The 57,249-nt window shown below is 34.9% G+C and overlaps 4 protein-coding genes across 5 annotated transcripts in view; 2 read left to right on the forward strand and 2 right to left on the reverse strand.

The window, feature by feature from the left end:
- The window catches only part of LOC106653887 (ADP-ribosylation factor 1), a 25,835-nt gene extending 19,568 nt beyond the window's left edge, over positions 1 to 6,267 (forward strand). The window contains exons 4-5 of the mRNA XM_014373561.2: positions 2,053 to 2,178; positions 5,791 to 6,267. Of these exons, the coding sequence (XP_014229047.1) occupies positions 2,053 to 2,178; positions 5,791 to 5,955 (291 nt within the window). The 3' untranslated portion in view covers positions 5,956 to 6,267. The remainder of the gene's footprint in view (positions 1 to 2,052; positions 2,179 to 5,790) is intronic.
- Positions 6,268 to 15,677: 9,410 nt separating this feature from the next.
- Positions 15,678 to 32,021, reverse strand: LOC106660557 (B-cell CLL/lymphoma 7 protein family member B). The gene is made up of 4 exons (XM_014383572.2): positions 31,794 to 32,021; positions 27,851 to 27,926; positions 15,958 to 16,057; positions 15,678 to 15,888 (listed from the first exon to the last, which is right to left on the reverse strand). The coding sequence occupies exons 1-4, from the start codon at positions 31,889 to 31,891 to the stop codon at positions 15,764 to 15,766; spliced, it is 399 nt and encodes a 132-aa protein (XP_014239058.1). The 5' UTR covers positions 31,892 to 32,021; the 3' UTR covers positions 15,678 to 15,763.
- Positions 32,022 to 32,567: 546 nt separating this feature from the next.
- On the forward strand, positions 32,568 to 42,682 carry LOC106659962 (transcription factor A, mitochondrial). Its single transcript, XM_014382771.2, has 4 exons — positions 32,568 to 32,882; positions 33,616 to 33,988; positions 37,696 to 37,794; positions 42,378 to 42,682. The coding sequence occupies exons 1-4, from the start codon at positions 32,821 to 32,823 to the stop codon at positions 42,573 to 42,575; spliced, it is 732 nt and encodes a 243-aa protein (XP_014238257.1). The 5' UTR covers positions 32,568 to 32,820; the 3' UTR covers positions 42,576 to 42,682.
- On the reverse strand, positions 42,558 to 48,292 carry LOC106659969. Of its 2 annotated transcripts, XM_014382779.2 has the most exons (4): positions 48,105 to 48,292; positions 47,829 to 48,046; positions 43,029 to 43,285; positions 42,558 to 42,964 (listed from the first exon to the last, which is right to left on the reverse strand). In XM_014382779.2, the coding sequence occupies exons 2-4, from the start codon at positions 47,935 to 47,937 to the stop codon at positions 42,698 to 42,700; spliced, it is 633 nt and encodes a 210-aa protein (XP_014238265.1). In that variant the 5' UTR covers positions 47,938 to 48,046; positions 48,105 to 48,292; the 3' UTR covers positions 42,558 to 42,697. The 2 variants fall into 2 exon arrangements, with proteins under 2 accessions (XP_014238265.1, XP_023315987.1); XM_023460219.1 differs by lacking the exons at positions 47,829 to 48,046; positions 48,105 to 48,292 and adding an exon at positions 43,997 to 44,063.
- Positions 48,293 to 57,249: the final 8,957 nt, after the last annotated feature.

Raw genomic sequence — 57,249 nt, forward strand, 5'->3', positions numbered from 1 at the left:
TCCTCGATAACGGTAGCACGTATCGTGACGGGGTTTGGCTTATTTTGTTCGTTATTATGTAAGGATGAAGCCAGAAAATTGTATTTAGCGATAAAGGAAGAAAAAAAAATTTTTTTTCGATTTTTAAAAATTTTTGGAAATTTTTCATGTCTGTGTAGAGTGATTCCTCGATAACGGTAGCACGTATCGTGACGGGGGAGGGCTTTTTTTGTTCGTTATGATGTAAGGATGAAGCCAGAAAATTGTATTTAGCGATAAACGAAGAAAAAAAATTTTTTTTTCGATTTTTAAAAATTTTTTTTTACGGGAAAAATTTTTTTTGCGGGAAGTTGTCGTTTTCTTCCTTTTGCTCCCTCATATAGGAAGTTTTATGATGGGATACATTTAGGCTTTCGTATATAATTATCGTAGGATATATTTAATGATATTTCTATATACTAGATCGAATTTTTGACACATTTTGGAATGTATGTGGGTGTATGCGGCTGTATGGCTGTGTAGAGTGATTCCTTGATAACGGTAGCACGTATCGTGACGGGAAAGGGCTTATTTTTTTCGTTATGACATAGGGACGAAGCCAGAAAAATTCATTTATCGATAAACGTAACGTTTTTTTTTCTATTTAAGAAAAAAATTTTTTTTTTTTGCATTGTTTGTTTGAGATACCCGATAAAGCTGAGAGGCGCTTTCGTTTCGCTTTCGTAATTAGAAAGATGATATTAATATTTTCAAATTATTTTTAAGTTAAAAAAAAAGTATGAAGAAGCTACTTGCCAATACATTGGCAGCGGTTTTTTTTTTGGTATTTACCAGTTTCATTTATTCATAGAATAAGATGAGATTATTATATATATTGATTATTTTTTTACATTGTTATAAATAATAATATTATAATAATTAGGTTACAAATAATAACTATAATATAGGGGATTGTAAAATTGGTCCATTGATGGGCACATTTTGACTTCTTTTCATAACAAACCATTTATAAAGGGCTGCATCAACATCTGGATTCTTACAAACACGTCTTTTTTTAACGGACCCGCGGCATTCTTCGAAAGATTTTATTATACTCTCACGCAATGCAAACGTCGGTATGAGATTTTCCGTTTTGCAAATCTTGAATGATAGAGTTTTTTTTGGATTAAAATCTCCCATTTTCAAATTGTACAAAAAAGTACCAGAAATACGTTTTCCTTGCGAAAGCAACTGTAAAATTGATCATTAACTTGCTTAAAGTAAGCTTTGTGTACATAATTCTGTGTTATTGAGTTTGCGTACGAGTATCTAGCTACGAGTGTAAACACGCAATTTCTCGTTATAAACGTCAATTTTTCCCAAAATTTTTCCTAAATTTTGCTCGTTATACCCGACTTCTCGTTATATCGATCTCGTTATATAGATACACTTTCCTATACCTAATGCATTGGAACCAACCAAATGTCCAAAATCTGCTCGTTATAGCCGGTATCTCGCTATATCCGACCTCGTTATAAACGGCCTCCACTGTATAATAAATTTGAGTTCATGAAATATATTTTTTGTGAATTCAGCAGTTTAATGTCTTTTATCTTTGTATAATTGTTTTCTACAGTACAAGGCGGCTGTACCTTAATCCTAGACGCTGGATTAGATAAAATGGAAAATAATCAGATCAAAGTATATCACTAAATATAATTAAACTGTTAACGTTTTGTTTCATTATCCCTACACAGCTTTTATGAAAATTTCCGAATTTTTTACATTTGATTACGTTTAAAAATCGGTGTCAATACATTTCCAAGACGCTTCCCCATGAAAAAATGATTGTCCTGATTTTTAGCTATTAATGCTGATATAATAATTATTTACCACTTCAAACACAAATCAAGTTCGTGATCAACAAAATCGACAATAACTGCAATTCATAACAATAATCTTTACCGTCCCATTATTGAGAAAACTCCTACACGATGCATACCCAGACACCCAAAAAATTTGTGTAAAAATTATTCAAATTTTATTCATTAAAATTCTATTTAGGTGAAATAATTTAATTTTTTTTGATTTCAGGGTTTAATATTTGTTGTTGATAGTAATGATAGAGAACGTATTGGTGAAGCTAGAGAAGAGCTGATGAGAATGTTAGCTGAAGATGAATTAAGAGATGCTGTTTTATTAATTTTTGCCAACAAGCAGGTAAAAACCAATTAACGAAATATTTTTCTCGTTTATCTAAATTATCAACTCGCATTATGCATCATGAAAATCTTGCGACATTAATGGATTCGTGTATTTGAAATAATTTTTTTCTATCACATAATTTCCTATTTTTGGTATGCGATTGATAATTTCAATACATGGTTGATACTCCCGAAGTCTGCTTTTTGGGGTATAGAAAATGAAAAAATGGTGAAAATTTTTTTGTCACATTAAATGGTGCGAACTAGTTAACTCTTTTTTAAACCATTAAATATGAATAATCATTGAATCTGGGGCCTTGAGATTTCGTTCTACGAAAACCATGTCCGATTTTATGCTTAAAATTGACTATTTTCGGTTACGGAGGTGACACACACGGAGCTGACAAATCGCTGCTTTGATCAACTAACAAGGAGACCACCCCAGCTCCGGGTCATGGATTTGCTCCAAAATTTTTTTCGGGTTTCCTGGTACCCAATACTGAAGCTCCCTGTGCTTAGTTTGATCTCATGGGCCTTAGGGCCCATTTTTAAGAGGATTTTCCACATTATAAAAAAGTCTTTGTTATTTTCTATATCGATATAGAAGTACTTAAATGAAAAAATGCGACGATAAAAAGTTTTAAAATTTTTCAAAGAATCTGCTTGAATTTTTCCATAATTTTTGGGACCATCTATGACTTAATTCAAGAGGCCCAAATTTGACGCTTTTTTTAATAGATTTTAGGACTTCTTAAAGAGAGTGATAGATAGCCCCGAAAATTCTGAAAAAATTCAAGCAGATTCTTTGAAAAATTTTAAAACTTTTTATCGTCACATTTTTTCATTTGAGTACTTCTATATCGATATACAAAATAACAAAGATTTTTTCATAATGTGGAAAATCCTCTTAAAAATGGGCCCTAAGGCCCATGAGATCAAACTAAGCACAGGGAGCTTCAGTATTGGGTACCAGGAGACTCCAAAAAAATTTTGGAGCAAATCCATGACCCGGAGCTGGGGTGGTCTCCTTGTAAGTATGAAAAATGAGAAACGCGCAAAATTTTCCGTACAACTCGAAATTCGGTCATGAAAAACGAGTCTTTTGACGGTTAAAAAGAATGATCATAGCTCGAGATATTCATTTCCACGGAGGTGACAGTTTTTTTGACACACGTGAATTTTCCAATAGAATAATTATCGCTGTATAGCTAAAATTTGAAATTTGAACCCGCAACCTACACTAATCGAAAGCTGGGTTCTAATACTTGACATTTACGTATCTAGGGACATCAAAAATGGGTTATCCAAAGCAGGCGGTATACTTGAAATTATTCGGAAGCACGATTAAAATCCGAGACATTTTTGAATTGTGTGGGAAAATTTTTAAAACATTTTTCAAGGTCCTATGATAGACTTAAACATTACTTTAGATGTATAGAACCTGATTTCGTAGTTATTATAGAGCCAGGTGCTTATGAGAATGCATGGTATATGCAAATAAAGTTAACTTTGAGATCTAGACATGCCACGGAGGTGACATTTGGCATGTATATCTTCACGGCAAATTTAACTGGCACTAAAAAATTGAAATATTCATGTCCAATCATGAAAAATACAACAATATTGAATGAACGACCGAGCCAGTTTTGGCTTATCTTCACTAGTTTGAGAACATGGCATGTAGACATGCAAAAAGCAGACTTCGGGAGAATCAACCATATATGAAATTGAAAAAATGATTAACATGTCAAGAATATAACGAGTTTTGCAATTTAAGTTAGACACTATAGCTATGTATTTATTCCATGCATCGATTTACTATACAAATATATTTGAATATCGTGGATTTCTATTATGGCGGGGTATGGTCCTGACCTCGAAAAATTTTGAATTTTTTTTTATGGTTTTATTTGATTGTTTATACTTTCAAGAGTATTCTGTGAAAATTTCAGCCCAATCTGAGCAAAATTGATGAAAATATTGAACTTTTAATTCGATTACCATTTGCCATCTGTGGCATTTGACGTCAATTCATTTTGTTCAGAAAATTCGTTATAAATAAAAAAATATCTCTACGTCAGTACCTGCTCGAAGGGTTTATAAAGAACTATGCAAATTTTCAAAAAGATTGGTTGAATACTTTTTTAGTTACGTTTCTTACCGATTTGAAAAATCTTGACTATAATGTTGTATCTTTGAACTGCAATTCCTCGAAATGACATTTTTCAAATCGGTGAGCAACGTCACTCAAAAAGTATTCAACCGATCCTTTTGAAAATTTGCACAGTTCTTTATAAACCCTTCGAGCAGGTACTGACGTAGAGATATTTCGATTTTTCCGAAAATTTTTTTGTTTATAACAAATTTTTCGAAATAAATGGTCGATTTTTCGTGTCTGGACGCAAGTTTAAAGTTTTTTTTCAACTTCAAAATTACGTCAAAATTCGAAAAATCACTATAAATGAAAAAACTCTACGTCAGTCACTGATAAAACTCATAAACTAATGAGGTAATTTTGCATTTTTCGTTTCAGATGATTCTGTGAAAAGTTACGTTTCTTACCAGAATTTTCACGACTTTTCCGTAGATTTGCTCTCAAAGGTCCAAAAATGAAAATTTTTTGATGAAATTTTCACAAAATACTCTTGAAGTCATGTACTTTCACATGTACATTTTAGAAATAAATTTTTTTTTTACTAGTAAAAAGAATTGAAAAATTGAAAAAAATCGATAAATCAGCACCATACCCCCCCTTAAGAACGTGGTGACTACTTTCACAAAAATCTAAAAGTCCCTTTAAAAATTCTAAAAGTTACATGTCGGTTCTTCGATAAAATCTTTGTTTTATACATTTTTATCATAAAGCGCTTAACTATCGAGTGGAAAAATATATTTTAGTTTTAATGTAATAATAGTTCAATCTCTCAATTCAAAAATGGAGCACTTATCGAAAAAAGTTGTGGAAAAAAGTTTTTGGAATTGATCAGAAAAACCGTATTTATTTTTCCAGAACTTTAGAATGTTTCAAAAATTAGTCACATCCAAAAAAAGCCCACAATTCACATGTGTTCTTGAATGAATTTTAAGCAATTGTTGTCATTAAATTACGTTGAGAAAGCTTTCTTTTCGAATGAAAAATTTCAAAAGTGTTTTCATCTTTTCGATTTTGATTTCCATTTTGTTTCCTCAAACTTTTTATCTTAAACTGAACTGAATAATGTTCAATTTTAGTTTATGTATCGGATGCTACGAAACTATAAGATTTCAAATGATTTCCACGTGGAAAATCAAAAAATTAATTTTTTTATAATACATTTTATTAATAAAGAACTACTTTTAAACTGCTTATTTTTTCATTAATCTGAGGTCAGATTCTAGAAGATCTTTAAATTTCACATTTAAATTGATTGTTTTTATATTACTTCGACTCCATTTTTACCGAGAACATTTTCACTGGTAGATTGTTGAAATATTGGGTGCCCACGATGAAATTTTGTTGCCTACTATCGTCACGATTTTACAATTTTTTTGCAGTTTTATATTGCACTATCATGTTATGCTATCATATTTCTAAATTGTAAGTTAATTTATAATTACAAATCAGATTACACAACCATAATTTTTTCAGGATTTACCCAATGCCATGAATGCTGCAGAAATAACAGATAAATTGGGCCTACATTCACTTCGTAATCGTAATTGGTACATACAAGCTACATGTGCAACTAGCGGCGATGGACTGTATGAAGGATTAGATTGGCTCTCTAACCAACTCAAAAATGCAAACCGTTAAATAGGCAATCGATCTATAACTTTGTTAAGTATATATAGATTCACAATCTCAAAAAATTAAAATGCCTAATTAATTTTTTTATCATAAAATTAATACAAAATTCTGAAGAGATGAATAATTAATTTTTTCTGAATAAATATCTTGATAAGAGATTAGATTACCAATATGTAACGCAAAATCTACTATTCAAAACATTGTAACATACTTTCCTTTTTTGGAGTCATGAAAAAATGAAAGATTCATATACATATGTGTAATGCATTGTGACTTTGGAATACATGTCTTATTAAAGTTATAATCTGCTTCATAAAATTTATTTTTCAAATAGTTACTTTCCATACCTTTTATATCGCTTTAGTTTTAAAATTAATTGCTGCTTAAGGGACTATTACCGAAATGAATTTTTTAACTATTATATCATTTTTTATATCATTTTTGCATGGCTTATACTATCCAGAATCACCTTAAGTTTGATACAGAAATTCTGGTTTCAATTCCGTCAAAGTCAAGATAAGCATATACGCGACATTCATTTTTCTCGAGATGTGATGTGCTTTTGCGGGTCGGACAGATAATCTCCGGATACTTCCAGCCGATCCTTCCTTACCGAATTTCATACACTTTTTTAATATTATATTAGACTTGGTAATATTTCAGAATACTACGAAAATTCCGTTATTTTTTCTTCAACAATTTTTGCATTTTTTGTAAATTATCCTGTCCCACATGTTACTAAAAAAGTGTACAAATTTAGCAACAATCAGCCGAGTAAATTCGGAGATCAACTATGCATGCTTCGAGAAAAAAGACTTAAAGAATTAAATTTTTTTAATATGTTTTTCTACTCCTAACATCGATCAAACAAGTTGTTATAAATGTATAATAATCGAGCCGAGAAAAAATGGTGAAAATAGCTTTTATTCTTTTCTTTTAACCGATAATAGTCCCTTAATAAAGACTTAAATACTAAATTGATTTCCACTCTTCTTGTAATGTTAATTAGGTACATAGAGTATCAACTGAATAAATAAGTCATATATACACCTAGATAAAGTCACGAGAATTCTCCGTAAAGTCGAGTAACCAAAAAAATTATGGACAAATGTCCGTATGTATGTGTATGTGTGTCTGTGCCTGCGCATGTTCTGTCCTGTTTCTCGGTTTTTTTGCTAAAATTAAGCTGCATTAAACTACCTCGTAAATGACCAGTATGCATTGACTTATTTCATATAAAAATTTGCCTAATTCAATATTTTGTAATGCCGCTAAAATTCTTTGTTCATTTTTGGTTGATTATAATGATTTGTATGTAGATTTCCATTGTATCACTTCATTGATCTTGAATAAATATTCCTTTGTACTTTGGGATTGATGCGATTATGCTATGCCAGAAACAAGTTTCATAAATCTGTAGATAAATAAAAACAAACTTTTAAGAGAATCGAAATTATATTTATGAATGATTTTGGCTGGATTGAATAAAAGTTGGTAAGTCAAACAAAGTAAGTGTAATAAACAATCTACTTCACTGTACAGAATTACGTTCGATTTTTCTCTCGCACTGGTGCACAAGATGACTGCAGATCAAATTAAGTGTCTTTTCATCTAATAATACTAAAAATTGTAGAAAGGTACGGATAATTTATCGTTTTTGCATCTTTCATTCCAACTATATTGGGAAAATTATTTGGTACCCGACTTTTGAAACACACTGAGAAAGACGGAAACTATACCTACAACTTGCATTTAATCATTCCCGTTAAAACTTCGATTTTTTTTCGTATATTATAAAAATGATTCCGGTAAAAACGTTCACACTGAAAGGTTCAAATTCTCAAAAGATCAAACTCCAAAAGGCTCAGAATTCGGAAAGGTTAAATACCGTAAAAGTCTAAAAAGTCAAAATAATGAAAAAAATAGTATATTTTGCACCTAGGGAGTGAAAAACTGGAAAGTCCCAGAGCACGTGTAATTTATCATCCGAGGCGAAGCCGAGATTGATAATCACGTGCTCTGAGACTTTCTTTTTTCGCTACATAGGTGCAAATATAATTTTTTGTGAATCCCTCAGCCTAAAGTAACATTTTGGTTTTGCGCAGCGGGAGTAAAATGTTACTTTAGGTTGGGGTAGCACAAAAAATCAATTTCATACAGGAGGAGGTTTAATTTTTGGCTAGTCATTTATACTTGCATATAATGGCCAAGATCTTTCAGGTTTTTCAAAGTGTTGTTCTTTTCGACGTTTTCTTCGTGGCGTCTCTCTATATAAGAAAGCATATTTTCAACTTCTTGAATCTTTCCATTTGGCATTTTTTGCTTGACACAACTCGATATAGCCTTGTTCGTGTTGTGATTCGATCAGAAAAGCATAGAGGTTTGGATGGCGTATTCCAACAACCATCTGGAATCGGTTGTAACATCCTTCAGATGCTTTATTAAAGTGAAACTTCTTTATGCTTGTTGGATATAGGCCAAGACGAAAAACGAGCATCTGTCCGTTCGTACCGCCGATCGCGATAATAGTATGAATATAGACTCTGCATAGACAGGGTACTTTGGTGCGGTCTGCATTGGCATCTGCCTTTTTTGGCTGCCGAATCTTAGGCGCTCGTCTACTGTTATTGTTTCGTCGAGAATTCAGAATTAATCTGAATTCTCGTAATTATATTTGTAGAAGGGTTGATAAAATAAAACACTTGGTTTAAGAGGAAAAAGTACAAAAGAAACCTCTCTTTATTTTGTTCGATTTGGAAACTGAATAGATGGATTCGATGTGATCGTGGTGGTAGCCAAAGCTAGACTGAATAGTATGCAGCTCAGAGCCGCCGAACGACAGTATCTTAACGACACTGGGAATCACCCACATACATGGCCGTGAGATGGAAGGTGTGAGCGCGCGTACGGTACACGTTACGACGCATGAATCAAGTTAGCGGTGCTGGTAAAAACAACTACATCGCGTGCCGGACGGCGTGTCGAATTTCATGCGTAAAATCTTTATGCTAGATACTTCAATAACGCCAAAACAAAATACGCACGTCTCACTAGCTGCTGCTATTGCCATGTATGTGTGTGTGTTTTGTATATTCTCGATGAGAACTGAACAGCTATAGCAGCAGGCACATATACGCGCTTGGCGTTCAATTTATCAAAATGTTTGAAATTATTGAATTCTCGCAATATTGAGGTCTTTTAAAACAGCCGTATATTCAAGTAAAATTACCGAGAACAATTTTAGTTACACAAAAGGTTTTTAAAAGTCTTGCAAAAACCTACAAATCGGTAAGCTCCGAAGGTTTTTGAAAAATTTGGTGTGTACTAGAGCATTCTAATAGGAAAAACAAGCTATTTTCAGACGCAGAGGTATATTCTGCATACGTTTTCAAATTTTCGAGAGCTAAAAAATGTACAATGTATGGGGTAATAGAGAGATGTAGATTTTATCAAAACTGACCTAATATCATAAAATAGCATAAGAAGAAAAATTGGTGTATAACTCCCCTCTAGTTAGCTGTCTATGGACAGCTATCAGAAGTGAAACTTCTTTAAGGAGACATATACCTTAAACTCAAATTTTTTTTATTAGATTTTCACGTTGAATTTTTCCTCTCCTTTTCATTGCATTTTTTGAAATTCCAAAATTTGCACTGGCAAGAAAACCTTCTCACCTTTGGGTCCACGTAAATACGTGGATACAAAAAGACGAAAATGAGTCTAAAAGACACTTTTTTTATTTGCCTCCCCCCCCCCCCCCCCCCCNCCCCCCCCCCCCCCCAAAGACACGTAAAAAAGCTCATATCCACGTATACGGAATAGAAAAAAAGCTTAAATCCACGTAATACTTATATGCACGTGAAGATTATATCCACGTAGGACTAATATCTACGTAAACTGAATTGGACACCTGGTCCTTGAAAACACTACATGTTACTGTTACAACACCTCTTGTTGCGCACGAAAGCTACGAGAGTCGATGAGGAGAGGAAGCACTCACTACACACGCGCTTCCCCTTATCCGAGTTCATTTGCATACGCGAGACTAGACTCGCGATTTCCCTATTATATTATAACTATTACACGCTAGAGTTCCAGCCGTAGCAAAGCAGAGAGCGAGCGACGCTGGACCCCCACGCAGCATCCACGGCCGTATGACGTCATCCACGTGACGACAATTAGTCAATCAGCGCGCACTGCGAAATTTCTTTACCGCACTAATTGCTAAATCAGCACGTGCATGCAATGAACATGAACTATTGGGAAATTTCGGCCGCTTGACTCAAAGAGCGAGCGCTAGCACTTGGCCTATTTAAAGAGCGAGCAAAGGCACAGTATGTTTAAAGAGCCTATGGGTTTGCCAAAAATACCTCTAAATTCTGTAGTAATTGTTCGAAAGTATGTAAAACACTGAATATGAAACCGTTCGAACGAAAATTGTAGCTCCTACTCTATCGAAATGTCCTCTTAAACTGCATCAAACCATTATTGCCATTATTTAATATTGGTGTTTTTTGAGGGGTTTGTTTAGTTGAAACATAGTTAACTCACTTAAATCCTTATTCATAGTTGTACAGCTTTAAAGTATAGAAAACAACCTTTAATTTGGTTACTTCAAAAACATTCCAAGTCATATAGAACCGGAGATACAGCTATGTGAAGATTCACGAATAATTTAAGCAGTGTGACCAGCACCGAGATCGAGCGCGCCGCCACCTGGAGACAAAAAGTCGCCACTAATCGCCATTCAAAGAAGTTTAAATCGCACAAAAATCGCACACAATATGACGATGAAGAAAGTTATAACAATTTGCAGAAAATAACTTTTTTCATCGTCGTATTGTGTGTGATTTTTGTGCGATTTAAACTTATCAGAGGGAATGTTACTAGAGGAAAAGTGAACAATGATTTATAAGGAATTGAAAAAAAAAGATAAATTAGACCAAGAACTTTATTATTAAAATAAAATTTATAATTATTAATGAGAACAAACATTTTCCAAGGTTGATATCTCGTCGATAATATTGTCCTCGAAAGAAACGAGATCGTCGGTATCATTTTCTCTACCCATTGATACAGTATTGTTATACATGACTTTATAATTAAAATCTTTAATCATTTTATCGGACGGCTNGCAAATTAATAGTTTCAGCATACTCGACCAATGCATCGTATAAAGATTGTGCGTCCGCGCGATCAAGCTGTATAATGCCTAAGTAATTGGTTACAATTTTTTTTTTCGCAACACTAAAATATTTAATACAGATACACATGTATTTATGCACACTTATGTCCGTTGATTCATCAACAATTAAGGAAAAAGGCATTTTACCTATATCAGAAATTAAATCAAGAAGGACGTTAGGGGCGATCACATTATTAATAACATTTGAGCACTTTGTTCTGTGCATTTTAAAATCAGACATCCCTGGAACCGTTGCTTTAAGAACATCGCAAAGATGATCCATCGTTCTAAATGAAGCGTGGCAGGCGATAAAGGCCGCAATTGTTATGTCGCGAATCTTGTCGTTCTTGGAATTACTTGTTGCGACGCTATTCATCGACACAATCGTTTTTTGTTTACTCGGGTGGATGGAATCCATTAATGTCGAATGTGTTGGTGTATTTGCATGTTTTTTCAGATCGGTTGCATGTGCTCTGAAATCTTTCGTACATACTTTACACCATGCCTGATTTCCGTTCACTGGTATTGGTTCGGCTTTGGCAAGCCATCCTGTAACAAAGAATCAGATGTCTACGTAAATAAACAAAGAAATAACGCATCAAAGCAGTTGATATCTTTTGACCAAATAAATAAAATTTTAGTATATTATTGATCAGTATTTCAAAAATAATATTCATATTGATACGTTATGTATACAAAAAATCATTCGTACCTTTTGCCCAGCTTTCTTTTTCCCACTTTTCTTGGTAATGATAAATTCTAGAACTTTTTTTAGAAGACATCATCTATGAATTACAATACACTACTTTGAAACTTATTACGGTTGAAAATAGTTCACTTTGAAAATAATCAGATTCAAAAACTTTGTCAGATTCTTTAATGACACACGTACGCTGAACGATGTTGCAAAGAAACAAATGAGCCTCTGTCGTCCTTAACTATAGCTGTCTTTCTTTATCATATGTAAGGCGCTAGAGGTTTGTTTGTGTCCCATGACGCGTACTATAGGCCGAACTCAACTCGCTTCCTATGCGCCAACGCGATTGCAGACTTCTCATCGATTTGCGCATGTGTGAGGCGTGATTTGCGCGCGCTCTTCGAGTTGCGAGTTTGCGAACGGCTGACAATTGCTACGGCGACACATTCGGTTTTGTGCGCGTAAAACATTTTTATTTTTATTTAGATATAATGAGTGTGCATGAGTCAAAAATCGCAAATTTGATCTTTAATGGCTGAAAAATCGCCAGTCGCCATAATAAAAAAAAAATCGCCATGGACGTAAAGAAATCGCCAATTTGGCGATAAATCGCCATACCTGGTCACACTGAATTTAAGTATTAAATGTGTGAACCGTTGATAACTAAATTTGATACGTGGATTTTTCATGAAACTTCATACGCTGCATTTTCGGTTCTGTGTGACTTATAATGTTTTTAAAGTGACCAAATTAAAGGTAATTTTCAGCACTTCAAAACTGTACAACTAAAAATATGGATTAAAGTGTGTTTAATATTTTTCAAATGAACAAAACTAAAAATAACAACTTATCCTTTTTTTCTCGATTTCTTGTCAAACGTTCATTTGCTATATCTTCGGTCCTGTTTGTCATAAAATGTTCTTAATATGACCAAATCAAAGGTTATTTCATGTTCTTCAAAGCTAAATAATTTATTATGGGGGCACAACAGTTTCAATGCGAGTAAAATGACACAAACCGTTGGAAAAATGACAAATATCTAATATTGTCATATTTTTTCGATGTTTTTTAGCATTCATACAGCTGTATGAAGGTTCATGAATCTTCATATAGCTGTATATCCGGTTCTATAGGACTTAAAATGTTTTTAAAGTAACCAAATTAAAGGGTTTTTCGACACTTTAGAGCTGTACAACTGTGAATATGGATTAAAGTGAGTTTAGTATGTTTCAAGTGGACGACCTCCCAAAAAACAGCGGCAATAAATAGCGGCAATAATGGTTTGATGCAATTTAAGAAAACATTTCACTATAGTGGCATCTAGGATTTTCGTTCAAACGGTTTCATATGCAGTGGCTTACATTCTTTCGATTACTTACAACAGAATTTAGAGGTATTTTTGGCAAACCTATATGCTCTTCAAGCACACTGTGAAGGCAAAGTCGAGCATTGATAATTGAAATTGCGACGCACGGTTGACCCCGGGGTGGGGAAAAGCAGCAAATCACCTACCGTCGAATAAATTTCTTACAGGACCACCTTACCTGGTCGATTACTCCCAGAGGGGATATTGGGCCCATCGTCATATCGAGCTTACTGTAGACTCGCTAACTCATCGTTGAATTCCGACAACTTCCGCTGAAATCCGCGAAAAGTAATGTCGCGAAATAAATAGGCTATGATGTCAATTAAATGTTTTACTTTATTTAATTGAAGGCACAATTTGCCGGAAAACCACTTCAATTCGCCCAACGGGCGATGATCTACTTATAAAAAAGAGAACGGCCGAAAAGTTAAGCCGCGTAAAACGACCTCTAATTGGCTGACACTGACGACGACGCCCGACGCGAGCCGACTCTATACGAGTGCCTGTGCTGCTAACTGTCAACAGACAGTTAGTACTTGAGTAACCTCAAAATTCGAATGAAAAAATTGACGCGCGCGAAGCGCGTTTGAAACATACTATTTCTGAATCTTAAACTAACCTCAAAACATAAATAAAAAAATTGATACGCGCGGAGCGCGTCTTAAACGTCTAGTTTACAATATTACGCGACGAGGCACAAGTTCGACCTAACTTTACTTCCGACTTTGCCCACCGGGGGCGTGCTCAGCGCTCGAGTTGATCGTATCTCGTGATGCGGTCCTAATCGGCCGAGTCAATATGGCGGCTGCGCGCGCAATCTATGCGACGATGGCGAGTGTACGTGTACCGACGCGACGTGGCACTCACACACTGATCCCGGCGATACGTTTCGTATTCTACCGCGGGCAATCTGCCCTGATGCTACCAGCCCGGATGTTGAACGTTACACACGCCCACTAATACTTTGCTCACTGCATATCGCCGCTGCGATACTCGTCAGCCAAGCTTGAGCTCACACACACACAAGCATACGCCCGCGACCTGGTAAGTATCGCGTCGACCAATAACCTCGATAAGAATCTTAAAACTATCCCCAAAACTTCGGCGCCTCGACGTTGGATCGGCTCCGCTTCTCGGCTGCAACTTGGCCCCCGTCCGGGCGTCGATGATCTACGTGCGACGACGAGATGCGGTCTTATGCCCACATCTAGGCGACGATGTCAGATTGTTTTTGCACTGGTGCATTAGCTTGCACAGGCCCGACTGGGCGAAACTTGCCTCACAAACTTATAGTTAGTGGCGAAGAATTACCTTTCCGAAAGCAACCTACTGCTGCCGCCGACAGACGTACGAGTGCGTAAGCTTTTTGCGTAAAGTTATTTTTGCAAAAAACAGCTCTACAAAAATGTACTGCTGCACTTGTATTTTCGACTGTGAAGCTGTTTGCAAGAGACTGACGATGATTACACTTGTAGCAATAGAAGTATAATCTCTCTTTTATAATTCCTAGTCGCATTTTAGTGTCTTTTTCACAATATCCTTTGTGCGCGATTTCTTTAGCATCTCGATATCCAGGGTGAAGGAAGAGCCCAGCGGCCAATCATCAGTAAAGCAGTTCGTGCGTATTCCAGCCGAGTTCATCGTCATCTCCAGGGTGACCCAGCAACGAGCACCGTAACCCTGCGTATTCTCCGGTAATTAATTATTGTATTTCGAGAGATCTCGCTTCCTTGGTCGTAGAATAGATGATCATTGTAAGCCTGTCACCGTACTCTGCGTGTATCCACGATAATTTCGTAAAAGTTGTTTTTGATCAATTATAATATCATTGACTACTGATTAATAAAGAAAGATAGTTTATTTTATGGGGGTCTAATTATTAATGTTAAAATCATTAACGAATTCATAAGAGAGCTGCAGTACTTCCCTCACGTCGGTAAGTTGACCACAGCCCTCTTCGACGCACGCGCGGCAAGCGATACAAGCATTCAGCGAGTCCGCTGTAAAGAAGTGCTCGCTCTAAAAATATTCACTATTCACTTGCACGCGCTTCAAGAGCCAACTACGTTGCAATATTTATATTACTTGGAACCTTTTGAAAATTTTATACAAAGTTTATGAAGGTATTAGCATTCGAAATCTATCATAAAAAATAAATCAATTTATAGAAAGTTGTAAACCAGAATGCTCCCTTAATATAGAGATGCTTGGGGCATACGGCAATCTTTGGGTATAAAAATAGTTTTAAAGGTTTCCCTTTGTGGGCACTAGTACCGTGGAGATAAGAAGTGGACGTTCCATTGCCATAAACAGTAGCGTATTATACAATTGTTATCATAAATCTAACGTGGTAACGATTCCATTTGATTAAAAAATAGTATAAAAGAATTTTAAGGTTTTGATTATAAAAACAAAATTGCACAGAATAAAAAATATGAACATGAAAATTTATTTTTTCGCAATGTGAAAGTGATGTCCTTATTTTCTTCTATCTATACTTTTATTTTTCATACTATAGTTAAAGCTCGTTGAAAATAAAATAATTATTCAATATAAGTTAGAATTTTCAATCTCGTTCTGATTTCTGCCGTTTTAAAGTCGGTTCACCATTTTGTGAATTTGAATCTTCAGAAAAACCTAAATGAGTTGAAAAGTCAGTAAGACCTTGAGAATCACTAACCGTAGAGAAACCTGTAACATTGAGAAATTTTTATAGACATGATCAACTTTTTAAAACATTTAAGATTAAAAATTAGTTACAAGTGTTTGAATCTTCTGTGATGCTGAAACTAGAGGTATCTACAAGACCTTTCCTTGGCACACATGAGTCTTTTTCAATAGCTGTTTTCAATTTTTTTTTCTAAAACAAATAATTAGTAGATTCAATTATTTATTGACACTAAACGATAAAGTGATTATTGACGAAATTCTTAATTTTAGGCTTTAAAGTTGATTAAATAAATTCAACTATGATTCTTTGCAAGTTTCAGAGCAGCTTTCTCAAAATGATCTAATTATAAACCTTGTGACGATGTCACTGGGCGGTAATTAACGCAAATTACGCGAGCTGTAATGTGTGGATGTAAGAGTGAGTGCGCGACCGAGAAGTATGGATAAGGTAGGAAAACGAGTATCACTAGAGCACGCGTTCGAGGTTCAGGGCAAAGGAAGAGCCAAGTTAACCTCGGACGCGTCTCTCGGACCACGTGCACTGAAGAGTAGATCGATCGGTGCGAATCGAGCGCCTCGCGCTGGATGCGTCGTCGATCTGCGCGACAGTGCACACAAGAGATTCGCAAGTAGACCGCGAGAGAGGACGGACGTGTGGCCGAGTGATAAGTCGAGTGTGAAGCTGTGTGGCAGCGGTTGAGTGGGTCGTGGATAAACTGTGTGGCAGCGGTTATTGAAGTTCTTTGTTCGTAAAAAGCTGTGTGGCAGCGGTTGAGTGGGTCGTGGATAAGCTGTGTGGCAGCGGTTGTTGAAGTTCTTTGTTCGTAAAAAGCTGTGTGACAGCGGTTGAGTGAGATCGTGGGGAAGCTGTGTATGCAGCAAAAGTTCGTGTGTCGTGTCCGAGGAGAAGCTGTGTTCGAGCTTGGAGTTGAGTGCGGCGGGAGAAGTTGCGACGTGACGAGGCGATCGCGAGGCTCGGAAGGCAGCGAGCCACGCGATTTGCTGTACAGCGACCTTCTCATCAATCGCCCGAGGCATCTTCGCGGCGAGGCAAGCGCCCTTGGACTGGGCAGACCACGAGAACGGAGCAGCTGGGGCACAGCGGGAGACGACATCGAGAATAAAGGCCGAGGCAACGGAGCGTCGAAGAAGGTTGTAAATTGGATTAGACTTGGTCGGTCGCGCGGATGTGTGAGAGTGTTGTATGATTGCGTAGTGTGAATGTAGAAGAGAAAATAAGAAGTTCGCCGTAGAATCGTTGTAGTACGAGTAGTGGAGATCGGAGTAATTGTAGCGAGTACCTTGGATTCAAGACGTGGTTCGAGTCCACGTGTCGCGTTTCAGGCCGGCGCGTGGCCATTTTTGCGAAGCGGTACTTCCGCCTTGGACGCTCCTGTGAGAGCAAACGAGATAGCGGGTTTCGTCTTGGTCGTGTGTGACCAAACCGCGCGTCTGCTAGCGCGAGCAGAGCGAAGGCGTCGACCGTATTTCGGAGAAACGAGCCGATTGCGCGCAGGGCAATTACGCGGCACTCGACTGGGACTCGCGTCGGACTAACGTTGTAATCCGCGCGTTTTCCCCTTGGACTCGCGTATAATCAGTTACGTCCGAGGCATGAGAGGATGATAATGATAAGAAATGAGATGACATGGCGAAATGAAGCGCGATTGCAGTGATGATTGTATGAATGATAGTTGAAAGTCGGAGTTAAATAAAGAACGATTATTTGTGTGCAAAAGTACATTTTCGTAGTCTTTTCGCGACCCTCTCTCACTTATTTTCAGCTTGGACTGCCGACGCTCGCGGCGCACTTGGTGACGGCTCGACCCCTTCTGAGGTAAGACTCAACGATAGTCTAACCGGAGTCTCAGTAAGAAATAATTAGACGGCAGGCCGAGCATGGGCTAGTGCCCAAAACCTCGCACGTCACAACCTATAAAGATTCTTAGAAAACCTATAGAAAGTATTTCTAAAGCTTACGGAAAACTTTCAAATAAAGCTTTCACAAAGCTAAAAATATCTACACCCAGATGAGTCTCAGAAAGCTTCTTTCAGGGATTCCGTAAAGATTCTATAGAAACAACTTATAAATCTTTCACGTCCCTGGTAGAAATCGAACATTTTTTCGGCATTGAAACGATTTTTGGATGATTTATTGGCCAACTCCCTGAATCAGTCATTTAGTGACCAATAAATGGTCAAGAAAACGTTTCATTGATGCTCTGAAAGGTTAAATTTCTACTAGTGGTAAGCTCACATTAATATCACAAGACATGCTTTTAGGAAGCTAAAAATTTCTGGGTCAAACTGGCCTTAATTATTAGTTTGCTAAAAATTTTTCATTTGTTTACGTGATAAATTAATCACAATTCAAATAAAAATAATTGACTCGTATCGCTCCATTGAGAAATAAAAAAAATGTTCAGTAATAGAGACCAGACCCAGTGAACTTTAAGTTTTTGGAGCCGCTGAATCCGAATCCAGCGTCGGTTTTTCATCATCAGATCGATTTAAGGTCATCTGAAGGTCATTTAAAGGTCAAATCATGAAAAAAAGGTTTAAGAGTCTGAAACAATTCCTACATAGGTTTTCGAGGATGCTGAATTCAAATCTGAAGTCAGATGACCTCTACTACCTTATCTTCAAGGTCATTTGAAGGTCAAACTTAGAAAATTCAATATAAAAATCCGAAAAAACACATTTATTTTTTTAGGGTCGCTAAATCTCAATCAAAGTTCATTTTGACTATATCCGGTCATTATAAGATCAATTTAAGGTCATTTAAGGTGGCTAGTCAGAAATCATAACAATAGTACAGCTAAGCGTATGTCTGTCTCTTTCTCGCATTAGGCAGTGTTCGAGAAATCTCCCGAACAGTGATCACTTTCCGTGGGCGCGCTCGAGCTCACGTGCAGTGTTGGGCCGCGCGATTTTATCGCTGCGCGCTCAGAGATGGCGTGGCGTTTCGTGCCTGCCGTGGATCTACGAGCAGTGCGTAGTTCGCGACGGACACGTGAATTTTGCACGTCGTGCAACTCGCGCTCCTCGAGATATCTCGCCATATATTAGCTCGATTCAACCTCGCCTCTCGCGTGTGACTCGTGCCCCAAATTGCAATCAACAACAAAACGGTCAGCTCACCCAGACGGCTTCTACACCATCTGTGGCTGCTCAACCTGTCCACATCTGCTGCTCTCAACCCAGGTGGGACAAGACAATAGACACCGGCCACTCATCGACGCCTGCTCGCTCGGCATTGCATCATCGTTCGACTCATCGGATTCAGCTCATCTCGGCGTACAACACCAGGTAAAGAACCTACACGGGTTGCTGAAGAAGACCAATAATGCCTTCTTAGGCCCTGTAGAGTCTTTTCACTTACTGGCGCAATTTAAACAAGCATGGGCGCTTGCAAAGCACGGAGTCACTGCGAGGAGAATTGAGGTTACGCTCACCACATGTGTAAGCTCACGAGATTCTCAGCACCTTTCACTTCCGAGACATGGCCGACACTCGTGTCTTTTTCCGCACACTCGTGCCCAAAAACGCCATTCGGGCACTTGTTGCATAAATAACTATTATGCAGTAGTAAGCGAAAAATACTTTAAGGTGACTCTTTACTGACTTGGCTAGTCAATACGAGTGTAGTTAGTTTTTTTTGACTCGCGTTGTACTGGAGCGACCTACGCGGCGATCAGCTGCTTCTGACAATTTGGCTTCTGCTACATCAAAAAATATTGTGAGCACGGATTCATTACATTCAATCTAATACTTGAATAATGATCCCGAAGAACGATATTCGTTTGAAAAGAGGTAAAAGAAGGGGACAGTTTGTGAAAAAATCAATTCTAAATAGAATGGAGAAGTGTCAAGAAGCCAAAGCCTTGAAGAAACAAGCAGAAGTAAGTAACCTATAACTTAACCTCGAAAGATCGTTTTGCTAATCTCTTGTTTGTTACTTTTATTTACAGCAACAAAAAGAGGATTTGGACATTTCGGGCATAATTTTGGATAATAAAAACCACATTGTGGACTTGAAATTTCTGGCTTCTCAACTGCGGTGCAAAAGGTGTTCACTGGATTTATCTCTGTCCAACATAATAGGAAAAAAAGGTCAGGTCTGGCTAGTGTACTGACCATTTTTTGTACTTCATGCCAACACAAACATTTTATTGCCACACAAGAACATGATGGGACTGAAAGATCATTTGATATCAACAGCAAAATTGCATTCGGGGAGAGAAAAATTAAGTATTTCTAAGCTCATTAAAGAGCGATATATTCATGTTTATTATTTAAATTTTCAGCCTTTATTGATACTGGTTGCGGTGAGACACAAATCAATTCAATACTGACATCTTTGGATAGAGGAGCATTATCAACTAAAACTCTGAAGATTTATGAGAGAAAGGTTGGTATGGTAATAGAAGAAGTGGCGCGAGAATCCTGTGCTGAAGCTGTACAGTTAGAGAAAAATATGACTTTAGAAAAGGATCAGGAGTAAGAGGTTTTTTTTAATGCTGAATGTTTTAATGGAATAGTTCATGGGAAAGGTTTTGTGGTAATTATTTAACTGTGATAAAGGACTTTGATCAATGATAAAACGTGGAAAATACAATTTGTGTATCAGCGAAGTGAATAGGACAGAAAAATTAGTGCTAGTCGCCTTATTTTTTTATATATTTTTTTATATTTATAATTGATTTACACACTTAACAGTGAGACATTACTCTTAATTGTGATAAATATTTTTATATTTTTTTTGCAATCAATTATGGAAGTGCAGTGAATTTGAAATTGATCTATTTAAGTGTGATTTTTTTTATATATTTTCAGTGGAAATTATTTACAGGTATATTTATTTATTGAACGAGACCATGAAATTGAGCTGTTTGATGAGAAAAAACTAATGTATATTTAATAAAAATTGCATACATGTGTAATATAAATATGTTTTGTCTAACCATATCTACAACCATTACTGTTTTTAGAAACTAGTATAAACGTAAACTAACATTAACATATAAATAAATGTTAAAATGCATGCATGAACTTTTGGTAGTTTTTTGTCTTTTTTTCTAAAGAAACATTGTTTTTTTATATATATTTTGAAATAGGATGAGCTGCGGTTTAGAAGAAAGAAGTGAAAACCAGGTAGTTCCATTGATTGCATCGTATGATTTTGGTTGGCAAAAGCGTGGTAATGGCAGATCTTATAATAGCTTGAGTGGTAAGATAAACAATATTTTTCAACGTTCAGGCATCTTGGTACCCTATCAATATTTGATTATTTTAGGTCATGGAAGTGTGATAGGGCATCATTCAGGAAAAGTTTTAGCGTATGGAATTCGCTGTATGGACTGTCGCTTTTGTAAACTTGGTCATCCTAAAGATGATCACGATTGCAGACTCAACTACGAAGGTTCAGCTAAATCAATGGAGGCAGATTTAGCTGTAGAATTATTAGTTAATAACCCTCTCTTCCAAAAAATGCACGTTGCAATAACTACATTAATTGGTGACGAGGACAGTAGCACCATTGCATCCGTTCGAAGAGCGACATCTTATGTGATAAGGAAATGGGCTGACTATAATCATAATAAAAAAGCGTTCACCATGAACCTATATAATATAAAATTAAATCACAACCTAATTGAATATTTTGCAAAATGCTTTTCGTTAGCTGTAAAACAAAATAAGGGAAAAAGCTCTGAAATGAAAGCAGCACTGGAGGCGGTTGTGCCACATGCCTTTGGCGACCACAGCCAATGTGGTGACTGGTGCGAAGGAAAAGTTAAAGACGAATACAAGCATAAATACTTGCCGCATGGTAATCCATTATCAGACGATAATTTAAAAATTAAACTAAATCATTTAATATCCAATAACACAAAAGATATGGACCATAGTCATGTGTGGCTCGACACAAGCTAATGAATCGCTGAATAGAATGGGGTCGACAAAAGCTCTTAAAGCTCGGCATTATTCAGAATCCGAATCTCTGAGTTTCAGAGTTGGCGCGTCTGTTGCCCAAAAAAATTTAGGTTTTGCCTATGCATCAGGAATTTTTAATGAACTGCGCATAAAAGAGAGTGCTTTGAGTCGAGCAAAACGGCAAATGAAAGATAGACGCAGGCAACTTTATAGAAACCGAGTTAGCAAATCTGGAATAAAAAAAAGGAGACAAATTTTGAAAAATAAGCGCGCTTCAAAACTCGCGAGTCATACTCGAAGAGAAGGCATATGTTATGAAAGTGGCTTTGCTATGCACGATTCGTCCCAATATATTGTTCAACCTTCAATGGACATTGACATGGAAGAAATCGATTTGAACACGTGTAAGCTTATTATATATGATTTAGAAACAATGGGTTTAACTCTGCAAGATGACATAGTTCAGGTAAATTTAAATGATCATAGGAACGGCAAGGACACCACATTTTTCTAATCGCTTTTTTATTCACAGATTGCGGCAGAAAGTTACGTAGGTGATGAGGCATTCAATGCGTACATTTTTCCGTCGAAACCTTTTTCAAAGGGTGCCACTTTGAAAACAGGGCTTCACACGTTTCGGGGTGATTTATATTTATATGATAAAGCTATAGCTTCGGAATCAGCAAAAGAAAGCTGCTTGAATTTTTTAAATTTTTTACGCAGCTTCCAATTTCCTGTGATTTTTATTGGCTCACAACGGCTCTGGGTAAGTTGATTATCATTTCCAAGCTTCAGATACAATTTTTTAATACGCGATATTGTGATTACAGGTTTGATGACCAAAGACTTATTAAATTAATGAATCAAACTCAGTTGATGGATGATTTCAGAAACATTGTGAAAGGATTTGCTGATTCTTTACGCATTCTACACCAACTTTATCCACAATGTGTAAAAGAAAAAAAAAATTTACCGTGGAAGCTCTCGTTCAGACTACCTGCCCGAAAAAAGTTCTGTAACACTTCATAGTGCAATTGCAGACGTAGCTATTTTAAAAAATTTATTACTTGAACTGATAGGTCCTGAAAGTATTATAAAAGGGTATGCAAAGAGTTGGTATCAAATATCCACAGAAAAAAACCAAAAAAATTTAGTAGAATTAAATAAAGTTAGCTTAAAAGAGTATAAAAATGTATTTAGTCCCAAAATTTTTAATAGAATAGCTACGTCGGGAATAAACAAGGAATCTATCGAAAATGCGTTCAAAAAAAAGTGGAAAAGACGGCTTGTTTATGTTATTCGCGGAAGACGTTAACGGTAAACCACGAGTGAGCAAAGACGTAAAGGTGCTGAGACAATTGTACAGTATTTTCGATTAATGTATGTAATATTATTAATCAATAAAAAATATTAAATTTTTCAACAAATGTTTTATTGACTTCAATGAAGAATTTTTTTTATTTATAAAAATTTATAACAATATTTAAATTTAAAAACGTTCAAAAAAATTTTTATATATTTATTAAATACACTTTTACATAGTTTCATTTAAAAAATTTGTATTTACTATACTACTCGAATTCAAATTTTCGCGCGCTTCTACTGTGTCTTCCGGCTGACAAGGCTTTTCAACCCAACCTCATCGCAATCATAAAAATTCACTTTCTCGGACGAATATTGGAAAAATTAGCATGACAACATGAACTTTTTTATATATCAATCGAAAGCTTAAACTTTCAACTTTATACTATCAGTTTTTTGAATAGCTGTATGATATATTTTGAGAGATATTCAATAAGAAGCGTCCAAAACGAGATGTACGCCCATACACGCCGTGTTAAACAGTCCATTTTCAATGACTTTCGATGACTTTATTCTTGAAAATTAGCATGACAACCGGGTCTGAAATTTTGCAGAGAGATTGTTGAATTACTCATTAATGTTCTTCCAAAATTTGAAGACCCTGTATGAAAAAATGTTTAGGTTAAGAGTCACCTTAATTTTAAACAAGGCATTTTAACAGTGTCCAAAATGAGGAATGTTACCACACACCAGTATCCAAAAACGCTTTTCGCGCACTGAAAAATGGGCGAAAAAAGACATTTTTCGTTATACTATTGTATAACCCTCCCATTGATAAGATTTTTAAGATTTTATTTCAAGTTTTTTTATTGAGATGCAGATATCAAAAAACAAAAAGGAGATTACATACTAAAAATTATTACCCTACCACAGTTTGTGTTAAATGTGTGAAGTTCCCTGTGCTCGAATAAATTTCATGGGCCTCAGGGCCCATTTTAAAAATGATAATCGATTTTATTAAAAATCTTTACGGAGTTTATCTCGCTATAGAAGCTCCTAAATAAAAAAATGCAAAAAACGCCAAATACGCCAATACGTCTGAATGTTTGAAACCTCCTATAACCGTTTTTCAGAGGTCTCTGAAATCCCTAAGAAAAACGTGGAATTTAGGTCGTATTCTTTGATAAATTTTAACCTCTTCTAACCAGCACGTACAACCATCGGTCGACATTTTTTTACATTGATTCGGTGATCTGTTGCAGTAAAAATAATAATTTAACATACTAATATCGACTGAAACCCCTATTGTGTATACCCGCATGTTACACTCGGGCTTCACTTACACGGAGACCAACGGGTCATGGATCTGGCCCAAACCTAGTGAGGGTACTCTGTACACCTAGAAAATATGCCCAGTAGGTTTAGTTTGATCTCATAGGCCTGTAGAAGAAGTACAACCCACATGCAATATTCAAATATTAATTAATTATATGTAAAAACACACTTTATTATCAATTGATGACTCAATACTTATTAAATCAAGTCCAAGCACATAGGAAGCACTAGGACTTGTACCCAGTGCTTTTTCCATGTCTAGAACACACGTAGAAAAGTACGACACTCCATCTCTATTGACTCACTGTCCAAATACAAATAAACAAACTAATTAGAGCCATAGTATGCGCCAATATGAAGTTATAACTAGAATAAAAAGGAACAATATTTAAAAAATACAACCCCTTGTCGTTGATCATCATTTTCTTTCTTCTAATAAATTCATTTAAATGTATAAAATAGGTCCGATTGCGAGTCAGAAGAAGGTAAATGAGAATCAAAGACAAGAGGCTGTATTTTTTTAATATTGTTCCTTTTTATTCTATTCATAACTTCTGTGACGAGGATCTGGACAAGATCTCGTCGCTCTCTCCCCCAAAGCCAATATCAAAATATGTTTTACTTATACGTGAGATTTGGTTACAGGTGCAGAAGCGCGACCACGGCAGATCGCACGAGAGAGAGAGAGAGAGAGAGAGAGAGAGAGAAAGAGACATAAAATCACGTGAGCAAAGAGACTGCGCGAAACGCGAGCGCGTCGTAAGAAATTACGAGAGAAGCTGGAGACTGTAAGCAAGTCGCGCTTGCACGAAATTTAAAGAGATTTTACTTTGTCGCAGCCCGCTGTAGTCGCGTCGCGTCGTATCGCGCCGCGTGAGTAAAACGAGTCCAACGAGTGCATTGCGAGCGAGTGTGTGTGTGTATGTGTGTGTGTGTGTACGCCCTGCAATCCAGCGTGGATGGGCCGCGGAGTCACAATCGGAGGCAACTACGTGTAAGTGCCAGTTTTCGCATCGATCTCTCTCTCTCTCATTGGATTGCGACTCACCTTCGCTGGTTTAAGCGAACACTCGCGCGTGCCGTGGTACTGTACCTATTCGCCGTCCTTAGCACGGCTGTAACTTACCCTTTATTGTTAATAATAATTTATCTTATCTATTTCATTTAATTTCACTAGTCTCTGTGATTGCCTTCCCCCTTTTATTTCCATTTCTAGGTAACTCGGACCCGGTCGCTAGCGCAACCAACGCAATTATTATTTACCATTTTCCGCTGTAACTTGTACCGTTACACTTCATATTGGCGCATACTATGGCTCTAATTAGTTTGTTTATTTGAATTTTGACAGTGAGCCAATAGAGATGGAGTGTGTCGGCGATGCATAGATGGCCGTATCTGCCAGATTCTGTGCGAGCCGTATGTGCGAGTGTGTGAAAAGAGTAGTTGTGGACAAGGCGACAGCGCGACGCAATACGTACGAGTCTCTCTCTCCTCCACGCGAACACACGCGTGCCTCTGCCGCAGCGACCCACTAAGTAGAGCGCATCTCGCAAAAATTAATTACTTTGTTTTTTTGTTCCTTCTACTTACCTACGTTCTAAGAGTTCGACATTTGTAGATTACATATTCTGTTAAAGTGCAGAGTGCACAGTGAAGTGCAGTTTAAATGAAACAAAAGTTTTATTGTTCAAGAGAACATATATTGTGTTATCTGTTCAATTCTTTTATCCTTGCCAAATCAACAATTCCAACAGAGTGTCGTACTCTTCTACGTTTGTTCAGGACATGGAAAAGTATAAGTCCAAATACTTTCAAGGTGTTTGGACTTAATGTAATAAGTATTGAGCCATCAGATGATAATAAAGGGTTTTTTTTACATATAATTGAAAATCGTGGAAGATAAATATTCAAAAACTACGTTTTTTTTTGTTTAAACGAATGTATTTTTGAAACAGTTACATATATCGTAAACCTAACTAACCATAAATATGTATTATTTTTACGTTAATTTGACAATGGTTTCATAAAAAAATAACACGAACGAGAAATTTTCCACTCTTTTCAAATCTGCAATAAAAAATGGGGGTTACTGTATGAAAAATCAATTATGGTTCACTGTAGCTTAGAGGTTAAGTACAAGGTCAAATCCAAGGTCACCATTGGTTTTCTCGTCGAAAAATACTTTGAACATAATGTTTTCAACTTTTTTGTAGAATTGAAAATAAAAGGTATAAAAAATACCTTTAAATTACCTATTTCAGAGTTTCGATCGCTTCAAAATTGACTGCTGTAGAGCCGTTTGAATATTTCAATTTTTCAACTGTCAATTTTTTTTCAAAAAGTAATATTTGAGACGAAAAAAATGATTCCAACCACGCCTCTGACGAGTCATTACTCTTCCTGGTAGAATTTTTCATGAATTACCAAAAAAAAGCGAAAAAAAAACACGTTTTTCGACACTCATTTGTCGCTATGCACCTCAAAAATTTTTTTTCGGGATAAAAATTTGGGAAAAGTCTTTCTTTATAGTATTATTATACACATATTTTTTGGGGATTTTTTGGAAATATCGCCGTGCACGTTTTTTTAAAAAATTAGGAGAATGACCCATATATCAATACATTATTATAATAGATATTAATAATAATATTAATAATTTTCATAATTAAAAATATTATTACAGGAAAAGAATGTATAGGATCGAATTTTAAAAAATTTAGGTAGTCAGGCGTTTTTTCATTCAAGCTACTGTGTTTCAAGTTCGAAAATCACAAAAATTTTTGAATAAAGTTGAAATTGTTTTAAAATTGGCGTTCAGGTCCAATGGATCTATCTACGCAATTTTCTAGGAAGCCTCGTTAATATTTACCAGGAGACCCCCAAAAAAAGTTGAAAAAGATCAGTGATCTGGGGGTCTCATAGCAGCATAGTCTAAAAGCAGATTGTTAACACGAGCTGAACTGAAAACTGAACCACTAATTAAAAAACTACGAAAAAAAAATTTGTTATGATTTATGAGTATTCTGTGACTAATTTTGAGTTTTTTCATACCTTGCTTTTTTGATCTAATTTTTTATCAGCACGTTTTTAATTTTTATGATTTATTTGCACGGTTTAAGCGAAAAAAATACAAAAAAGTCTTAATAACGGGTGTCTATTTTTTCATATTTTAGGCAAGTTCATTATTAATAATAGATTTCGGTTTTTTGAGTTATGGTCCGTATTTACGATTAGTTTATGAACCCAGTGTCACATTTTTCTTACTTAACTCCCTATGAACATAATTCAGTATCTGAAGTGAAGAATAAAATACTTTAGGAAAAAAAGGATCAGTTTAATATGAATATATTTTTATGATGTGATAATTTATTCTATATCAGATACTACGAATAATACAATCAAGGTAACTTACTTGATCTAACGTTGATTTAGGCACCCATTTGTAAATTTTCATTGTTGTTTCACCAATAGTTACCCATTTCTTTTCCCTAGAATCAAATTTAATTAAAGTTTTTTTATATCAATGTAGTTTTTTTTATAACATAATAGTACTTTTTGATACAAATGCCATAAGTAGCACTTTTTGGCATGGCGTAGTTTAGGGCCCGAGCTGAGCGAGGGTCCTAATAGCTGAGCCGAAGTGTCCCGATGGCACGAGTATCGTACAACATTTTATAGTGCTGTGTTAAGTTCACATTTATGCCCCTTTTTCTGAGTCATGAGTCGCATTTTTTGGTAGCGTGAAGTGAGGTTAGCGCACGAGCGTATGCGAGTGTGATGCGAACGCAGCGAGCTCTTACGAGGAGTCGCAGTTTTTTGTCCACCATACATTTATATCATTGAAAGTAAATTTTATAAGCTCTCTAATGCTATGATTATAAATGGGGGTCACCAAGCATTTTCAAAAGATATCAAGAGTGGAAACCAGACGCGGTGACATGTCACATGACTCAAACGTAATGACAGGTATTCAAAATTCGAAATAAGATAATGTCATGTTTTAATAAATAAAGATGCTTTTTTTTTATTTGTCAGTGCTGCTATATGTTTGATATAGCATTTAGAAAACAATATGTTTAAGTCTAATAATATGTCTATAACAATATGTCTGATTACTCTGAGTCGATTCGTTGGAACTCCATGTTTCTACATAATGTTCATCTCTTCATTGACTTGTTGTTACCCGTAGTGGGTGGGTGCTTCATACATTTTAATTTTCTTTAAAAGGTCAGCGGAAAATTGCTGACGACAAGTAACAGATTAAATTTAACCGCATTTGTGTTTGAATATTTTTCTGGAGGGCTACCCTCGTGGAAATCGTTTAATTTTTATTTATTATGACTTAATAAGGGAATAATATTTAACTAATAATATAGCTGTTCTACAATTACGCTATATACACGGCATGCCTGGTGCATGACGCAATCTTATGAAAAATAAAACATTTACAGGAGTCCCTCGTTATACGCGGTCTCATTTTACGCGGATTACCCTTATACGCGGATTGTGATTTGCGCCGACCCCTCATTATACGCGGAAAAAATCACCCTTATACGCGGATTGACTCGACGCAATGTTCATTTCGAACTTTTGTTTTTGGTTTTTTGTAACCTTATTTTGATATCGTTTACCACTGTTTTTGAGAGTTTTATTTTTGAATTTAAAATCATGGCTCCGCCAAGTCCAATGAGAACTCCAAGAAAAACGACATCAAAAAAGAATAGAAAAGTCATGTCTTTGGCAGATAAATTAAAAATTCTAAATTTGCTGCGAGATGGAGAAAAAGTTGCTGCGATTGCTCGACGTTTCGATGTTAATGAGTCAACGATTCGCTCCATTCGAGGTAACGAAAAGAAAATTCGTGACAGTGCCCAAACATTGTGTGATTTGCGCTATGATTGCGCTTGTGTGATTCGGCAGTCCAAATTTATGAAGAATTGTACAGAGATATTTTGAGAAGATCAAAGCAGTCAAAATTGACGGATTATTTTGGAAAATAATGACAATTTTTTATGTTATTTATAAATAAAATTTTTTTTTTTTTACCAACTTTCGAATTCTTGGAACGTAACCCCCTATTTCCCATAAGCGTAAGGTCCCGTTATACGCGGTTTCGTTATACGCGGTACTTTTGAGGAACGTAACCCCCGCGTATAACGAGACCCCACTGTATTAAATTTTTTTTCATATTATATAGTATTTTAAATTTTCAAATTGAATAATTTAATAAATTAAAAAAAAAAAAAATTGCACGCAATTTGGCTTGCACATCCCACAAACATTGTGGAATCCGAGTTTCAACTCTACATTACAATCATTTTTAAATAGGTCATTTACTGTGAAAGCCTCAGCCTCTGCACCGACTAAAGAAGCAGCGCTATCTCGCAGTCAACTTTAAAGTTCGAGTCCATATTTGGAGTCCCGCAGGTAACACGACTTATGATAAAGGTAAGAACCTGCTTGAATTTTGGAGAGATTATGACAAGGCTCTGCGATCTCGTTCGCGCTTGTGATTTGATTGTAGCAAGGCTCTACGATCTCATTCGCGCTTGAACTTTGAAGAGATTTAATTATGGCAAGGCTCTGTGATTTCGTTTGTGCTTGTTATTTTGAAGAGATTGATTATTTAATTATGGCAAGGCTCTGTGATCTCGTTCGCGCTAGTAATTTCGGAAAGATTTGATTATGGCAAGGCTCTGCGATCTCGTTCGCGCTTGCAATTTTGGGTGAGCAGTTAAACTATGACAAGACTCTGCGATCTTGTGCGTACACAAAATAATAAAAGTTAATTACCATATTTATCGATGCATTCTCGAGGTATCACATGCAGACGTGCACGACGAGTCTTAGACAAGTACTTCGGGTTTTTCACTTCTCTTTTCGGCTACGCCGGAAAAAAACCGGTTCTCTTGGGTAAAACCCACAGATCAGGCGGCCTGATCAGCCGCCTGCCCCACTCTACTCTCGCTGCCTATCGCCGGGTATATAAGGGGCTTGTATTTGCACAAGAAATAACTTTGTGCATCAATTCCTTTAGAATATTTTGATAGAAATTTTAGACTTTAGTGCGTTTTTAATTTTTTTCAATGAAATTTGTTAATATGCATTAATTTAGATACATTTCTGGAATATTTGTAAGTAACATTTACTTGTTACAAATTAAAAATTGTCATCAACATCTTTCGATTAATTCTTTTAATCTATAGAATCGATAACTAAGAATGATGTGCATAGGTTGTACGATAAATGTCTGATATTACTTTTAATCATTTTCAAAAGAGTTCCAAAAGATTATTTATTTTGATTTTCAATACTTCATATATTTTTTAGAATAGGATAAATGACTATCATAAAAACTTTAAAGCATAAGTAATATGTCTTCAAAATTTTCTATTGGCAACCTTTGCAAAGCTTATAAAAGTTTGATAGATTTAATTCATAGAAATAATGTTTTTTGTAACTTATTTTTTGTGATATACTGATGTCATATTACAGAATTCATAATCTACTTGAAATAAAAAAACCGCTTTTATCTTTCATAATGATATGAGGTAAATATTGTAAGTGTAAAAATGATGCAGTATTAAAAACAATATCATTACTAATTATAATTGAAGAATAAAATTTAGTATAGAAATTATTAGTAAACCAACCACATCATTCGTCAAATAGTAAATAGTGAACTTTTGTCCAAGTACAGAAATCTATCAAATATTTTGAGAATAGATAAATAATTTTTTTTAGCAAACGCTCACGAGGTTTGATGTAAGTTATTGTAAAGGACATTTAAAAAGTTAAAAATTATAAGTTTAAGAATGTTTTTCATTTCTTGACAATCTTATTCAATTAATCTATTAATGTATAATAAAACCAAATTATCTCAATGTTTCTAAAGAAATAACTTTGATATGATGATTTAATGCAGAAACTTATCATTTAAACTGAAAATTGTATTATATAAATTGTATCAAAAGAGATAATGAATAAACTATATTAAAATTTCACTCTAATTCAATTTCACTTATAATTTCACTTTAATACAAGTTCAAAAATTGGATACTTCAAATTTTAATTTTTTATTTAAAATTTTATAAGGTAATAGTTCGAAATTAAGTTTTAATTTAATGGAACCAACTATTTCCAGTCCATTTACCAAAAATATATTAGATTTAAGGTTAGCTTTTAAGTAAAATGACGATGTATAAACATTTCCAAATGTCTAAATGTTTAGAGTTTAAAAGTAATTTAGTTTTGAGTAGATCGATCACTTAATATTTTTAAAGTTTTTCATCCAAATTTAAATAAATATGAAAAACCAAGTTAATCATATTGAATTTAATAAATAAATTTTTTACCAGTGACGAACTTTATCAACAACTTGCATAACTCGCTTCAAATCATCCTTGGTTCTACTCCGAGTTTCGGCACGCACAGATCGAGACATCATAGTCATTACTGAATATTTGTGTAAAAAAATTTAATTTACAAACTTATAATATTTCAGGAAAATATTACATTAGTCTTTGTTGATAATTTAACATATCACATAGAGTTACTGTCAAAGTAAAAGGTAAACTGAGAGCGTTAGGGGCACTCCACATAAAAATTTAGAGCACTGCTGGTCCCATGCCGTCGACAATGATTTCAATGATCAGTATCCCTTCACTCCAGAATTATATAGAATTAACAAAACCGAGTAAAATTAAATACATAATAAAAATAATACCTAATCTAGAGCTAATAAATGAACGGGAAACGCCAACAAAAATCATAAAAAAAGTTAAAAATACAAGTAAACTAAAAATTGAACAGCAAAAATGTCCAAAAAAGCAGTAAAACCCAAGCAATTACCAATTTTATTAAAAAACGATTATTCAAAATTAAAAAAAGTGAAATATATCATTTCGGAAAGAAAAATTACACCTAGAAATGATTCTGAAGATTTTAAGTGGTTAGATTATCTTTTTGAAACTTTCTTTAATTTTTTTTAATTTTGAATATTTATGTTTTTCGATTTAATTGTTAACTTACTTTGACTTTGATTCCCTTGTAGGATCTTCTACAACGAATTCATAATTTACTTAGGATTTTAATTTTTGGCTGCAATTTTCTATTTTTTTGTATCATAAGGGTTAAATTCTTTGCAGTTCACAATTCTTAATCATTTTCGTGTTTAGGTCATAACAGTATGCTTGTTTGTATGTCAACGAACTCATCAAAATTATTCATGAATTTGAGCGTAGTGTGTACATTAATGGCTAATGTATCTGTTTACCCTCGAAAAATCCTATTTTAGAGTATGTTAATTTTTCACTTACCTAAACGTTTTACAGTTTAACGAAAAATTTGAATCGTTTCAATTGTACTCGTTAAGAAACAACAATGATTACACTCACAAAGAGGTTACTAATGGGTAACCAAAAATCAGAATTTTCATTTTTTAGGTGAGGAAATTTTTTGTGTATTTTAGAGTACTTTTCAATACACTGCATTGATATAAATTTTTCATACTTTTTTTAGTCATAATGTTTTAATATACAAATATAAATATATACATACTTTTATATATTTTTTCATATTTTCATATATTTTACATATTAATTGGTCTACGGGAATATTATTATATACTTCATTCCATAAATGATTAATGTTGTCTCAATTTGCATTTATTATAAAAATGTATAATAAGTCAGCAGTGTATATCTTCTTTTAGATATTTTTTAAAATCATAAGAAACAGATAAAAAGTAAAACAATTGGTGTTATTTTTATAAATCAATGTTGTGGATCTAATCAATTTTTACATGAGAAATACAAAATTTCATATATAGCCAGATTAATTCAATTAGATTTTTATAGGAAAAAGGTTCACAAAACAATATTAAGGCATTTAATTTTGTAGTCCAAACCAATAACTTATTATTTCTGAAAAATGACAGTCAATAGTTCAAATTAATCTAGAAATGATCATAATTTATGTTTGTTTTGTAAAATACATGCATACTTCTTTTATAGTATCTTTAATCCTCTCTTAACCTTGTCAAAATCTTGTTTCATATTTGAAATATTATAATAATTTATAGACAATATTGGAACCATAAAATTTAAAGACAATAGCTTTTTAAGAGATAAAATAAGGGATATAGAATGATATTAATACATTGTAAATATTTTTCAGGAAAAAAGTCAATGGTGATTTGTCCCAAAAATCCTTTATATCATATAAATTTTATAAAACATTGAATTTACCAATACCTCCAAAACGTCCTTTAAACCCATATTTTAAATTTCTTCAAAACACAAGATTGGCCATTACTCGTGATAAAGAACACTTGAAACCACATCAAGTCGTTAAGTTAGCAGCTCAAGAATGGTCTAATATTGACCCACAGAAAAAAAAAGCACTTCAAGAACAATATTCTCTAGAAATTATGTCTTACAATCAAAATGTAAAAGCTTACAAACAAAGTTTAACTCAAGAACAACGTGATGTTATAAAAAAAAAAAAAGAAGACCAGAAATTTTCTGAAGAACTCACTGAATTAAACAAGGTAATTTTTTTATTAATAGCTTTGGATATAAAAAAGATTGACAAAATTATAATACATACTAATTATTATATATATTATGACTAAATAGCCTGTGGTTAGAAGAAAAATTCATGAACAAACATAGTGTCATTGATAATGTTAATAGGTTGTAAATTATTTATCAGATGTTACAACAATTTTTTACCCGAAACAAAATAATGCCATTTTATTCTGGGTAATAAACTGAATTTGTAATAAAGCAATAGAATATCTTCCACAATAATTTCCAACATCTAAAAATTCTGTATTGTAATATAACAATGATTTTTGAAAAGCAATAAAAATAATGAATGTGCTATCAGTAATTGAAAGAATGTGCTATCAGCAATCCAATGAATGTGTAGGTCATACTAGTATTAATTATAGATTATGGGATGCTTGAGTCATAAGAATTTCGACACAATTAACCCCTACCAAAATTCATCTTCACACTATTTCTCAAAAACTCTTCAAGAGTTTGAATAAGTCTTATTAAGTCTTATAAATATACAGATTTTGTTCAATGATTTTGAAGAGTTTATAAAACTTTACTAAAACTGTAATCGATATAAATGAATTTTTAAAATCTATGTGAAACATGTTATTTGATTTTCAAAATATTTTGATGGATATGGCAACTGCATATTAAATTAAAAAAATGTTTACTAGCTACTTTAATTATTTTAAAGAGTTATTAAGTGTTGATGAAAATTTTTAATAGCTTTAAAAACATTTTTGATTAGTATCAATGCTTACTAAAAGTCACTGAAACTATATGGGCAACCATGTGAACAGTATAGAAAAAAAATGAAAAAAAAACTTTTGACAAAAAAATCGAATTTCCACAAGGTTTTAGAAATTTTAAAAATCATTAATTAGGAGTACAAAATCCGGACATTTATAAGACTTTTAAAGCTTATTTAGACTTTATGAAACCCTATTGCAGGAAAAATGTTGCGTCTGAGAATAAATAGTTAATTTAATTATCCAAATTTAAGAATTATCATTAATTTTGTTGATGAAGGCAAATTAGTGTTTTTTAAAGATAATTCACTTTTCATAGATAAACTTGGAAACTCCTATTAATGATTCATTAATAATGAATTCGAGCTTGTTATTAATAATTAAAATCATAGTGAGATGGGGAATATTTGCTGAAAACCAATTAAGTGGAAAGCGTGACAAATGCGAACTTGTCGCACAGTGCCGTAATAGTACTTTACCATTCTAGTGGCATAAGTAACACTTTTTGGCACGGCGTAGTTTAGGGCCCGAGCGCAGCGAGCTCCTAATAGCTGAGCCGAAGTGTCCCCTATGTCACGAGTATCGTACAACATTTTATAGCACTGTGCTAAGTTCACATTTATGCCCCCTTTTCTGATGCATAAGTCGCACTTTTTGGTAACGCGAAGTGAGGTTAGCGCACGAGCTTATGCGAGTGCGATGCGAACGCAGCGGTGCCCGAATGTGCGACTTATGCCACCGAAAAGCGTGCCACAAATGTGAACTTATGCCACGCAGTGCTATAAAGTATTATTTAACCATGTGCTAAACAAAGGTATCAAAATGATTCTTAAAGTCTAGCGAATAGAACAAATTTTAAGAAATGATTCTTGAAAGTATAAGCAATACCCCTTCCCTCCTCCTATGGTAACCGAGCAGTATATGTAAGTCCCAAAATAAAGTTGAGATTTTTCAGGCTTCTAACCTGGTCAAAATTACTTCACTAAATTATTTTATTGTCAAAATATCTTTGTCGAAAAACTTCTGTCTCTTTATCTGCAATTTGTTTATTGAATTAGTTAGTTTTTCTATTTAAGAAACCCAAACACGCGAAGTATCATTTTCTAAAATTTTAATCCTTCAACACATGATTTATGTACTTCTCGACGCTTCCCTACTAAGATTATCACTTCTCTATTTAATTAAACACATTAACGTGTTATTTTTCGTGGAGAAACGTCGTTATAAAGATTTCATGTATCTAAAATCGACAAAGAGCAATATGTGCTAATTGCTACTGTTGCTTTCGATTATTGAAGTAATTTTACCATTGTTTTGCTACCCTAATTAAATCTCAATTGATTTTTCATTTCTGACATTAATTTTTCCGTTCTAAAATTCAATTTGGTCATCTAAGTGCATTCACAATTGGCTATAATTCGCTTTTATTGCTACTAATGCTGTTATAGGGTTGCCTCTGGTGTTAAAATTTTGAAATCACAAGATAAACAAAAATTTAGCCCCTCTACAGAAGCAGCGTAGTACTAACTCAGCAGAAGTAAAAGTAATAGAGTAAAGGTGTTGATTGCTCGTGTGAATATGCAAATGATAAAATATGTCACATGCGCATCTAAAATGACAGGAAGGATTGTGTTTTTTTTCCTTTCGCCCCTTTTTGTGGCACCTCACCGGAACCGTCGTTAGACATTACTTTGGTGATGGCCGGGGCTAGGCATTTCTGCCACATCGGTGGTTGGTCATTTCCATACAACCCCAATTTGTCGGATAGTGATATGCGACGTTTAGGGGTTCATGGACCCATCTACATTGTGTGCATTACCACTGGTTTTTCATCTTTCTTGGATCCAACCCCGGTCGCTGTGCAACGCGATTGGGGGTTTTCCACGCTTCGAAAGGCGGACTAGCCAGCCATGGACCTATAGCTATTGGCAACCCCAGTTGCAAAATGCTGAGAAAATTTAAACTCAATATAACAACCTAGTTGCTGACAGGACTGTTTCCTTGATTTTTCATTCAGATGCATACTCAGGATTGTTTCCGTTAATTATTATTAATTAATATTATATTATATTATTAATATCCTTATGAATAATAAAATATAACCCGAGCCCTAACGACACTCTCAGATTCAGCAGGCAAAAGGCCTGATGCCTTTACGTACTGAGTCATTCAGGCGTCTAGGACGGATTACGTGTGGGTCAGTAGTGATGCGTAGATAAAAATATGATATATGAAGTACAAATTATTTACTTTGCTTATCCTGGAAAGTTTAGTTTTTAAAATCTGTAGAAAAATATCCCCTATAGACTGAGTTTTTTAGAATTTTTATTTAAGTTAAAATTTTTTTTACAAAAGTTTGTACGCCAACAGCGGTGAAAAGAGCAGAAAATAAGAAAATTTATAGGTGTTATTAAGCATATATTGGATAGTTGAACTGAAATAATGGTCTAAATACAAAATTCCAGAAAACTTGATGATATAAAGAATATTTTTCTAAAATTATGGTCCCTACCAGAGGTTTCTATCTTAAAAACTCTGATGTGAACCCCGCGCACATTGCCAAAATGCTAAAATAGCAAAAATATGCTGTTTCATAGTATAGCTGAAAGAGTATAGTATTTAACTAAAAAGATAATAAACCAAATGGCGTTAAAATTAAATGATTTATTATGCATCTCACCATTCAAACTTATACTAGTTCACTATTGGTAAAAGGGATTATAAAAAATTTGATTTTATGTATGAAGTTAAACAGTCAACACTATAGTCCAACAGATCGGGGATAAAAATTTTTATCTGATACTTCTTTAAATACCTAATTTATGTTCAAACACAAAACTAAAACCTGAATTTTACGCTCAAAAATATTTTAAATATTTTTTTAGATACAACAATATAAGTATCCGAAAACGATCAAAATATTATAATTCGTAATCTTTTTTCAGAAAATGACTGGCTTAGGAAAACCTAAAAAGCCCATGTCTTCATTCATTAAATTTATGACCGAGCAAAACCTTGAGAGAAACAAAGGCATCAAATATAGTGTAAGTAAATTTTCCATAAAGTAGATAATAATAAATCACATAAAAATTTTAAATATGAAAATTTTGATATGATCGACTATGATGGCATCAATAAAATAAATCACTCACCTTCTGTTTAATCGAAAAGTGTAACAGTTAGTTTATTTGAGGGAATGAAGAGGGTTTTTAATCGAGAAAAAAATGATTGAATTGTTGGAAAAGATTTTCTTTCTCTTTTAGCATTTTTTGAAGTTCCAAAAAAGCTACAGTGGCATGTACACAAATATAATGTAGCTTCTTTCATTATAAATAACATTCAAAGTATAAGGCTACAAATGCAATTGTAACAGTTAAGATATTTTCTCTAGATATATTTCGAAATGCGAGACTCCGTAATTGATCACGCTTGAATTCTATGTGAATGATAGGCAGCGGGTAATATTATATGAAAATATGATAAATTGTCCACTGAATGACCGAATTGTTATTTTTCAATGTTTGAATATCTAGGAAAATTTAGAGGTTGCAATTAAAAAAAAAAAGACTGAATTGTTCTTCGCGTAGCTGATTAAATGATGTATCGATTAAAAATATTTAAAAATCATCTTAACATCGTTAATATTATTAAAAATGACTATTTTATGAGTCACCACGAAAACGCTAGTGAATGACAACTTTCTCCAATAAATAACCAGGCGATAACCAGTGAATGCCCAATATACTTTTCTACAAGGTTTTATCGAAATTAAACGTTGCCTTTTGTTTTAATAATCGAATCTAATCATAAATCATTGTTATTGGTACAGTATTGGTCAAATGGTTCTGTTTAAATTGATTTTATGCAAAAATTAGTAGAAGTAGATTATTGGCAAACCTAACCTGTATATGATTATATTCTTAAAAATTTGGTCATTTTCTGGTTTTATGTAAATCGACGCCTCATCTAATTAATAACCACCAAAAGAATTTCTATATTCATTTATTTGTAGATAATACAATTTGTATCAGTCAAAAGTTGACTAAAACTCTACGTATAACATAGCTTAATGTTGTGAAAATATTATAAATTGAATTAACATTCGTGTATTCAATTTATAAGTAATGATTCATCGAGCGGTCATTCACTGGTGGGTGGCCATTCACTGGACGGTTTACCCTACATTCCTCGACAAAATTATGGCTACAACATTTTTTATTGAAATTTCGTCAATAGTCAAATGCTTATATCTCCGTTGATTTTGATCAACACGATTTTTTTCTGATCGCTTGGAAATTTTAAGTTTAAGATCATATGGGTAATTCTTAGGAACGTAGAATTATTAAAAAAAAAAAAAAAATTTCTGCAAATATGAAAAACTTGTTTCCAATATCTAAAATATTCGCAAATTTTATTAGAATTTTTGGGACTGTCCATCATTATTTTTGAAAGACCCAAAGTTGAAATTTTTTGAATATTGCCCAAAGTTCATGATTATTGCAAATACTAAAATAATTCTCAGCTCCGTACAGAGTAATTCAAAAGTGAGAATGCAAGAGAACTTTTTTGTTAGAAATTCTCCGAATGTTTAAAAAGAAATATAATTCATAGTGACCTGAGCATTTACACGTGCAACACGTTATTCATATTTGCAGTAAAAATTGTTATAGTCATTTGACTACACTGAGAATCGGCCCTTACATTACGAATAGGTTCAAGTCAATTTCGAATTCACAGTCGTATTCAAGCGTAACACCACATACACCAGAAAAAATGGATTATTCAATTATGTACCTGATTTACAGCAGTTTATTTGTCCAAATCAAACATCAAATCAAATATAACTATCGCAAAGTCCTTTTTTTCAAGACAAATTAAAGAAGTGTTCTGAACGATTATTTTGTGGCCTGTAGATCGTTTGGAATATAACGTTCGTAGATATGTAAAATGTCTCGTTGAAATTGACTCTACCTAAGGGGATACACATTTTTTAAATCCTATGTATTACGCAGTGAAGCTGAAAAAAGTGCTTGGATCCTCAAAATTTTTGATTTCGATTTCTAAATAAAAAGTACTATAATAGTACTGTATAGTACTTTTATAGTACTGTTATAATCATTTTTTTATAGTAGTATTACTATAGCACTAATATGATATTACTATAGCTTTTTTTTTTTTTTTAAATCGGACTCAAAAATTTCTATGAACTTCAATTGTTTTACTGTAAAATTTTGAATATTTAATATTTAATGAATATGACTATGAATATTTGATGAATTTTTTTATACGAGGTGAGGAGTAAATATAGAAACCCTTGGAAATCTCCGAAAATAAGCGGGGAAAAAAATAAAAAACATCATATGCGACGGATTTTTTTACCGAAACTTCAATGGTGACCTTGAATATAATCTCTACGCTACAGCGAACCAAAAATCGATTTTTCAAATGGAAACCTCCTTTTTTTATTGCAGATTTGAAAAGATCGGAAAATTTTACATTGAACATGTATTTCATTTTTTCAAGGTCATTTTAAGCGCTCTACATATAATAAAACCACTATTTAACTTAAAATTAAGCTTTAGTAAGGACTTTTTTGTAACTGTAGCGCCCGCAAAATGACTTTGAAAAAAAAAAACAAAATAAATATTTTAAGATAAATATTTTTGTACGTTATTATGTAAATATTTGGAATAAGTTGGAGTCAAAATCGAGTTGCCAGACGCTTTTTAGCATAACATCTAAAATGACGGAAAAAATTGATTGCTTTAACGAGTACCTAGACTACAGTCATTGGCCTATCCAAATCAAACGAGTAATTAAAGAGAAAGTTCTCTAAGATTTTTTACACCCTGTAGGCCGTTTTGAAGATACCATTTGAAGTACAAAAAATGCCTCAAATCGATTCGATTTCAGTTAAGATGAGGGGTGGGGAGACCCACACTATGGCGGAGTGAAAAACCCCTTTTGTCGCCGATCGCTTTCTAATAGCAATAGAACGTTAGTATAACTCAAAAAAAAGAGAAAAGCCGTGAAGTAGGCGCATACAAATGATATCTTCAGTTAACGCATGAAGCTTGAAGTTTGAATTTCGTAAAAACAATATAATCATGCTTCAGAAATAAATCACAGCAAAGTCTCTCGACGTCGGGTAGACCGATTGGGCTGAATGTATTCAGGACTTGTTTTACATGTTAACAGGAGTTTCTTTGTAAAATTTTAGCCCTCTAAGTGCCTTAGAAACAAAGATATAGTCATAGGAAGGTTGAAAAACGACGTTACATTAATTTTTTTTCGTGCTATTTCTATCTTTGTACACCTGAACGTTGCGTAATTTTGCTGCTATTGAGACGAACAAGTAACCAATCTTTTTGTATTTTAAAGACCTTTTTAACCATATAAGTTTGTATAGGGCTTTCTAAATTTTTATTGAAGTTACAATATAAAACGTCTAAACTTTCGTGTCGCGATCGAAACTACATTTGTTATTATATTTTCGGTTTGATAAGAGTTACACATGCTAGACAAACTTGAACCCAAATGATAGTTATATGGTCTTGAAGAGCATAAAATTACCTTTAATTTGGTGTATGTAAAAAGTTTTCAAGTCCTCTAGAACCGAAGATACAGCTGTTTGAAGTTTTACTGAAAATTCAAGATTCAATTCTGTGATGATCTTACCATATCCGGTCTATGATAAATTCACAGAGTTAGTACTTGAATTTTCAATAAAACTTCAAACAGCTGTATCTTCGGTTCTAGAGGACATAAAAACTTTTTACATACACCAAATTAAAGGTAATTTTATGCCCTTTGAGACTATATAACTATCATTGAGGTTCAAGTTTGTCTAGCATGTGTAACTCTTATCAAACCGAAAATATAATAACAAATATAGTTTCGATCGCGACACAAAAGTTTAGACGTTTTATATTGTAACTTCAATAAAAATTTAGAAAGCCCTAACAAACTTATATGGTTAAAAAGGTCTTTAAAATACAAAAAGATTGGTTACTTGTTCGTCTCAATAGCAGCAAAATTACGCAACGTTCAGGTGTACAAAGATAGAAATAGCACGAAAAAAAATTAATGTAACGTCGTTTTTCAACCTTCCTATGACTATATCTTTGTTTCTAAGGCACCTAGAGGGCTAAAAGTGTACAAAGAAACTCCTATTAACATGTAAAACAAGCCCTGAATACTTTCAGCCCAATCGGTCAACCCGACGCCAAGAGATTTTGCTGTGATTTATTTCTGAAGCATGATTATATTATTATACTCGTGTGTTAACCTCACTTCGAGCTACCAGAAAGTGCGACTCATGACTCAAAAAAAGGGTCATAAATGTGAAATTAGCCCAGTGCTATAAAATGTCGTGCGATACTCGTGCCATGGAGACACTTTTATCGTAAAGTACTATTTTAAAAATAAGCAATTTTTTAGAATTATAAGTTTTGAATGGAATGAGGATCTGAAAATATTTGCTTAAAAAATGGTTTAAGTTAATGAATTTATATTTTTATGTTTTTCAATCATAAAAAGGAGTAGGCATAAAATATCAAAATGAAAAATAATAATTAATTAATAAATAATTTGATAAATAATTTAATAAAATGAAATGAATTTACAGGAATGGTTGAAGAGCGTAGGGGAAAAATGGAAAAGCACACCTTATCACATTAAAAAATTGTACGAAGATGAAGCTAATCAAGCTTTAACTCTATATAAAGAAAAAATGATGATGTGGGAAAAAAAAATGATATCTGAAGGTAACGATGATATTCTAAAGAAAATAAACTCACTCAGAAAATTGAAAAAAAAAGATTAATTTACTATTAAATGTGAAGCCTTGAAGAGCTCAGAAAACTTAAAATAACTTTTTATTGTTACATTGTTGAACCTATATAAATAATAAAATAATTTTATAGTCATTAATTATATTTATTTTCTTCAAATATTAAAAGACAAAAATTCATGATTATTTATAAAAATTTCTAAAGTTTTCTGTGCAAGGATTAAGCTTAGAATATAAATTGAACACTGATAGCGTATAAAATTGCTGATAATCATCATATCTTTCAAAATCGGGAATAATCGATTCTCGGTCAGGCCGAAGTATAAAATAAAAGTTTTGTATTTGTCCGCTCCCTGTTTCTTCATTTCTAAATCTTTGCACTCTTTCATAATGAAAACAATATAGTACAACACAGTGAAGATCTGTAAGTTGTAATAAAAAAAATGAATCACAATCAAAATAAAGACATATTATTTAAGTGTTTACCTTGTATAAAGATTTCCATTTGATGAAAACGTAACTCATAAAACCAGCAATAAAAATGCTAAGAAACAAATCATGTTTTATGTAATATGATTGTAAAAATGACATTAAAAGTGAACGGTTTTGATTTTCTTCAGTAATCGTCTGTACTTCATCTGAAACTACTTCAAAAACATCACAATCATGAATCTCGTCATCTGGTAAAGGGCGTCCAAAAACTGTTTCTGGTAATTTAGGTACATCTTTGACAAGAACACTATCTGTAATGAGATAATTTAAGTATTATTTATTTTTAACAATCGTGGTTACAAAAATCATATTCATATCTGAATGTTACAGATTCAGATAGATTTGAGCAGAGTCTTATAATAGTTCGTTGTCTAATGATATATTGCTAAGATTTTAATCAGCAATTTACTCATTTCTTCTGAACTCGTGAGTACTCAGAATAACGGAATTTTGCACTGATTGAAAATGCGATTTTTTCTACGTTCGAGGCTTTAAGGTAGTTGGGTGATCATTATAACGACAGTACCTTTTTGAGTACTTTCGGCATGCGCAGCTGGCTTATGCGCGAGCTAGAAGTGGGTTAGAAAGCGACATAAGCCAAAATACCATGATTTTATACTTTGATCGTTGAATACTTCAACGAATCGTTTTCGTTGAAAGCACGAAGCACTATATTTTTTAATGCCCTATTCGAAATGATTTAGTCTTCTTATGAATAGTTTTTCATGTCCCTCGTAACATAATTTATCAAGTTATAGTCATTTCATTCTCAAATTTCGTCAGCCTCTGATAAGAACCGTATTAAAATATCAATTTTCGGATTGAAACTCCTGGAGAATTGGCACGCGGATCTAGGCTGAAATGTTAAGGGTCAATCGGGGATGACTTGAATAAACAACCACCAAAAGTTTCAGTCCGATGGTAACGAATTAATTTTTTTATCCAACTAATTTAATGCTTACTTGAAAAATTAATGTTGCGGAAACCAATAAAAAGCGTAAGGTTCATTTTTTATCTCGAAAATATTTGAGTTTATAAAAAAAGTTGAAAGGGCAATAGTTTTTGGAATAGATCACAAAAAAAACCTCCAACAATTTCCGTAAAATGGGAACCATCCCATTTCCCAAAAACGATATCTACTATAAATTAAAGAGTTTTTCGAATGCCTGAAACATAAAAAAACCGCTGCCAAACATTGGCAGAGTTTTCAAATAAAAAACAAGTATCGTTCCTATTTCTATTTATAATTGCTGATAAAAATTGAATTTTTGCTGCTCTTTTTGTTTTAATCACTAATTATATATTCGCAAAACAACTTTAGCTTTAACTTTGTAAAAATCTTTAATTAAATTTTTAAAAAAAGAAAAGAAACATTTTAACCTTTACAAAGTAACTATGCGATTAATCGATGAATTTTAACGTTTTTTTTCTTACATTGAAGTTAAACTGCTAGTCTTTGGAAATCAGTGCTCAAATAATTCAATCACTTAAGTGCTCAAAGGAGGCTTGAAATTGAAAAAATTTTTATTTCCCTTTTTAAGAATTAATAAAAAAAATTTAATTTAAATTAAAAGAATTTACGGAGAACGGATTTAAATAAAACTTTTTCAGGCTTAATTCTCAAATCAATCGACAATACATGCAGTTTATTTCAATTGTATCAGTACCCTGCTGAAAAAAATCATATGATGTATTGGCATAATTAACCATATGATTTTCTGTGGCCAACAGACGATTGTGAGCAGAGCAGCTCGAGTTTGTGAGATTCCGGCGACGCGGAGTCTACCCGTGTGGTCGCGAACCTAGTGAGCGAGGAGCAACGTGAGTAGTTTGATTGTCTTATCGTGCCCCGCGCCGACCCTCAAACGGCAACGCAGCTCGCGTGCGCGACCAAGTGTGAGTGTGTGAGCTTCGGCTCCGAGTAAATGATCAGTTCAGAGTAGATTAAATAAAGCCTTATATTATTGTTAACTTTAATTCTTTGTGTTATTATTCGGACAACCCTTCATATTCTTTTCTGCTCTCTCTCGCGGACTTTCTTGTTTGCAGGTACGTTTTCAGGTGCAGTGTTGCAGCCAACGGAGTCCCCGTACCCTACCCGTCAGCGTCTCCTCTCAGAGGAAAACCGTGCCTACGACCTCGAGGTAATTTCGTGCCCTTTTTCCTCCCATCTAGCTAGCCGGACTCTGGTCGGCGACGAGCATCCGCTCGTCTGGCGCGTCGTTAATCGTCAAAGCTGGCCAGACTTGTGAAGCTCGCGCAGGCGGTGAGCACGGGGAGTTCACCGTCACAGTTGCAAAATTGAAAAAGAAGCAAATAAACTACTTGTGTATTCAAATATAAAATTAAAATGTAATGTGAAAATTTGAAAATTGTTTTTTGAATAAATATTACTCAATGACTATATAATAATATAATAGATATCGTATGAAAAAATATAATAAAAATATAATAAAAAAGATAGAGGTACAGATTGATAGAAATGAAATAAAAATATTTTGACTAGATTATAAGATAGCTTATGTAAGAAACAAAACTGTGGCAAATGCAAATGTTACGTAATAACAAGAAGGTGAATAACCACAAAAAAAACAAAATAATAATATGAATAATGAAATGTAGTCATCTGCACTGAGAGCTTTGGCAGACTTGTACCACAACACTTAGAATCACAGCTGTCACAAGCGGCTGCTTGTATCATTTGCCAAACTCGATTCTCACAACCCCAGGGTGCGTTCAAAAGGGGGGCAGGGGGATTTGTAGCGGGAAGAAATCCTTATGGATAATCTGGCAAAAATCGACGTGGAATCTATTATCTGTCCTCGAAAAATTTATGTACTTTCCATGATGTTTCCTAGCAGCTAATCCACGAAGAAATCCATGCAACTATTTACAACTGGGCTAACGAGGTTCAGGGTATCATTTAAAATGGAGCCAAATTTTTCAAAACCACATTTCCTTCCAAACATTATATCATGAATATTAATATCAATTTAAAACTTTTCAACGTGAAATTTTTTTTATGAAAAAAAAAAAAATTTTTTTCTGGCCTTTTTACCATAGTTTTTCAGGAGAACACAAATTTTCGATTTTATGCATAAAAATAATGTAACAAGGTAAAAAAGGAACAAAAATATGTACATCATATAATGTACTTTTTTCAAATAGAGTTTAATTTTTTGAAGACCGACTTGATATCCATATTCGACATCCTGTAAAATATTTTGTTAGAATAAAATATTTGTATCAAAAATTCGACGGGACATTGTAAAGTAATTTGAGATGCAGAAAATGAAATCGCCTTTTTCTTGTTTAGAAATTTGCAGGAACAACCTGTATCTGTATGATTATTTATCGCCTCGTTTTAATTTGAATTTGATAATTTCAATCTTGTAAGTTCTGAAAATTTCAATTTGAATAATTTTTTTTCTAGATCGATTTTCGAAAAACAGGATCAAAATTTTTTATTTCCGATTTTAAGATTTCGATTCGGTTTTCCAAAAAACCTACTCAATAAAATGAAATTTAATTTAATATAATTATTCACAGCAAGAGTATGAAGGGGCTCTACAGTGCTTTTTTTCAAAAATCGATAAAAAAAAAGGTTTTTTAAATTTACGTTTTCAAAGCTTGGTCGGTAAAATCCGAGGCCACGGTATTGTCTCAAGAACAACAGTTGAAAGTGAAACATAAGAAAATGAAATTCTTAAAAATTTAACAATACAATTCCAAAAGTAAATTTCCATTCAATTCAGAGAACTAAATTTGAAAAAATCCCAAAATGAAATGAAATCCTGTGGAAGTTAAGAATTCAATTAAAAAAACAACATTTAAAATCAATGAAGATCAAATAAAATTCCTAGAAGAAAATTCAACCAAGGAGGAGGATTCTGAAGTTTCAATTATGATGCTTTTATAAACAATGGATTCTGGATAATATAATTGACAGGTGTGATACTTCAGGGTTCTTAAGATACAATTTTAAACTGTAATTATATTTGACTTTTCTGATTTGCACTGTTATTTATTTAATTGTTTACTTGTTTAGATTTTATTTAATTTTTGGGATTTATAGCAATTGAATTATAAATTACGTGGGTTTTAATTTCAAAATTAAATTGTGTGATTAATATTGAAATTTTACCTATAACTGGTTTTTTTAAATAGCTGTGTATGAATTTCTAGTTTTAATTCGATTTGTTTTCATACTTGAACTTGAATTATATTGTTTAAATTGTTAATGTACTTGCTTTTTAATTTTTTTATCATTTGAGTACACAGAAAAATATATTATTTCAATAGCTGGAATTTTTTATATAATCTATAGAAATATTGGCATGTATTGAATTAAAAATAATCATAATTTTAATTCCAAATGAATCTTAATATGCATTATGAGATCTTGCTTAATACAACCACTATTACAATTAATATGCAAGTTAATTTTGTGCTTGAAGTAATTGTATTTTCTTTTCCATTTCAAGGTTATAAAGGTAATTTAGAAAAATATAGTACAATTTTTCTACAGTGGAGTTTCCAACATTTTTGACATTCTCTACTGGCAACCGTAAACTCCGTTATAGGTTAATCATTCATTAATGAAATAATTATTAATTAATAAATATAATTAAAAATGTGTTTAGACTTAAATTAATCATTATCAAATTTGATATCTTCAAAGGAAATTATGAATTAAGTTCAACTACCATTTTTATGGAGTATATTATTACAATAATTATTTAGAGAGAATTTTAATGTGTTTCTATTTATCAGTTAATAAACCCATAAAAGTACCTTTATAAGATATTTCTGAACTACTTCCATTTATTTTATTCCAGCGATCTTTAGAATTGTTGAGTATTTTCATTCTTCTTGCTTCACGTTTATCATGTTGTTTTGACATTGTATTAATTAAAATGTTTTTTTTAACTGTCTAGTATAATGCTTTTTTCAAACTTTTTTAATTCAGTTCTATGAATTATCTTCTTGGGTTTCAAGCAAGTAAGACAGGTCTATAAATTTAATTTCATGTTAACTTGTAAAATATATCTGAAATTAAATGTAAATTACTTTCTATTCATTATTATATCATTGTTTAATACTGAAGTAATCATTAATAGTTATCCTTAATAATTAATGATGATGATTGGAATTGAAAAAACTTAATTGTACACTAATTCAATTTGCTAGGGCCAATTCACTGGTATGAAACAGAGTATTGGGAATATGAACAATAGTTTAGGTGCTAGTTTTTGGACGATTAAGAAAAGTTCTTTTTATGTTCACTTGGGAAGTTGAATACTCATAGATTACCCAAGGTGGGAGAGAGCGAATTAACCGAAGCTCCCCCTACCCGACTAGAAATAATTCCGGCGCAGTTTTGGTTCAGACTAGGTGCTTAATTTAGTAAAACTGATCCTGATCAGGTTTTAGATTTAGCTCTATATTTCGTGCTAATAATCCGTGCTTAAGCCTATATTTTCTGAAATTATAGGACTTTGAGCGTTAGTGGGTTAACCCATTAGATTTAGAAACTGAGCTCAAAATTTTGATTTTTTGCGTAATAAAAAAGTTATGGCTACTTAAACAAAAAAAAACGTAAAAATTTTTACAAAAAATCAAGTTTTCGCCTTTTTTTCGCCGTGTTACCGTTATGGAATCACGATTTAAATATGATCAGAGGTGATCACGACTATCAAAGTATCTCAGAGAATTTTTATAGAATTTTCGAACCACTACTTCAAATAAAAAATTCACAAAACTGTATGTACACATGAATGAAAAAAGTGTCGTTTTGCAGTAAAAGGGCTGTATCTTTGCGGTTAAAAGGATTTAAAGGTCTTGAAAAAACCTACAAATCTAAGGCCTCAGAATGTTTCTACGAGTCTTCTTACTAAACTGACAGCAGAAATAGCACAGACCAGAAAAACTTTTTTTAACGAGTAGAGAATACTGGTCCTCTGTGGTGTGTTTTCGCCCCGTATTTATACTGTTCTCCGCCGGAAAAGAACTGGTACTCCCATAAGCTCTGCGTGCCGCAAGTATGAAGAACACTAAAGCTATTTTTACCTTTTTGGAGAACATACAATATCTTCTTCCATATATTACGCGTTGAATGAATCTCGCGCAAAAATTCTGGTCTCCCGAACAAGTCTGGAAAATAGATGACTAAAAAAAAAAATAATTTTATTATATGTGGCATTTCACGTCAACTCTCCTAGTGCCGACGTGCGCGGGCGGTCGGACGCCACCAACGTGGGAAAAAACCACGTTTTTTCTTCTTTCTCTCGCTATATATCGCTAAAATCAAAAAACGCCTCTCTGGAAAATGTCTATATCGATGGAAAATTTCCTGATCTTTCGATCTAGACTATTTAAAAAAATCTTAAAAATGACGTTTTTGAGATAATCGACTTTAAAGTTTTTCCAGCGATTTTCCCGGGTAAAGCGGAAAATGTTGGAAAATCTGACCTTTTCATCGGAAAGCTGAGGCGATTTCCGATCGATATCATGGGTTCGTTTTTTTCTCTAGGTGCATTTTAGTACTTTTACAGCGATTCACAAATTGAGTGATTTGGCTTAATTCTGCCGCGCCGCGCGGCACTGGGAGAGTTGACGTGAAATGCCACATATATATTGTGACGTGCGAGGGTCTAGGCAGCAGCCTGTGCTCGCCCTGCCGTCTAATTATTTATTTCGGAGGCTCCGGTTAGCCTAACTGGTCGTCTTACCTCAAAGGGGGTCGAGCCCTCCACCAAATGTGCCTCGAGCGTCGGCGATTGTGTGCTGAAAAGTCGGAAAGGTTCGCGAAATGACCACCAGAGGGAGTTAGTTTAAATCCAAATCAATCGTTTATTGTCTTACGTTAAGTTACTATTTATTCTATTAATTAAGAAAGATCGTCGAAGTATTACTCAAATGTAGATAAATGACAAAGGAAAGTCTGACAATTACTTTAGTGCCGTCACAATACCATACGGGCTTCGTGCAATAAGGTCCAAGTGGAAAAACGTCGAGTCACAATACGAGCTCGGTTCGAATCCCGATATCGTGCCGCGCACCTGCACTCGCGCGTCTCTGACTCGCTATGCGCGAAGCCTTATGTCGCGTGAGTTCGCTCGCGAAAGTCCAAGGGGACTCATCGAGTCACGACACGTGCCCGGTTCGAATCCCGTTTTCGTGACGCGACCTTAATAACACGCGGACTTGACTTAACGTGGCTCGGCCTGCGACGGCTTCGCTGCTTTCGCGCGAGCGGATACGACGGACTGCGAAATGGCCGCTTACAAACTCGAAACGCGCGCGACGTAATTGCGACTTGTTCGCCTCGGACCAATCACATACACACAATGACAATGCTTCGACTCGACTTATTTACTACGCGACCGACTCTTCGCTCGTTCCACGTCATGCGGCACACAGCACGCTTACGCACATACACGACCGACCAAGACTAGGAGGTACAGGTTAAACGCTTACAATCTCCTCGACTCGGTCCGAATACGTCATGCCGTTGTCCGCTCGCGGTACGCTGCAGACTTGTCCGAGTCCTGGTGTGGTGGATCGGCCGCTGCTCACTCGTCGACTCGTGCTGCGAATCGGCTCGTGGACCGGCGCCGTGTCTCAATCGCTGAGCGGCCTCGCAATCCGCACGTGGGTTGGCGCCGTTCACGGTGGACTGTCCGTCCCGTCGTAGCCTCGCACTACTGATTGGTCTCTGTTGCCACGCCGGTAATCGCACGATGCAGGCTGCGCACTCCACAGGCACACACAGCACTTCGGGTATGCGAGTCGCGATGCTCGTCGTCGTCGCGCACTCGGTTGACTTAACCTCGCTCGTACGCACACGACTTGGTTTTTTTTCTCGCGCACTCGCCTCGGACACAGCTTCTCTCTTCTCGATTTCACTCTCGTTCTCTCTCTCTCTACCACGCTATGCGACGATCACTCGTTTTAATCGACTTCTTTGCTGCACTCAAACTCGCTTTTTAGCCTCGGACTTTGTGGTTCGCACTCGCACGATACGCAGTCGTCGTCGTAATCGCGTCGCTTCACGTGCCTTCTTCTTCCTCGCTTCGTCTTCCGTGCTGCTGCCGCTGCTGCTGCTCGAGTTGCGGCTCGTCGCCGCGCCGCTCGTTCGGTCGGTAACCGTCGAGCACGTGCCTACGCTGCCGCGGCACATGGAGGTTATAAGCGCTCGGCTCTTCCTTCACCCTGCACGGTCAGTTGGTCGGCCGCGCGTCACACGCATACACACAGCATTTTTGCGTAACGGCTCGCGCTCGTCGCCCGTAACATCGTTACAATATATACCTTGTATTTACAATATATATACCTTGTATACGGACGGAAAAAATAAATGAAGATATGGCTTCGATTGGATTTTTCATCAGCTTTTTCATGGCAGTATCAGACTTTCCGAAATATTCAATTTTCATAAGAAAAAATCAAAAAGAAACCATAATAAGCTATTTTTCTGTACTGATTTTTTCAAGATATTTAGCTCGGCATGTTTGGTGATGATTTTCTCGGTGAATATGCAATGTATCGAAAAATCTGATATCACCATCGGAAAGCTGAGAAAATTTCCTATCGAATGGAGTAGTCAGTCATTTTTTTTAAATGAGTTTTGATACTTTTTCAGCCACTTAGAAATTGAGTGAATTGTCGTATTTACGCCAAAACATGACTTTTTGGGCCCTAAAACACAAAAGTAGCCAGAAAAAAATTAACTATCTTTAAATATCATGTTCACGCATTTTGTTAGCTTCCTAGGACTTTCAAGAACAAACCCAATGTTCATAGTATGCGTCCAACGAAAACAATTTTTTCCGTTTTTAGTCGAAAAATTGGAAACTAAATTCTGGAATTGCTCATATATAAGAAAAACCTTGTATTTTTACAATATATATAAACAATAAATATCTTGTATTTACGTATTAAGGTACATATTGTGACGTGCGAGGGTCTGGGCCGTAGCCTGTGCTCGCCCTGCAGTCTAATTATTTATCACTAAGGCTCCGGTTAGCCTATTAGGTCGTCTTACCTCAAAAGGGGGTCAAGCCTTCCACCGAGTGTGCCTCGAGCGTCGGCGATTCCGTGCTGAAAAGGTTGGAAAAGGTTCGCAAAATGACCACAAGAGGGAAATACGTTAAATCAAAGTCACCTACTTATATATTCAAGTCAAAGTTATTATTCTTCTATTAATTTGCAAAGATTCCTAAATTACTACTCAATCGCGATTAATTATCAAGACAATATCAACAATCGACGCAAAGTGATGTCCAATGACCGTAAGGGTACTCGCGTGACGAAGTTCAAGGGGAAACTGTCGAGTCACAACACGCTCTTGGCTTGAATCCCGATCTCGTGCCGCGCACTTGCACTCGCGCGTCTCTGCGTCACTGTACGCGAATACTAATACCACGTGAGTTCGCTCGCTAAAGTCCAAGGGGAATCACAGATTCACAACACGTGCCCTGCTCGGATCCCGATGTCGTGACGCGCGCTTAACCACTAAGCGGAAGTGACTTCGCAACATTCAGCCTGCGACGGCTCTACGGATTCCGTGCTCGCGGTGACGACGAAATACAAAGATGGCTGATGACCGACAATCGAACGCACGCGACGTACAAGCGACTTGCTCGCCTCGGATAACTCTCGTTACGCAATAACAAATTCTTTACTCGACTTAATCTACTACGCGACGTACTACTTCACACACACACACTCAGCGACGTACAATGCGCTACACTCTACACTCACACGACCGACCAAGAATGATTACTACAAATTACTAAACGCTTACGACGTCTTCGATGCGACGCTGCGATGCCATGCCTGCTGGCTGCTCGATGCCGTGGGGCGAGGTTATGTCTGAGTCCGGCTGGATGTCGGGTCCCCCCAATGAAAATATTTTATAAGTTCTTAGGCAAGATTTTAAAAAGATCTTGATAAAATTTTAAGACATCTAGTCGCAAGTTCTTATATAAGATCTTGATAAAACTGGAAGACTTCAGGTAGCAAATTCTTAGGAGAGTTTTTGATTTCATTACTAGACTTGAAATAACAAGTTCTTATATAATTTGAATTTCATGATTGTGATGAAGTTTTACTATTTTATCAAGATCTTATACAAGAACTTGCTACCAGATGTCTTACAATTTTATCAAGATCTTATGCAAGAACTTACAAGGTCGATTATCATACGTAAGTTTTTGCATAAGATCTTATACAAAATCTTTTTAAAATCTTGCCTGAGAACTTATAAAATATTTTCATTGGGGCCGCGCCACTTCTTGCTCGGCGACGTAACCTCTCTCGATAGGCGGTACGCGCGATGTCTCTCGCTTGCTGCAACTTTCCTACTCTGCCTAGAACAAGGCCCACACAAGCGACTTCTGCGACTCGTTCGCACTCTGCTGCTGCTTCACTCAGCTTCGCCTCGGACTCGCTGTACACTCAGCTCACTAGCTACTTTCTCGGCTCGAAAACTCTGCTACGACGGTGCTTACTCGTGCGCGCGGTAACGTGTAATAATGGCGTCGTTTCGCGTGTCGTCTTGGCTCGCCTTCGTCTTCCTCCTCCTTGCTCGTTGCTCTACTGCTGCTGCTGTTGCGACTTGCCGCCGCGGCCGGTAACAGGCATGTGCCTACACTGCCGCGGCGCGTGGAGGTTAGGAGCGCTTAGCTCCTCCTTCACCCTATACGGTAGGTCGGTCGTAACTCTCACACGTGCATACGTGCGGCATTCATACACAAACGAGTGGCGTTCGTCGCTAGTGACATCGTCACAATATATAATAAAAACCTTGTATTTACAATGTATATGAGCAGTTTTTTCATATATGTACAACTTTTGTGCGAGGGATTCTCGGATCTGCCCCAAAATTTAGTATGTTATTTGGGTATGTGAAAATAGGCTTCAGGTAAATTTTTAGCCCTCTAGGGGCCTTGGGGCCCAATGTTTGGCCCCTCGAAGGTCCAAAAATAGCCGTTTTTACCTATTTTTGCGTATAATTCAAATATTTGTAACTCAGGCACCGGTGCATATTTTTTAACTCTGAGGGTCGCATATTTTAGGTCAAGGTATGTACTTTTCATAGAAAAATTATGTAGAGCTCGATAACCCCACCGCCGGTTATGGGAGAGCATTGAAGGGGGATGAAAAATCGCCAAATTATCGTTTTTTAGCTTTTTTTGAATTAATGTAGAAAGCGATAGGATTGATGTATTGACTTTTGCAAGGTCTCATTTTAAAGGTATTTTAATTACCTTTAAATTGACGTGCGCAGATTTGAGATTGGTTAAAAAATGACGGAGATAGAGCTGTTGAAAGGTGCGAACATTAAGAAAAAAGGCGTTTTTTCGAGATTTCGATAAGCTGTAACTTTTTTCTAGTAACATAAATCTCTTTGAAATTTTATGTGAAAGTAGTTGATTACATGTAGTTTGAAGCCATGTAGGTAAGGATCTTGGTATTTGCCTCTAGAACCGAAAACGAGGCCCCGGAAATCCGGCATTTTAGCCCTTATATAGGCAAATTACATGTTAAATTGGGCGGCAAAACTATTTGGCAACTCTTAAAATTATCGCAAAATAAACATGAAAAAAAAAAAATCAAAAACGACATATGAAACGTATTTTTCGACGAGGAATCCAATGGTAACCTTGAATTTGACCTTGAACATAACCTCTAAGATATAGCGAACCAAAATTGATTTTTCGCACGGTGACCCCCTTTTTTTATTTCAGATTTAAAAAGAACGGAAAATTTTACGTTTAAATACATAGTTCGTTTTTTTTCGAGGTTATTTTAAGAGCGCCACAGATCGAAAATAAACTCTTTGGCTGCGTTTAGTATTAATTCAAATGGAGCCTTCATTTTCAAACTGTGGCGCCCTTAAAATAACCTTGACAAAAAACGTACTATGTATTTTAACGTAAAATTTTCCGCTCTTTTCAAATCTGAAATAAAAAAAGGGGGTCACCATGCGAAAAATCAATTTTGGTTCGACATAGCTTAGAGGTTATGTTCAAGGTCAAATTCAAGGTTACCATTAGATTCCTCGTCGAAAAATACGTTCGATATGTGGTTTTTGATTTTTTTTTATGTTTATTTTGTGATAATTTTAGAAGTTGCCAAATAGTTTTGCCGCCTAATTTAACATGTAATCAACTACTTTCACATAAAATTTCAAAGAGATTCATGTTACTAGAAAAAAATTACAGCTTATCGAAATCTCGAAAAAACGCCTTTTTTCATAATGTTCGCACCTTTAAAAAGCTCTATCTCCGTCATTTTTTAACCAATCTTAAATCCGCGCACGGCAATTTAAAGATAATGAAAATACCTTTAAAATGAGACCGTGCAAAATTCAAAATTTCAATCCTATCGCCTTCTACATTAATTCAAAAAAAGCTAAAAAACGACAATTTTGCGATTTTTCATCCCCCTTCATTGCCCTCCCATAACCGGCGGTGTGGTTATCGAGCTCTACATAATTTTTTTATGAAAAGTACATACCTTGACCTAAAATATGAGACCCTCAGAGTTAAAAGATATGCACCGGTGCCTGAGTTACAAATATTTGAATTATACGCGAAAATAGGTAAAAACGGCGATTTTTGGACCTTCGAGGGGCCTAAAATTGGGCCCCAAGGCCCCTAGAGGGCTAAAAATTTACCTGAAGCCTATTTTCACATACCCAAATAACATACTAAATTTTGAGGCAGATCCGAGAACCCCCCGCACAAAAGTTGTACATATATGAAAAAACTGCTCATATAAATAATAAATACCTAGTATTTACAAGGTATGTACATTGTACAAGGTATATACATTATATATACTTGGTATATACCTTGTGAAAACTTATTTTATATTTCTTGCTTTTTTAAAAATTCTTACAAAACTCTGGCTCCACCGAGCGAGCGTGAGCGAGCGAGGTAATCTGCTAGTACAGATATACTCTTGTGCAGCGTACAATGTACATGTATTCCACGCAACGTACCATATACTGGGATGCACTTTTATTGCGTCGCGAGCTTACTAAGCGAGCGTGTGTGAGCATACGCGTTTCAAAGTGTCAACGCGAATAAATTAATGTTTTCGTGTGTCCCTCTACTCCAACCCAATAAATTAATACCGAAGCGAGGGTGATTTTTTTAGTATAATGAATTCGTCACGGGATAGGTGATTGCATGCGAATTAACAGTGAATATCAGTGTAGTTTTAAGAATCGAATAACGATTTATTGCATCATCTGTGGACTAAACAGTTTTAATTTTGATAAACAGTACTCATTTATAGATCATGACTTTATAGATATTTCTTGAAATATGAGTAGCTAGCTCACTGACTACTTCGGATTGCAAAGCTTGGTCAGCCTTGCTTTTCTACGACTAATAGGACTTCTTATCGTACGCGGTGCTTTTTATTGGGCGTTATCGATGAAAACTAATAAAGTTGAATTTACCTTCAGAGTCGGAGTCGACTGGTTTACAGCTGCTTCTGGGGCTCAGCTTGCGCTTGGTTTTTGGTCCCTGCACAGGAATTTTGATAGAGACCTCGCGAGTATGGGTTACCCGAAAATGAATGTGCGTTCACTCTGTCTCTGCCTTGCATTGAGCACGGATGAAGTCAAACATAGTTTAAGACAGAGTGAATGTGCGAGAGCTTCTAAAGGCGCTTAAATAATTTCGAAGACCTGATAAAGAAGCTCTCGCGATTGATGAGGTGCAGTCTAGTGGAAACGGGCTCCAAGCTAGACAGAGGGTAGTGGCGTTGCTACTCACATTGGCCTCGGATTCGCGGTACTTTGAATATGGTCACACGAATCCACGAACAATGCTAACGTTCTGCTCGTTCACTCGCGCTGCGATATGCACTCACGATTGTTTTGCAGACACAATTTCACGATTTGCCGCGCGATCTCATACACGAAACGGAAACTCTCGTGCCGCGTACTCGATTCCGATCTCGATTCTATGGCAATTCACGCGTCGCGAGATTTTGGTTCACATGAATCGATAAGTAATCGATAAGTAAGTAAAGTATAATGAACAAAGCTAAGTTGAGATAACAACTAAAAATTGCTAAAGCGAATTTGACAATTCGTAATTGAAAGTATTGGGAAAATGGTGGTTAAATAAATATCTTTTGATATTAACAAAACAATAATTTAATAAAGATATAAAAAAACAATGGTTACAAA

This window comes from Trichogramma pretiosum, unplaced genomic scaffold, assembly GCF_000599845.2.
Source record: "Trichogramma pretiosum strain Unisexual culture from Peru unplaced genomic scaffold, Tpre_2.0 scaffold116, whole genome shotgun sequence".
Lineage (NCBI taxonomy): Eukaryota > Metazoa > Arthropoda > Insecta > Hymenoptera > Trichogrammatidae > Trichogramma > Trichogramma pretiosum.

Coding starts and splice junctions, on each gene's coding strand:
- LOC106660557 (XM_014383572.2), bottom strand. CDS start 31,891: ATGACTATGATGTCTCGATCTGTGCGTGCCGAAACTCGGAGTAGAACC. Junction 27,927..31,793: donor GTTGATAAAGTTCGTCACTG/GTAAAAAATTTA, acceptor ATTTGATTCTAG/GGAAAAGAAATGGGTAACTA. Junction 15,889..15,957: donor CACAGAAGATTCAAACACTT/GTAACTAATTTT, acceptor TCAATGTTACAG/GTTTCTCTACGGTTAGTGAT.
- LOC106659969 (XM_014382779.2), bottom strand. CDS start 47,937: ATGTCAAAACAACATGATAAACGTGAAGCAAGAAGAATGAAAATACTC. Junction 43,286..47,828: donor TTCAGAAATATCTTATAAAG/GTACTTTTATGG, acceptor ATCTCATTACAG/ATAGTGTTCTTGTCAAAGAT. Junction 42,965..43,028: donor AATGGAAATCTTTATACAAG/GTAAACACTTAA, acceptor TACAACTTACAG/ATCTTCACTGTGTTGTACTA.
- LOC106659962 (XM_014382771.2), top strand. CDS start 32,821: ATGATTACACTCACAAAGAGGTTACTAATGGGTAACCAAAAATCAGAA. Junction 32,883..33,615: donor TCAGAATTTTCATTTTTTAG/GTGAGGAAATTT, acceptor AATATTTTTCAG/GAAAAAAGTCAATGGTGATT. Junction 33,989..37,695: donor AACTCACTGAATTAAACAAG/GTAATTTTTTTA, acceptor ATCTTTTTTCAG/AAAATGACTGGCTTAGGAAA.